This window comes from Gastrolobium bilobum, unplaced genomic scaffold (genome assembly GCF_033153095.1).
Source record: "Gastrolobium bilobum isolate Gb01-03AN ecotype WA unplaced genomic scaffold, APGP_CSIRO_Gbil_v1 utg4431, whole genome shotgun sequence".
Taxonomy (NCBI): domain Eukaryota; kingdom Viridiplantae; phylum Streptophyta; class Magnoliopsida; order Fabales; family Fabaceae; genus Gastrolobium; species Gastrolobium bilobum.
This window is the reverse complement of record NW_026899844.1, coordinates 415,637-487,402: the sequence shown is the minus strand read 5'-3', so window position 1 is coordinate 487,402 and position 71,766 is coordinate 415,637. Positions and strand designations below refer to the sequence as shown.

At 34.1% G+C, this 71,766-nt stretch overlaps 6 protein-coding genes, 1 non-coding gene and 1 pseudogene across 8 annotated transcripts in view; 3 read left to right on the top strand and 5 right to left on the bottom strand.

Moving 5' to 3' along the window:
- The window catches only part of LOC133293917 (uncharacterized), a 1,991-nt gene extending 851 nt beyond the window's left edge, over nt 1-1,140 (bottom strand). Inside the window, exon 1 of the mRNA XM_061492539.1 lies at nt 682-1,140. Coding sequence (XP_061348523.1) covers nt 682-868 — 187 coding nt within the window. The 5' untranslated portion in view covers nt 869-1,140. The remainder of the gene's footprint in view (nt 1-681) is intronic.
- Nucleotides 1,141-6,417: 5,277 nt separating this feature from the next.
- Nucleotides 6,418-9,896, bottom strand: LOC133293881 (phosphoglycerate mutase-like protein AT74). Its single transcript, XM_061492506.1, has 2 exons — nt 9,413-9,896; nt 6,418-7,292 (listed from the first exon to the last, which is right to left on the bottom strand). Exons 1-2 carry the CDS (start codon nt 9,858-9,860, stop codon nt 6,862-6,864), a joined length of 879 nt encoding a protein of 292 aa, XP_061348490.1. The 5' UTR covers nt 9,861-9,896; the 3' UTR covers nt 6,418-6,861.
- A 7,008-nt stretch (nt 9,897-16,904) lies between these two features.
- On the top strand, nt 16,905-35,960 carry LOC133293840 (piezo-type mechanosensitive ion channel homolog). Its single transcript, XM_061492453.1, has 21 exons — nt 16,905-16,953; nt 17,621-17,701; nt 17,892-18,051; nt 18,166-18,323; nt 20,801-20,957; nt 21,073-21,259; nt 21,409-21,524; nt 22,006-22,090; nt 22,929-23,144; nt 23,222-23,396; nt 24,283-24,411; nt 24,758-24,931; nt 25,336-25,560; nt 25,752-27,272; nt 27,833-30,315; nt 30,968-31,363; nt 32,461-32,619; nt 34,129-34,632; nt 34,782-34,923; nt 35,060-35,204; nt 35,335-35,960. The coding sequence occupies exons 1-21, from the start codon at nt 16,905-16,907 to the stop codon at nt 35,468-35,470; spliced, it is 7,398 nt and encodes a 2,465-aa protein (XP_061348437.1). The 3' UTR covers nt 35,471-35,960.
- A 2,176-nt stretch (nt 35,961-38,136) lies between these two features.
- Nucleotides 38,137-38,218, top strand: TRNAS-UGA (transfer RNA serine (anticodon UGA)). Its single transcript has one exon. It is a non-coding gene; the product is annotated as a tRNA-Ser (tRNA).
- Nucleotides 38,219-38,881: 663 nt separating this feature from the next.
- Nucleotides 38,882-39,772, bottom strand: LOC133293896 (uncharacterized). Its single transcript, XM_061492517.1, has one exon. It carries the CDS (start codon nt 39,770-39,772, stop codon nt 38,882-38,884), a length of 891 nt encoding a protein of 296 aa, XP_061348501.1.
- A 4,874-nt stretch (nt 39,773-44,646) lies between these two features.
- On the bottom strand, nt 44,647-49,519 carry LOC133293862 (sugar transporter ERD6-like 5; annotated as a pseudogene).
- A 1,172-nt stretch (nt 49,520-50,691) lies between these two features.
- Nucleotides 50,692-54,659, bottom strand: LOC133293834 (sugar transporter ERD6-like 5). Of its 2 annotated transcripts, XM_061492433.1 has the most exons (17): nt 54,582-54,659; nt 54,437-54,499; nt 54,269-54,358; nt 54,124-54,183; nt 53,744-53,809; nt 53,584-53,649; nt 53,391-53,466; nt 53,240-53,304; nt 52,987-53,079; nt 52,769-52,849; nt 52,603-52,687; nt 52,434-52,477; nt 52,228-52,290; nt 52,036-52,149; nt 51,557-51,616; nt 51,359-51,473; nt 50,692-50,992 (listed from the first exon to the last, which is right to left on the bottom strand). In XM_061492433.1, the coding sequence occupies exons 2-17, from the start codon at nt 54,464-54,466 to the stop codon at nt 50,844-50,846; spliced, it is 1,257 nt and encodes a 418-aa protein (XP_061348417.1). In that variant the 5' UTR covers nt 54,467-54,499; nt 54,582-54,659; the 3' UTR covers nt 50,692-50,843. The 2 variants fall into 2 exon arrangements, with proteins under 2 accessions (XP_061348417.1, XP_061348418.1); XM_061492434.1 differs by lacking the exon at nt 52,228-52,290.
- Nucleotides 54,660-59,975: 5,316 nt separating this feature from the next.
- Nucleotides 59,976-71,101, top strand: LOC133293895 (receptor-like cytosolic serine/threonine-protein kinase RBK2). The gene is made up of 8 exons (XM_061492516.1): nt 59,976-60,048; nt 60,149-60,469; nt 60,912-61,163; nt 61,259-61,416; nt 69,619-69,698; nt 69,803-69,938; nt 70,036-70,185; nt 71,009-71,101. The coding sequence occupies exons 1-8, from the start codon at nt 59,976-59,978 to the stop codon at nt 71,099-71,101; spliced, it is 1,263 nt and encodes a 420-aa protein (XP_061348500.1).
- The last annotated feature ends 665 nt before the right edge of the window (nt 71,102-71,766 follow it).

Below are 71,766 nucleotides of genomic sequence, written 5' to 3'. Positions count from 1 at the left end.
ATGCTGCACAAAGTTAACTTGCCAAATAGCTAAACAAACGAAACTATCAAGGCAGTAAATGCGAAGATTTTAAGTGAAACATTTTCTCAATTTTATATTAAGGATAACTAAAGCTGGAAGCTAATCCCCGTAGGTGTAACCTTCAATCTTCATACTCCCACCGTGTCTAGATACACTCGTTGCAGTTGACCTGATATCAACTAAGCTAAATGCCCCAACTTCCTCCTTCACTTTTAAGATCAAAAGTAGATCCAAGATTGCAAGATCACTAATTATAAATCTAAACCAAATATGTATGAACTGAATAACCACAATGGGAAAACTTTGGCTACATACATTAAAAAAAACAAAGTTCTAATTCTTTATATGCTTCTAGTAAAATAAAATAAAGCTACAACGTGCAGAAGTCAGTTTCTCTGCTGCAAGTTTTTGCAAAGGTGGGAACTTCAGATAGCTACTGGCCCAAGCCGGTAGTGGCTCTGAGCACAGGCAAATGACAAATAAATGTAGTAAATGCTAACTACTTGAGAGAGCTTTTCCATGTGCACATACTTTTTCCATTTTTAAGCACACAAGGGTTACTTTATCATCAGTACATCTAATCAAATTTGTTTCTTTTTACACGTCAAAACCAAGTTTGATATTTTTCAGAGGAACCGAAGAAAAAAAAATGAAACTCACCCAAAGGATCAAGGGGATATTCCGTTGAAGAACAATAACAATCACATGGAGGACATGGAGATTGAGAAGATGCGCTTTCCTTCATCCGCCAAACAAGGAAACAAACAATCATCCAAACCAAAACCCACCTCAAAACACGGTAAGGACAAAGCCTTTGATTTAGTGAATGAACCCTCAACACCCTCATTGTTCAAGTAACTGTTGAGTAGGAACAATCTTACAAAGTTAGGAACATTTGTTGGGTGCTCTGAAATAAAGGTATTGAGAGAGCATCTTTAACACAACTGGAGATTTTTCCAAATAGTAGGGTATGCTTAAAGGATCAAGTCATACAAGCTGAATTTGACTGTAAAACACAACACTCAGCTTCACAGATCACAATTTTTTTTTCAGGCTTTTAATGTGAGTGGAAGGCAATCTCTACTTTGTCTTTCAGGAAAAATAAAAAGATAACCAGATCCCGATAAAGTGTAAAGGTGATGTTTTTATAGGATTTGCAAAATGTGAATTTGTTGCAGAAGAATGGGGGAGAATTTTGCATTACGAAAGTGAGGGTGAGAAAGAAAAAGAGTCCTCGGGCTTTCGGGTAATCAAAGGGTTACTTTAATGATTGAGTTTGTTTAAGAACATAATCTTGACATTTTGAATCGTTGGCTCAGCCAATAAGATATATCTATCCATTCACATAGGATTCGAAATTCAATTACTCTGGGCAGGGCCTGTTATATCGTATGGTCTCATAAGTTGCCGTTTGCTACTCTCAGATTCAATCTCAACTATCAAGTGATTACAATTCAAATTGTGTGTCATCTTAAAACAACGGTATATACCCTGTAATTTAGGAACACTCAACAGAGAGATTCTTTCTTGCCCTATAGATATCTTCCACATGTCAAGGGTGCACGTGCAGGTGTTGCTAAATTTTCAGGGTTAACAAAACGAATATTCTTCTCAATATCAAGGAGATGGCGGAGCCATGATTTAATTTTAATGGGCCAAAAAATGTGATAAATTAAATTATTAAAATATTTATCATAATTATAAAAATTTATTACAAAAAATTTGATATATTTTTGGACTAACTTTTTAATTTTTTTAATAATATAATATATTTATGATATATATTATGGGTTTAATATTTGTCACTTTAAATAATATAATGTATGTCATTTTAAGAAAGAAATAGACACAGGAATAAAAATTATGGTAGAAAAAGTGTGTGATTTTTTTAATTTAAATTTTAAATAAAAAATATTATTTTATGTCTATCTCTCTCTTAGAATGGCATAACTTTATGTCATTTAAAATGAAAAATAATTTTTTCATATATTATTCACTTAAAGATATATTTTGAGATCATGATTTGTAACAATAATTTTCAAAATAATAGGATTGATGCTATTTTAACAAATAATAAATATTTATTTAAAATATAAAATTAAATTAGTAAAGAAAGTGCAAATTATATGTAGATATACATATATGAAATTTTCATGTGAATTTTATGAATATTTTCATGTGATTTTGATGAACATTATTTCATGTGATGTAAATGAAAATTTATTTCATGTGAACTTTGTCAATAAATTTTTTTATCTTTTATATTTCAATTTGGCTTAGGCCTGTAAACTTTAGTTTGCAACTTGGTAGGGCTTACAGGCCATATTAGGTTTTTTTAATTTTTTATAATAGGTCAGGCCAGACACATAAATCAAGCCTTTAATAGGCTAATAGGCAATATAGGCTCTAAATATTTTACATAGACTTAGGCTATCAAAGCCAAAGTCTGGCTCCATTTACACCTCTAGCTGTGACTTGTGAAGAACATCAACGTAGAGGGATAGAGCAAACCTCACAACTAAAAAGAAACATGGAACAATAAACAAAAAATGTCTAAAAAAATCATTTAAATGACATTAGATTCATATAAATCATTTAAACAGTGTTTAAATATTTTAAAAATTTCAAGAATACAAAAAAAATAAAGAAGTTGTTAATGGGAATGTACAAGAAATTTTCATACTCCATATATATACATTTATCTTCATTGATTTTTTTTTTTAACAGTTTCTACTGATTAATCGTTAAAATTTCAATTCTTATTGTGAAATCAAATACAAATAACACCAAGAAACAATTCAATTCAATTACCAATAGCAATTGTAGCTCTACATTAAAATAATTTAAAAAAAAGGTAAACATAAAACAACACTCCATTTTTTAAAAGAAATAAAAACAACAAATACAACCACAAAAAAAAGTTGTAAATAAAAAAAAAGGAATGAATTTTACTCATGTTTGAAACACCTAATAAACAACTATGGTCAGCAAAGACAAAGAATTTATCTTTTACAAGGTTCAAAAATGTAAATCGATTATTTTCCAGCGTACCAATGCATATTCCAAGAACATGTATCCGTTAAATATTGAGAAAGGAATGAAACATCGTATCTTGTCACAGAATGACTGGGTTCTGGGTGGTGAGTGCGAATAAGAAAAAAAAAAGTTAGAAGCAAACCCTAATTGAAAAAAGATTAAAGAAGAAGAAGAAAGCAATATGTTATCACACGCTAAACAACTCCAAATCTTCATCTAATACCACTGTTACAATTTTAGCTAGGGCCCAATAATAATTACTTATATAATTATATATAATAAATAAAATTTGCTGAAATGTAGCTGGGGCCCATGCCCTACCTAAATAAAACATGGCTACGCCACTGGAGCCATTAATTAATTATCAACATCAATAGCACCTTTAACCCAAGTTAAGTGGGGTTGGTGATAGATGAACCCAATGATAAATAAGAGAAGATTAAAAAATAAAATAAAATAAAAAATAAATAAATAAATAAAAATTAGGAAAAGGGGAAATAAGATAAAAGACAAGAAGGAGAGGGGGGATTGAAGAGGAAAATGACTAAAAAGAGACCATCTAGAACATAGGAATAACAATGATTTTAACCTTCCTCCCTGCTTATAGCTTTTCTCTATTCCGTTCTAGGACACACCGTCCGCCAATCTATATCTCACTCCATTAAGTCTTGTTTAACTACCTTTTCCCAGGTAAGTTTCGGCCTACCTCTACCTCTCTTTGTGTCGAGCTCTTGGTAACAAATTTTTGTTCTTACAGGAGCATGGTCGTCTAATTACGTGCCACCTCAGTCTATGTTCCCTCATCTTTTCAGTTACCGGTATTACTTCTATCTTTCATCAAATATCTTCATTTTTTATCTTATCCATCTTCGTATAACCACACACTCACATTAACATCCTCATATTTGCTACTCCCATTTTATGCTTGTGTTGCCTATGTGCTGGCCAACATTTCATATAGCATTGCAGGCCTTACGGCTAATCTATAGAAATTTCCTTTTAGTTTAAGGGGAATTTTTCGCTCACACAAAAACCCAGATGCACTACGTCATTTCATTTATCCTGCTTTGATTCTATGATTTACATCCTCATCAATCTCACCACGTTTTTGCAAAATTGATCCAAGGTCTCTGAAAGCATCTTTCTTAGGTACCTCTTGACCATGCAAGTAGATGCATGGGGTCTTGATTTCTATCTTTTACTAGAGAAAACTCACACTTCATATACTTAGTCTTACTCTGGTTTAACGTGAAACATTTAGACTCCAAAGTGCTTCTCCACAATTCAAGTTTTCTATTAATATCGTCTTTGTTCTCATCAATAAGCACAATATTATATGTAAAAAGGATACACCATGACACTTCCTCTTGAATGTCTTTTGTTAGTTCATCCATCACTAAGACAAAGAGATAAGGACTTAGGACCGAACCTTGGTGTACACCTACTGTAATAGACTAATAACTTGATGTTTCATTATAAGCTTTCACACATGTAGTAGTCCATCATACATATCCTTGATTGCATTTACATACTTTGATGATACTTTTTTCTTCTCAAGAACCCGCCATAAAATTTATGTTGGGACCCTATTGTATGCTTTCTCTAGATCCATGAACACCATATGTAAATCTGTCTTCTTTTTTTTCGATATCTTTCCATCAATTGACGTATCAAGAAAATAGTTTCTGTGATACATCTTCCTGGCATAAATCCAAATTGATTTCCAGAAACCTTGGTCTCTCTCCTCTAATTATGTTCAAAAAATCTTTCCCATAATTTCACAGTATGACTCATAAGCTTAATGTCTCTATAGTTACAATAATTCTGGATATCTCCCTTGTTTTTGTAAATAGGCACAATCACATTCATCCTCCAAGCATTAGGCATCTTATTGTTTAAAGAATTTCATTGAAAAGATTGGTCAACCAATTTATTCTCATCTCCTCCAAGCCGCTCCACACTTCAATAGGTACGCGAGTGCCAAAACTTTATTAATATTTAACCTCTTTAAAGTCTTCTTGACTTAATATGCATTGATTAATAGTGAATTAAAATTCCATATGTCATTAAAGTAGAATGAAGTAATAACTATTCATAATCTTAAAACCGCGTAATATGTACCAATAACACCTATAAGCAATACATAGGAATGATATTCTGAAAAAATCGTTGCCATTAAAAGTTTTCTTGTGAAAATTAACGCGGTGGGAAAACTAATCTTATATTTGGTAGCAAGACCGGGACAACTAATTAATTGGTCTCGACGACTATCATGAATTTAATAATGTCTTGTTTTAAGGAAACGATTTCAATGGTCAGATCAGAACACGCGCATCAAGAAAGCCATTTATGGGACACCGCTCACCATTTTCTTCAACCCCAATTCATGTGAAGAGAAAAGACAATTAAAGTTTGAATTTGGATTCTTTAAGTGAAAAAATGTATTATTTGATCATAATCAAAATTATACACTTTTTTCTCTTTTATCTCATCATCAATAAATAATAATGATTAAATAACATGACTATATAATTATTTTTTCCACACTAATCCATTAATTTTGCTCGTTTAATTTGGAATCTGCGTCGGACTCGAAAACCAAACCGGGCAAATTTGGTTCAAGAGTTAGACCCCATGTGCAATACGTTGGCCGAAGCTATACTATGTTAGTAAAGAACCAGTCAGAAAGACAAGGAAAATATTATTGCCAGAGTAATGTCATGCGGTCTCTAACCTGCGCACAAGCTGGCCCCAAAAAAGATCCAGCTAGTACCAAAAGATCCAATTATCAAAATTCAGCTAGTGACAATGTTATATCACATTTAAAAACCTAATCAATACTAAGGCTATACTATAATTTTTTAAAAAAATATGTAACATTTTTAAAAATCAACTGATACCTAACCACCAACCAAGTGGCTTCGCCACTGTGCGTACCCAATAACTTTTCCAAATAATAAAGATCAATTCTAAAGGAAAATAGAGGTTGGATTTCAAAGAATAAAAACAAAAATCTCGAACTCTCAAGTATTTGATATTTTTGTTTATTAAATGATGCAAGAAATGTTCAACAGTAAATTTGTAACAACTTGACATCATTTTTTCGATAAATCAAATGTATTTTTCAAGGAAGGCGATTTTCATTTCATGATAGTACTAACTTTTCTACAAAGAATTTTTTTGTATTCACAAGAACTTGAATCTAAAATCTTGTTTAAGTGAAATTAAATATGTATTACTTGAACTAACTTCTTTTGTAAACAACTTGATATCATGAACTCATAATTTGATTCACCTCCATGCTCTACAAAGTTTCTTATCTTTATGTAACAAAAAATAAATAAATAAATAGTACCAAAATAATTTTTCACACCAAGCGATACAGAATGAATGCGTCCAATATTCATAAACATTGAGGATCACAGACTAAGTACAAACTCGAACAACGCACTCTTTGCATAAACGATTATGCAGGCTCTTCTAAGTTCTACCATAACGTATAATACAGGATGCATGCATTATGCATTACACAAAGCAACCGTTCCCTACGGAACGTATACATTTGCTTTAAGTCAAACTATAATCAAAGATTATCAATTCATTAGATGCATATGTTGAAACCTCCAATTGGATGTCAATTTTATGATGATGAATGAGTTGATTAGAACCGCTACCTAGCAAGGAACAACCTATTATCACCTTATCCTGTTCCCTCTTAATTTTTCCTACTTTTAGAAAAGATTTTTTTTCTTTAATCCCAAGAAAGAAATGAACAACCTAGTGTCTAGTAAATGTTATTAAATATTAAGAATGCACACTCAAAGGACTTGTTTCATCTTCTTTGTCCACACTGCCATCATCATCAGAGTCAGGAAGATGATCAAAAAAAGTATCAAGATACCAGGAACTTTGATCATTCCATGCACCCTTGCTAGCATGGGCTCGCCATTTCTGATCAGCTATCATATCAGGAGAAAGCCCCCATTCAAGCAATTCTTTGTCTGTGTGATGAACAGCCAAACTGTATTCTCCGCCACTCCCCAATTGCATAACGCGGAACTCAGAGTTTCCAAAATTGTTCAGAAGCTCAAATTGTTCAACTGTCCACTTGAACCACTTCATAAGAAAAACACGAGATGCCAACCCATGTGACACAATTATCAAATTCAAATCATTGGCAGGGTCATGATTAAGCCTGTTCATGTCAATGTCCCTCCAAAGAGATTCAAGGAAACCTGCAAACAAGACGTCTCAAACTTAACACCACATCCCTCTGCTCGACATTAGTTTAAGAGTAATAAATACTACATAGCTATGTAGATAAAAATCTAACAAAATTCAGTCATAATTTGTCATGATTAAAAACTAGTTCTTAGATAAGTTAGAAGTGGTTGACCACTCATTTATTTAAGAGCAGAAAACAACGCTAACTCGTGCTAACCTACGAAGCAAAGACACTGCTCCTTATTGAGGTGTTGGAGTCCGAGACACGCTTCTAACACTGATACAAACTCAGGCAACACTTACCAATGGTTGATTGGTTGGACACACGAAAGACACGGCTTTTAATAAAAAAAAATAGCTTTTTATAAAGATTAAAAGTCAAATTAGCTTTTAAAAATTAGCTTTTCAAAAAGTCAACTTAAAGTATAAAAAATAATAAAAAAGATTAAAAGTTATAGATATAATTCATCTTCTGGTTTTGGATTTCTTTGTAAAGAAACAAATTACTTGTGATATACCCAAGGTGAAGAGGATAAGAACTATAGTCCGAGTCCCACCAAATCTTACATTGAAAAGGGACAAGAAATATCGTAATCCCCAATTCCAATCCCGAACTTCAGATTAATTCTATAGACGGTTCAAAGAGTCGAACAAATGGCAGAATTTGATTTGCCTAAAAGAAATAATTAGAATCAGTTATAAAAATATTACTTATCGTATTAATATTGATAATGATGTCTCTTATTTATTGTGAGGCTCTTTCCCATAAAAAAATGTACATGTTTAACAAAATGTTTTGAGTATCCATGTTAGTGTGACAAAAAAAAATGGAAAAATGTTTAGCCTCCCACCATAATTTATGTTTCTCTCATCATAAAACACATTAGTTTATATAAAAATGACATAATTCTATATCATTTAAAAGGACAAATACTAATAAAAAAAGAAGAAGTTGATTGGTACTTTCTTTAATTTTGGCAACATAACTCTTTTGTTATAAAATATGAGAAAAATATTTATCATTTTAAAAAATATGTTATTTTAAGTGAAACTATATTTTTTGGTATATATTTGGTAATTTATATATATATATATATATATATATATATATATATATATTTTTTTTTTTTTTGTATAACTAATTTTTTTATATTTTCTCTCCTCCATAAAATTAATAAGAAATAGAAAGTGAGTATTGTGGAGGATATAGAAACTAAAAAATTGGCTTTTTGACTATACTAATGCGTTTTTGAAATATTCCACCAGTTTAGTTCTTTGACCAAACGTATTACTGGACTAAAGCAGGAAGACGCGCATCAGATGGCTACGTGTATAGTCGCGCACCTGACACATGCGCGTATTACGTGGCAGACGGACTGAAACGCGCACCTGACACTGACGTGATCAGACTGAACTGACACAATCAGACTGGACAAACTAAAACACGTACCTGGTACTGACGTGTTTAGACGCACACCTAGTTCTGACGTGTTTAGATGTGCACCTGATACTAACGTGTCTAGAGGTATATGTGCATGTCTCACTTTTGTTATCACATGAAACGCGCACTGACACGTGCGCGACTAAACGTGTAGCCATGATATGCGTCTTCCTATATTAGTTCGATAATATGTTTGGTCAAAGAATTAAACCGGTGGAATATTTTGAAAAATGCATTTGTCAAGTCAAAAAGTCTAAAAATTATGAAAACACAATAATTTCATTTAAAATAACATAAACTTGTTTGCTTTTAAAATGACAAATAATTTTTCAATACAATATTATGGATTTGGTTTAGTTTGCATAATCCTATAGATTCAAACTTGTTTGAAAAAAATAAAGATGATATTGATGATGATTATTTTTCTTGATTTAAACTATATATTTTTTTGGTACAATGATTTAAAATACTTTAATCTTCAATGAATCTACATCAAATTAACCACCCCCTCTCTCTCTCTTTTATTTTTTTTATTTAACATTTGGTATCTGATTGCTTCCCTTTAGGTCTCAGATGCATAATTGAGGATGTGATTGGAATAATTGAATTTACACGAAACACAAACAAGAATTTCAATTGTGGAACAAGAAAAGATATGAAAAAATGAAGAGAGGAGAGAAGAGGGCGTACTGGAAACGCGATCGAAAACATCGGCGGCGGACTCACCCTCCGGGAAGCGATAGTAGAACCTACCGAAGCGTTGGCGAGTCTCCTTGATACTGTTCATATGCTCCTGTACCTGAAAATTCCCGAAGTCTTGTTCCCGAATGCGGCACTCTTCCCTCACACCAATCACGCGCTTCTTCGAGAAGGATCGTCCAATCTCCCGGAGTGTGGATCGAGTGCGGTCGTAGGGTGAGACGTAAAAATACACCCGCCAATTGGGACCATCGCCGGCGATGACGTGGCGTATGCGGGCCCCGGCTAGCCGTGCCTGTGTAATGCCTTGCGGCGTTAATTGGATCTTGTGGTCCGGTGTTGTGGTGTATGCGGCAGTATCCAAGTTCCCTTGCGACTCCCCATGACGCACCACTATTATTCTCTTCGGAAGCACTCCTCCTTTCTTATCTCTATGCATTGCATTTACCTATCCATTTTTCTCTCTCTCTTTCTATTTCTCTCTAAGTTCTCATTGTTGATGCACTGACATGTGCATTAAATAATATCTTACTTTTTTTTTTTTTTTTAACATTCTAACCGGTTCATTGTTTCGCAACTAATTCGATTCCGGACAAATCTAGGATTAAGCTTTAAATCCCTTCCAAATAATATCTTACTCAAGCCACATATATTATTACGAAAAAGGATATACTTACCATAAAATTTTTTATCACATTTATAATTAATTTAATCATCATTAATTTCTATCAATGTTATAATTTATTGAAAATTAATAATTAATTGATGTGGAAGGTTATACTTATAACCTTTTTTTTTTACAATCTCTTACAACCATATCTTAATATCATTGGTTTCCGTCAATCAACGGTTATGATTTTCTCAAATTAAATTAATTAATTAATTATTAATTCATAATAAATGATAACCGTTGATTAGCGAAAATCAACGGTGTTAAGATATGGTTGTAAGAGGTTGTAAAAAAAAAGTTGTAAGTATAACCTTCCTTCCTCTTAATTAATACATCCTAATATTTTTAATAAATTATAACCGTTAGATTAACGGAAATCAATAGTGATTAGATTAGTTGTAGAGGTTATAAACTTTTTTAGTAGTAAGTATATTCTTCCCCATATTATTATATTGAAAAACATATTTATCCTTTTTAAAAATGTTTCTTTTAGTTAAAAATAATAACTTTTATTTATTTTATTTTTTAAAAAAATCTCTCACTCTTTCGTTCTATAATTTTTATTATTTCTTTCTTTCACTTATTTAAAATAATATAACTTTATACACAGACATTAATCGCTATTATATTATATTCAAATCTAAAAGATATTATTATATTTTTATCCAACATGCTTCCCTCAATTTATAATTTTTTTTTTGGTAAGCCTCAATTTATAATTTTATATACGACGCACTCATCATACGATTGCGTTTGATTTGTAATTTCATTGTTTTGGGGATCCACCGCGACATTATCTCATTAAGAAGAATACTTCTTCCCAAATACCAACCATAGGTATATAGATTGAAAAATTCTTTACTTGTTCATTTAGAAGTAGTTATCATTGCTTTCTATCTACTGTTTATTAGACGGCGGTGAATAAAACTAATTTCAATGGTGTGGGTTATTGGATCCACGGAGATGTATAGTATGGAGGAGAATGAATAAAATTAATATTAGTTGTTATTGTTGACAATTTTTAAAACAAAATGGAATTTATTTTATTCCCTTTCATTTGATTTTTTCTCTCTCAATTTGAAGGTTTGTTTACTCATTTGATTTGTAATACACTATTTGTTATTGAATAAATTTTATATGGATTCTATTAAATCACTCGGACTATTTTTTATTTAGTGAAATTTCCATGAAATTCATCCTATGATAGAGTGTATTGAAAAAGGTGTGTGGCTACTCTCTTTTTTTCAATTTAAAATTCACACAAAACCTTGAAGTTGAAGATATAATATAATATTCTTTTAAGGTGGTAGAAATAAAATAAGGGATTATTGTTTATCTTTTTAAAAGATATAAAATTATAATATTTTAGTTAAAACTACTGTATTTTATGGTGAGAGAAATAGAAATCATGGTCGGAGAAAGTGTTATTTTTTTAATTTAAATATTTAATAAAAGGTTTAATGCATCTCTAGTCAATGGAGATATATTTTCTCCACTAAACACAAAACGATGTCTTTTTTAAGTAAATAGTTATTTTTGTAATTCTAATTTATTTAGTGTTGTATTATTTGAGCAATTGTCGTTCTATAAAATCATAATGAAAACATAATTTCACTGCTCCATTGAAAATTCTCTCTACCCGTACCGTACTCAGGCTTGGTAGTTTCCACCGAATGAGTCTTTATCATTATAATTTTTTAATCTTCTATTCCGAAACAACATCGTTTTGAGTTCACTGGAGATAACTTTATCTTCAGTTATGGGAAAAATAATAAATCTTTAAATAAAAAATACTAGTTTTAACTAAAATAATCGTCTTTTAAAAGGATAAATATTTATTAATGAAAAAGAGAAATATTTATGGGGAAATTGTTTATCATTTTAAATGACATAAACTTACGTCCTTTTAAGAGAGAGATAGACACATAATTTTATTTTTTTATTTAAAATTTAAATTAAAAAAAACCACTCACTTTCTCTCTCTCATGTTTTCCATTTCATGTGTCTATCTCTCTCCTAAAATGACTATCTTATGTCATTTAAAATGACAAACATCAAACCCAATATTTATTATAATAAGAATTTGAGATTATGGAAAATATTTATTACTTATTTGACATGCAACAAGTAATTTTTTTCCGGGACAATTACAAGTATTATTATTATTTTTTTTTTTTTTATAACAATTACAAGTATTCTTTACGGGAGGTAAGGATGGTAAACGAATCATGGGCCTTTAGCTCGGCTCGTGAAGGCCTGAGCTTACATGTCTAAAATTGATTGTTGGAACCGGGCTTGGACTTGTATAAACGTTCGTTTAATAAAAAGGTCCCAGACTTTAATTCAAAAGCTCTGCCTTAAAGCCTCTTAGGCTAGCCTAATATATTAGTTTTATTTTTATTTTAATTTTTTATATACTTGTAATAGTTATTTCTCTCTCCAATTCATTTCATCCCATTTTATTGGTTAAACAGACTTTTTGAATGATTTTCTTTTACATTATGCTGTTTGGATATGCATTGAATTTATAAATATTCATGGAATTACTAGTGTTGTTGATTGTATATTCTGTTTTGATAAATTTTATTGTCTTGTTTTTTAAAAGGCTAACAGGCTAAACCAGATTTTTATTTTTTGTAAATAAGTCATGCCACATACAGATAATTATATTCATAACAGGTAACAGGCTTGTTAGGCTGATACATTTATACACAGGCTTAGCCTATTAAGACCAAAGCTCGGCTCGACATGTTAATATCCCTAACGGGAGGCAATTTTGTTCAAAACTAGTTTAAGATTAAGACTTTAAATTCCTTCCAAAAATAATATCAGAGACAATCAAACATATGCTCTCAAGTCTCACCCACATTTACTCAATTCTTATACACCAATTAAACTACCATTATTTGAGAGACACGGGGATCGAACCCGTGCCTCTCGTATGCGAAGCCAGCGCTCTACAATATAAGCTACATCCCTCTGGGTAGATGGGCCTTCAAAAGCCACATTTTTGCTTATTTAAAATTTGAAAACACAAAACAAAAAACAATATCTTAAGGGTTCAGTAGATGAATAAATTTTAAATTCTCATAAAATTTATACCGGGAATACTAATTACCCACATTTGATACAAGTATTCTTAAAATTTTCTTGAGAATTAAAATTATGAATAAAAATTCCATGAAATAATACCATCAGGTGGGTGGTATTTTTTGATTCCTACCTGGTGAATTTTTTTTACATAATTTATAAGACATAAAAAACCTTGCTTTAGTATTTTCATTTTCATGGCTAAAATACACTCTCTTGTTAAAGCCCTAGCCGTAATACTCTGCTTCACAAAATCATGGATTCCTCTCTTCCCTTTTATGACATTTTTATTGGGTTCCTCCCTGTTTCATGCTGCTTCACTCTGGTGACCTCAACACCACGATCTTCCTGTTTCGACATTGAATCGACAACCACGATATCTTTTTTATTTGGGTCAAATTCGTTTTAAACTGGTTTGAGAATGATCAAATTCATTTGAAAAATTTGGGTTTGATCTTCAACGTGCGTTTTGACCCTTTTGTGACATATCAGAAATTATTTTCAAAAATTCATCAAAGATTAGTTTTATAAAATCAGCCCATATTAAAATGAATCATTGACAATGAATCAAACATAAAATCAGTAAACTTGAACTAACATTTCTAGAAATATTTTGCCAAACAACTTTTTGGTAACGTTTCTAAAATATTCGTTTTCCTAGCATATATCTTAGGAATCGTGATTCTCAATAACAAAACATATATCTTAGGAATCGTGACTCTCAATAACAAAAAAATTTATCCTTTACCAAACGACTCCTAAGGTTCAAATTTAAAACACTTCTCAATTATGCAATCAATTGAATTTCAAAAATCGTTTGAAATTAATTAATTATTTGTAATTATTATTATATTTCATAAAATTATAACTTTTATAAAATATTAAATTTAAAGAAAGATTCTAAAAAACTTCTATAGTGCATGAACCAAGTTAAAAATAAATTGTAACTAAATGTTATAACTTATATTAACATTAATATTTTTAATATTACACGCATAAAAACGAAACAGAGAACTCCCCGTAGGAATACAGTGCACATAAAAGTGAACTGAAATCTTTTTCTCCACTCTCTTCTCAATTTTTATAAAGAATTAAGTATCGAAATATTTATTCATATAAAAACTTTTTTTTTTTTTGTAGATTCATATAAAAACTTTTATCACAAATGTGATAAGCAAATTCTGCGAAATGATACAATACAACATGAATAATATGCAAATCTAAATTTATGATTTCTTGACACCAACACAAATAATTTTTTGTACGGGATAACACGGTACAATACACAGTACAAATTGGTTAAAATGATAAATAGTTAACAAGCGATACGACACAAATTTTTATATATCATATTTTACAAATACGAACAAAACAAAAATATAAATATGGGTTAATCAAACACGAATTTAAATATGGAACACCACCAGGTTAAGGATTATACTTAAGGCACCGAATATGTTACAGCTTAGAGCAACAAAAACTAAGATAACGTGTTTCGAAAATTATAAACATTGAAACTGAAATTCAATAAAATTTTAAGCTGACCTCTAATTACAAATTTTACGTCTCTACTCAACTTTTTGATTCTGCCCAATATATTCTTAACAAGTAGTGGCGGAGCCAAAAATTTTAATAACGGGGGCAAAAATAAATGATTATAAAATAGCATTAAATGACAACAATCGCTTTGATTTTGATATTACGATTGTAAAAGGTGATAAGAAAACATCAATTAAGTTTTCTATTGTGTTAAAGAATTATTTGTGTTCAGCTGGTACGACTAACATAAGAACCCATGACATGGCCGGAAAAGGAAAAACACAAGAGCCCTATTGAAACAAAGGGGTTTTAGTTTTTCTTTTAATATTAGCAGAATTTTTTTTACACACACAATATTTTGTGGGACTCACACTTTTTAAAGCAAAAATAAAAAAATAAAAAAACCATGACACACAAAACAAATTTCTATAACATTACAGAATCACTTTTCCTATAACATAACTCTTATAAAACCATGTAACAAATCATTAACCCAAAGTAGAGGTGGTAATATGAGTTAAATCCAACGGTTCAATCAGCCAGCTCCCTAAAATGGGATGTGTTATGTTATATATTTCAACCCATCAACTTGTCCCGCTTAGTTGTGGGTCAAAACGGGTTGATGGCGGGTTGGCCCGCCGTTATTTTATTTTATTTTATTATTAAGTAGTATTTTATTTGCCATTAAACTTTTGTGATAAAAATATTTTTTTATTTTAGTACTCTCCTAAATAAATAAAGATTTTTTTTTTATTTACGACAAAAGTTATCCATATATGGAAGAAAAATAAATTCTTAAAAAATATCTAATTAATATTAACTTATATTAAGACTTGAGATTAAAAAAAAAATTAAGGAGAACAAGAATATAAATAAGTACTATTATAAAATTAATAATATATATATATATTATTTTATTTTTATTTTTTAGACGGGTCAATCCGTCAATTCATCTCAAAACAAAATAAGTTGATATTTTCAAATCCACATTAAATAGTGGGTCAACCCGTCTCATCCCATTTTTTAGAGGTCGGAGCAGGTTGGCCGTTTTGTCACCTCTAACTCAAATCACTAAATTTATTTCTACAATTCTACCTCAAACGCTCGTAATAAGAGCACTAAATCGAGTGTTGCAATTGACTTAAGTTTTCTAGAAAAGAAAGCTGCTAATGTTAATGATGGTGCCAGGAAGAGAGTCAAAATGTCAATGTTTTGGGGCAAATACTTTGTTTCATAACCATAGTTTAAGGATGACGTTTTACATCTTATCAAACCCTATAATAAAAATGAAGAGCTTAATACTATTTCTTTTTCTCATGCCGAAAATAAGGGCAACTCCTTAAAAAACAGAGGTTTTAACTTATTTACATATATAACTTTTTCCCCCCCATCAAAATAGAAGAAGACATGTTTAAGGGGCATTAGCCAATCCTAGCCCCACCTATGTTAACAAGGACAAAACAACAAAAACAATTTTAAGGGGCTAATGACGAGTTTTTCCTCCGCCTTTGCTTTTTCATGCATACAAATTGGAAAGACTGCAATGTCTAATGCTAATATATATAATTTGTGGCTAACAAAAGATAATTTATATTGAGATAAATTTCCTTCTCTTAAATTTGCTTGTAATTATTGTAATATTACGTCGTGTCCGTGCCCCATCTTTGCTTATGTTATACTTATGTCTGTAACTGTACTGTAATAAGGCTAAAAAAAAATGGAAATACCAAGATTACCCTTTATTGATTTTGAGTAAAGAAATTCAGTTGCCTCCAATTCAGGAGAGCAAGGAAAACTTGAGCACACGGAGTTTTTGCTCAGCAACGAATCAGCATTCATCAACAAAGCGTAAGCGAAGAACACGGTTCGTCGCGTCTCAGACAAATCTGAGTACCATTCTCTCGAATCTTCATTCCTCATCTCATCCATTCACATTCTATCAACTTGAATCCCACGTCATTCTTCTTCACTCTTTTGTTTCCGTTTTGGTCTGCAACAACAACAACATGATCCTTCGTCGTTTTTCATTTCGATTATCGCCGTTTACGTTTTCATGAGAAGCGAGAGCTTCCATTGCACTCACTTTCATGGTTTCGCACATGGATTGGGTTCTATAGATGGATTTGCGTTGCTCCACTCAATGATGTAGCGTTTTCCACCTCAAATAGCGGTTATACTTATACCATGGCGAGGTTTATCCCTGGATTCGTATTGCCTATGCTCCTTCTAACAGGTTTGCTTCACCATTCCACTTTCTTACAGTTTCATTTTGTTGATCCTGCCATCACTCACTTTTTCTCCATGTTATTATGTAAAATGCATCTAATATTTTAAACCATACGTTTTGGATTTGAATGTTTGAGATGAATTTATGAAGGCTATATTATATTTCTCTCGTACGTGTCGTCTTTTGAACTTGACGAAAGGTACTTTATATTTTATATTGCAATTCTGTAGATTGCGTATTATATAATAGTAGCTGACTTTATATGAATTTGGCCTTCAAACGGTGCTAGTGATAACATTCAAATGATTCATATTGCCTATGTTTCTACAAGTTGTCATGAGCTCATGCCATAGTGTTTTTTAAAACTGGTTAAGTATTATTAGTTTGGTGGTTTGCTTTTTCTGAAAAATCAAAGCAACAGATTAAAATCGTATGCCTATCTATTCATGTTTGTTCTAATGGTTTTGTATACAATAATGTCACTTACACAACCCTTGTAGTTGCAACTGTGTATAATTATACAAAATACAAGCTATTCCATCTTAAGTTTGAGTGGGATCGCTTGAATTCACATGAATCCCCCTTGTACGGTTGTCCAAAGTTGTTTTCTTTTGTTTTGTCTCAACTTTCCCAATCCAAATGGAAGTTGATGCCTTTTATCTGTTTTTCGCAGCATCTATACTTAACTGGAGTTTGATATCTTTGGTTGATTTAATAGCATTCCTTCTCATTCTGTACACTGCTCCTAGAAAAGGTGAGATGCTTGCTATCAAATTATAAACACTTGGTGATACTCACTCTAAATTTACGAGTCTGTTTCTATCATTTCACCACTTGGTAGGTACTGCGTTTTTAGTATTTCAAGTGCAAATATAATTATTATCTTTTCTTCATGTGATGATCATTTTGTGAGTGTTTTTTAATTTTTATTTGGTTGCAAACAGGCCCTCGCTTCCGTCAACAACCTTTGATATCATGGTCTGTCCTTATATTATCCTCTTTGACCCTACTCTCTCATGCTATATTTCATATTGTTTTGGCTATTGAGGGGGATCAGTGGAGTACTACTGATGCTCAGTGGGCTCAGCTAATTGGATTTATAAGGTAATTGAACGTTCTCCATCTTTTGGTTTTACCCTTTTTATATTATAGAAATTTTTTCCTCAGTGTATCACCATGCAGAATACACTACAAATACTGTATGAAACGGTTTTGCAGAGTACAGTCTTGGAGGACTTTACCGATAGAGTACTTTTTGGTCATGCAAGTATTAGCAACCTTTCTTTCTCTAATTGAAATCTATGGAAATCGATTTGGTCAAGATGCATGCAGAAATTTTCATTCAGGGCATCTATGTTCTTCTGTTCTGCTGATAGGTTTGTCATAAAACTTCTCTCTTTTCCCTTAGTCTTGCTTTGATGGCTATGTTTATGGCTTCTCTCCAGTATTCTGCTCTTGATTGTTTAAAGGGAGTTACGATTACTGATATACAGAGAGACATTTTGCATTCTTGATTATTTTTAGTTTCTTTCTTTCTTGTTTTTGTCTTCTTTTTTCTGTTTTCAAGGATGATTTAACCTACCCGTATTTGTACTTGACTTTTTCTCTCTTATAATTTTTTTTTTTTTTAAATAAAGAAAAAAGTTTATTTTTTATTTTTTAAAGGATGAATATTGAAAGGTACTATCTAGTAAAACCCCAAAAAAAAAAGTTTCCTACAACTAATTTGAGATAAAGGTGATGTTAATGTTGAAATAAAGAAAAAAGTTTGTCATAAAACTAGTGTTAGAGATAATCATAATAAAAACCTTTCCTGGCCTCTTAGGATGAGTGGTTCCTTGACATGGTCTCATAATCTCAACAGCCAAGTGGTTTGGGGTTTAATCCTTGCTTTCCCGTCTATTAAAAAATTCTTTTGTTTCAACATCAACATCAACACCTTTATCCCAAATTAATTGGGATCGGTGGTAAATGAACCCAAATAAAAAATACAAAAAGGTTGAAAAAAGAAAAATAAAAGTAAAAATAAAAATAAATAAATAGAATAGTAAATATATATATATATATATACAAGTAAAAAAGAAAGGGAAAAGAAGAAGAGGGGGAAATGAAGGGGAAAATGACTAAAAAGGGACCATCTGGAACATAGGAATAACAACGGGTCTAACCCTCCACCATGCTTATAGCTTTTCTCCATTCCGTTCTAAGGCATACCGTCCGCCAATCTATATCCCACTCCATTAAATCTTGTTTTAATATCTTCCTCCTAGTAAGTTTCGGTCTACCTCTACCTTTTTTTTTGTTGAGCTCTTGGTAACAAACTTCTGTTCTTATGGGAGCATCCAGGGGCCTTCTCATTACGTGCCCAAACCACCTCAATCTATGTTCTCTCATCTTCTCAGCCACCGGTAGTTCTCCTACCTTTCGTCGAATATCTTCATTTCTTATCTTATCCGTCCTCGTATAACCACACATCCACCTTAACATCCTCATCTCTGCTACTCCCATTTTATGCTCACGTTTCCTATGTGCTGGCCAACATTCAGCTCCATATAGCATTGCAGGTCTTACTGTTGTTCTATAGAATTTTCCTTTTAACTTAAGGGGGATTTTGCGGTCACACAAAAACCCAGATGCACTACGCCATTTCATCTACCCTGTTCTGATTCTATGATTTACATCCTCATCAATCTCTCCACCTTTTTGCAAAATGGAGTCCAGTTATTTAAAAGCATCTTTCTTGGGTACCTCTTGACCACTTAGATGCACGGGATCTTGGTCTACATCTCTTACCAGAGAAAACTCACACTTCAGATACTCAGTCTTGCTCCAACTTAATGTGAATCCTTTAGATTCCAACGTGCTTCTCCACAATTCAAGTTTTCTATTAACACCGCCTTTGCTCTCATCGATAAGCACAATATCGTCTGCAAAAATCATACACCATGGCACTTCCTCTTGAATATCTTTTGTTAGTTCTTTCATAACTAAGGCAAAGAGATAAGGACTTAGAGCCGACCCTTGGTGTACACCTACCGTGATAGGGAAATAACTTGATGTTCCGTTACAAGCTTTCACACATGTAGTAGCCCCATTATACATATCCTTGATTTCCTTTACATACTTTGATGGTACCTTTTTCTTCTCCAGAACCCACCATAAAACTTTCCTTGGAACCCTATCGTATGTTTTCTCAAGATCTATGAACACCATATGTAAGTCCTTCTTTTCTCGATATCTTTCCATTAATTGTCGCATCAAGAAAATGACTTCCATGGTACATCTTCCTGGCATAAATCCAAATTGATTTACAGAAACCTTGGTATCTCTCATCAAGCGATGTTCAATAACCCTCTCCCACAACTTCATAGTATGGCTTATTAGCTTAATGCATCTATAGTTAAAACAATTCTGTAAATCTCCCTTGTTTTTGTAAATAGGCACAATCATACTTTTCCTCCATGCATCAGGCATCTTATTTGTCTAAAGAATCTTATTGAAAAGATTGGTCAACCATTTTATTGCCACATCCCCCAGGCCTCTCCACACTTCAATAGGGACACCATCAAGTCCCAAGGCTTTATTAGTCTTCATCCTCTTTAAAGCCTCCTTAACTTCATGTGTTTAATTCTGCGCACAAATCTTCTATTCAAATCATCATAAGCGTCCTCCAAGTCCACCTCACTTATATCGCCATCCCCGTTAAACAACTTGTTGAAGTAGTTCATCCATCTTTCATTTACATCTTTATCTCTCACCAAATAAAACTCTGAACAAATGGAATACTAATAACAAATTGATTTCCTTGTCTCTATGGAATAATTATAAGTGGATGTTGATTTTCGGGTTGCAGGATCTCATCTCAAGGGCTTGTGCTGCTTATTGTTGCCTGCTGTACAACTAATTGCTGGGATTAGTCATGCATCTTGGGTTTCTTTACCTTTTTTCGTCTGTAGCAGTATAGGGCTAGTTGATTGGTCTTGGACAAGCAATTATTTAGGTATTTTTCGGTAAGCTCCCCCTCCCCCCAGCAAAGAAATGGTGATAATACTGTTTTATTGTCGTAATAGGAATTAGAACTGGAATTTAAGTGGTTCACTGATTCTGGTTTTTATGAACTTGAAGGTGGTGGAGGTACCTTCTCTTTTATGCTGGCTTCAATATCATCTTGCTGTACATATATCAACTTCCTATTGAATTCCCAGAGACCTTTAGGTGGATTTTTTGCCACTTTGGGCTGTTCAAACTTTCTACAAAGTCAGAATGGTCAGAAGTTTGTTCTGGTCTTTCACTTCTACTTTTCTATATTATGGTAAGAATATATAATACTTCCATAACGTTGATCTATCGTTGGAAGAAAGGGATGATGAACTCAGTCAAGTAGTTGGCCTATATTTCTGCTATCCGTTTTTAAAATTTCCTTTAGTTTGGGTCATCAATCTTCATTTGTCCCTTTTCCAGCTATCCTGGATTAGAAGTGATCTAGTCGAAATGGAAATTGTCACATCAACAAGAGAAAGTGACTTGACCGAGCAACTTCTTCCCAAAAAGCATTCTCATTTTGTTCACGAATCCAGGTAATTAACTAGAGGCAGCATCCTTATTTGATATTTCTTTATTTTTTTTTTATTTTTTTTTCCTTTTATACGTTTTAAATAATGAAGTTATGAACTTATTGCAAATTTGCAATGATGATTGCTCGGGTTCTAATGCCTCAATATGATTTTTATTTTCCCTTCTTTATACAATAGCTCACTGGAGTTCCTATGTGGAGATGTTGCTGACAATATTATATAGATAAGATGATTTAACTTAAGATTGACACATGGTTAGGATGTAAATGTAATTTTGAAGCAGGGTCTGTAATTTTGTAGATAGTACTTATTTATTGGGTTTTACTTCTCTGTCTCAATCTTTTTTGTTTTGGGTCTCTGAAGTAGAATAATTTCAATATCTGGTAGATGAAATTTTTAAATTACTTCTCTCGATTGTCTAATAAGTTTCTCATGTAGCAATATTTTATTTCTTTAATCTCTTGGTTTGATTATTCTCTGACAGGTCTAGTGTGAGGCATATCAATTTCTTATTGCGAGGAGCTGTTTCTCGGTCATTCACCATTAACTTTTTAACATATGGTTTTCCGGTACACCTGCATATCCGTCTTTGTTTTTTTTCCCATCAGTAAATCATTTAATTGCTTAAATCCTAAGCAAAATTCGTCTCCAATGTTTGGTATGACATATTCAACTATGAGTCACAAGAATTGTTCTCAACAAAAATAGGAACTCATTCGTTTTTTTGGTATGTAAAGAATTGGTAAGTAGGGTGAGAAAATTAAATCAGTATTTTGTAAAGAATCAATTCAACTCAAAAGCTTAAGCTTAAGTTGGTGGGCGAGGCTACATTAATGGTTTCATATTTCTCTAACATATTTATCATTCATTTATATTTTACACTTAGCTGATTTAGAACCATGACCTCATCCCCCATCATTTATTCTCAAAGAAGAAATGGAGCATTAGATCTAAATTGCCAGTGCGTCCAATGCAACCATTTATTTGGCCATATCAGGATATGTCAAGGATGATAGGAAGAGGATGCAAAGTCATAATCACCTTGTCTTTTTTCTGATGTGACTATCACCAGTTAATATTGTCACTTTTGAATTATGAGGTCATGCTGAGAGTTGAAAATTACTTTCAATCATTGAAGATATATATATTGGACATTCTGATATAAACACATGAACATGCAAAACTCTTCATAATATCATAGATCAGATTGAGCCTATTATTTAGTGTTAGATATATATTGGACATTCTGATATAAACACATGAACATGCAAAACTCTTCATAAATCATAGATCAAATTGAGCCTATTATTTAGTGTTCCCTTGTGAACCGCCCTCGTTCATTGCAACCCTTGACACATACAGAATGTTTATAAGTCAATTAATTGGATTAATATGTGCACCTTACAGATTTCCTTGCTGGCTCTATCATTATGGAGTTTCCACTTTGCAAGTCTGTGCTCATTTGGATTGCTTGCTTATGTGGGATACATCTTTTATGCCTTCCCTTCCATGTTTCGGTTACACCAATTGAACGGCGTGCTTCTTGTTTTCATTCTCGTTTGGGCAGCTAGCACATATATCTTCAATGTAGCATTCACTGTCTCCAAAAACAAATTATGGAAGGTACATATGCTAGAGGCTTTGGGAAATCCTACGATTATATTAAAATATTTTTTGTTAACATCTTCTGTTAATTGCAGGAGATGGAGATATGGGAAACTATAGGCTTGTGGCATTACCCTATCCCAGGATACTATTTGCTTGCTCAATTTGGTCTTGGTTTTCTTGTTGCTATGTGTAATCTTGTGACCGGTTCAGTGTTATTGTGCATTACTGATCAAGGACAATTAAAAGCTGATGAATCTGTAGTGGAAGGTGGGAGAACTAGATGGTCTGAGAAGACAATGTTTGCTACTGTGTGGAGTCATAATTTTCCTTTGCTTACCATATACTTCTTGTTATGATGCATATGAATCTCATGGTTAAATTCACTTAATTTCCACGACTTCATGAAACAATTGCTTATGTAGGTGCATAACATTTGGCTGTTTTATTTTGCAAAAATTTAATCATGTCTTACTGACTTTGGATGAATGAAATCCATTAATGAAAAACAGTAAAATTCGATGCCTGCTGTCACTTTCAGAATATTGGTTTCACAAAGGAATCAGCAAGAAATTATGATTTGCACATTTATGGAAAGATTTATTTAGCTTATCCGGTGTATGCTTTATAGCATCTGTGAGTGTGACACAGCTTTTCTTTGAAATATAGCATCTTGTTCAATTTATATCTCACACCTTTGGGGAAAAATATAAGTTTTCACACAGGTTTGCCTTTTCTTTGGTACCTTGTCCATGTGAAGCCATACCAGCATGTGCTGCTAATTTTTGCCTTTTGAAAACATCACTTCTAGGACACAAAACATGTTTATATCTCAGCAGATTGTTTCTCTAATATATATATATATATATATATGGGGAAAGTACTTCTTATGTGACTGCAGAAGGGAAAAAGTGCAGCAACACAGGATACGTGTCCGAATCCTGGTTTTTTTTTTTTTGATAGAATCCGCACGTATATCCTAGTGTTAAAAATTTGCTGCAACTTTTCTCATCAGCAGTCACATGAGAAGCGACGGACCCTATATATATATATATATATATATATATATATATATATATATATATATAAAAAATCTTTTACTGTGCTTGGGACAAAAAGTCTTATTGTCCTTTTGTTTTGTTTGTGGAATCTCTAGATGAAGAAGAGACTACAGTATTAGTTGTGGCAACAATAGCATGGGGACTGCGCAAGTGCTCACATGCTGTTGTACTGATATTGATATTTCTTATTGCGATAAGGCCTGGTCTCATTCATGCGGTTTATAGTAAGTTCAATGGCTAACAGTTCCCTCCTTTGTTATTATATATTTGTTTATTAATATACTGTTAATAAGCAATTGTTCTTATTTGTATTTTCTGAAAGCATAAGACGTCGGTCGACTCTTCACCATTTTTTGTAGGAATTAAGGTTTGATCCTGTTTAAATATCAAGTTTTTAAATCAATTGGAAAACACGAGTTACTATAGTGAGGTGGCAATTTCTTGTTTACTTAATATTGTACATTACTCTGACTGTTGATCAAATTTAAACTTTCTTCGAAATTGTCTTTAGAATTGTTTGAGTGCAGTAGCAGTATTCCTAATTTACTAACGCTGCTTTTCTGCATGCAGTGATTTTCTTTTTAATTTATCTATTAAGCCACGCAATCAATTGTAAATTACGCCAAGCTATTATCCTTTTATGCGAAGCACAGTTTGCACTTCAGTTCATTCTTCAACTTGATCTGATCTCCAAAACTTTGGATCAGAAGGGTTCGTATGTTTTACAAATTCTCTCACAATTAGGTAAATATTTTTTTTTACGTAAGAATAAACTTTTGTTATGCCTATGTACTAACATCGATGAATCCAAATAAAAAGCAAGAAAATACTGAGGGAAAATTAAAAAAAGAAAAGAAAAATGATGACAATAATAATAATGATAAATAAATAAAAACAAAATAAAATAAATAAGAGAGAACAACAAAATAAAGGAAAAAAATAAATGAGAGAAAAAGTAAATTAGACAAGAAAATAAATAAATAGGACTGAAAAGGAAAAGTAAATTATGCCTATGTAGAATGTACCCAAAAAAATTAAAAAAATTGGACATCTATTTGCACTTTTCTGGTGCAAATGTTAACTTTTTGTTGCCTTCAACAAAGTCATTCCATTTAGTTATATTATCATTCTTCATGTGAATGTTGCAGGCCTGCTTAATCATATCTATTCAGTGGATTTCTTCAAAATATCGATTCTTGCTTGCTTCTGTGCAATTCACAATCATGGGCTTCAAACACTCCTTTTATTTTCAGCTATTGTACGGCATACATCTTGCCGTCCAGTTGGGTTCAGCATCTTGAGAGCTTGCTTGAACAAACCTGTTCGTTTATCAGGTTATAGTCCAAGATCTAGTGAGAGCCAAGAAACTCATGGTACAACTCTAGTAAATATTGACTATGGCCAAGGATATCCATATCATTATTATATTTTGCTAAATAAATTTCTTATTGTCTTAAGATTCATACCTATCTTTCTGTTATTTAATTGGTTTAAGCTACATATTTAGCCAAAAGTGTTCCAAATCTGGATGAAAATATTCTAACCAGTCTATTTAATTATTCAGAGAGGAAGACGATATCCTATTTGAACATCATAAGACAGAATTTCCTTTCTGTTTATCGGTCATGTGGAAAATACATTGCCTTTCTGACAGTTCTCCTCAGTGTGTACCTTTGCACACCCAACTATGCTTCATTTGGTTACTTATTCTTTCTCCTACTGTGGATAAGTGGAAGACAACTTGCGGGCAAAACAAGAAAGCATCTTTGGTATCCTATGAAAGTTTATGCTGTAATGGTGTTTGTTTCCATTTACAGCATTGGGGTCTTTTCCAGCTCAGAGATGTGGTTTCCCAGGATCATTGATCTTCAAACGCTATTTGGCTATAACCCAGCAGCTTCAATGTTGCAAAACATTTGGGAATCCTTGGCTGTACTGGTTGTGATGCAGCTATACAGTTATGAAAGGAGGCAGAGCAAAAGTTCTGGATCAAGTGACTATGATGCACCAGAAATAGGACCGTTTGCTTTTACCAGACGTCTTCTGGTTCGACATACTGAGAAAATATTATCTCTTGCTTTGTTTTACGCATCATTATCACCTATAAGTGCATTCGGTTTTCTGTATCTTCTTGGTTTAATTAATTGTTCAAGATTACCAAAGTCTTCTCAGATCCCTGCAAAAGTATTTCTAGTTTATTCAGGACTTCTTATAATGGTTGAATATCTCTTCCAGATGTGGGGAGATCAGGCTGAGATGTTCCCTGGTCAAGAACACTCCCAATTATCCTTATTTATGGGTTTACAGTTGTATAAACCTGGTTTTAAAGGTCTAGAGTCAGGGTTGAGGGGAAAGGTTGTGGTTATTATAGCATGCATACTTCAATACAATGTTTTTCGTTGGTTGGAGAAGATGCATCATGTTAGTGGAAACGGAAGAACATGGAATGAGCTTTGTCCTCTTTTCAATCTAGTAGAAGTTCCAAATGAAACTATTGCCTGCACCCCACAAAGCAAACAATCGGAAAATCCCACTTCACCAACAATTAAAAGAGGTGTAAGAAGTCGTTCATGGCCAACAGTTAATTCTGCATTATCCCAAGAGCCGGATTCAGGACTTGAAAGAGAAAGTGCCAAAAAGTTTCGACATTTTCATTTTTGGGAGAGTTCCAAGGATAGCTTTAAGTGGAATAGAAAACGGATTCTTTTCTTGAGAAAAGAGAGGTTCGAGATGCAGAAGACTGTTTTAAAAGTATCTTTGAAGTTCTGGATAGAGAATATGTTCAATTTGTTTGGTCTTGAAATCAACATGATTGTTTTGCTTCTTGCTAGCTTTGCTGTGTTGAATGCCATCTCATTACTCTATATAGCATCACTTGCTGCTTGTGTTCTTCTACATCGGCTACTTATTAAAAAATTATGGCCTGTTTTTGTTTTTCTATTTGCTTCTATCATCACTGTTGAATACGTGGCTATCTGGATGCACCTTGCTTTTACGAACCAACAGATTGAAGAACAAGTACCATGCCATGATTGTTGGAGAGTATCAGATATATATTTTAGCTACTGCAAAAAGTGTTGGCTAGGTATCTCTCCATTAATGTGTGCGTGTGTGTGTTCAGATAGTTGGTATCAGGTACCTACCTTGTCGGTAATGTCTAACATGTACAACTAACCCAAAGCCTCTTTTGACATAGAGAATGTTTATAACTCAGGACTCGATAATTGTAGCATTTTTTATGTGATAACTTTTTGTGAAGAACTTTGGGATACACCACCACAAAAGCTAGCTCAAAGGGTGGGAGTGTCCAAGACCTTATAAACTCCACATTAGTTGCACATACAACCAATGTGGGACTATATATCTCAATATGCCCCCTCACACGAGAGCCCATTGGGCTTGAAGAGTGGACAATGCAACAGGCCCAGCCTACCTGTGCTAAGAAACGCCACAATAGAAGATGGGGGGCGGCGAAACTTTGATACCATGTAAAGAACCTTGGGATACACCACCCCAAAAGCTAGCTCAAAGGGTGGGAGTGCCCAAGACCGTATAAACTCCACATTAGTTGCACATACAACCAATGTGAGATTATATATCTCAATACTTTTTCCAAATAATTTATGTTAAATGTCGTTGCTGCAGGAATTATTGTTGATGATCCTCGTATGCTTATTAGCTATTATGGGGTTTTCATGTTTTCATGTTTCAAATTCCGTGCTGACCAGTCATCTAGTCTCACTGGATTAGAGCTGTATCAAAAAATACTCTCTCAATGGAAGTCCGCGTCTGTACTAAGTGATCTTTCATTTGAAACAAAGGGATACTGGACATTTCTTGACCACCTGAGGCTTTACGGTTACTGTCACTTGCTAGATTTTGTTCTTTCATTGATTTTGATTACCGGAACTCTTGAATATGACATTCTACATCTTGGCTACCTTGGTTTTGCTCTGATTTTCTTCCGAATGAGGCTAAAAATACTGAAGCAGGGAAATAAAATTTTTAGATTCTTGAGGATGTACAATTTTGTCCTTATTGTCTTTTCTCTTGCATATCAATCTCCTTTTGTTGGTGATTTGTGTGCGATCAAACGCGGTTCAATAGAATGCATCAATGAATTGGTTGGATTTCACAAATATGATTATGGGTTTCGAATTACATCAAGATCAGCATTTGTAGAAATCATCATATTCCTGTTGGTAGCACTACAGTCATACATGTTTTCATTTCCAGAGTTTGATTATGTTTCAAAATATCTCGAGAAAGAGCAGATTGGAGCTATACTGCGGCAGCAGGAGAAGAAAGCTGCTTGGAAGACAGCTCAGTTGCGGCACATACGTAAAGCTGAAGAGCTGAAGCATCTCCGGAGTTTGCAGGTAGAAAAAATGAAATCAGAGATGCTAAACCTTCAAAACCAGCTTCATAATATGAGCACTGATGCAAACTGTAGTAATGCTTCCCTCGAAATTGATGGCCTGCGAGAGAGGGGAAACTCTTCCCTAGATTTTCATGGGGGAAATGACTTCAGGAAGCAAGATCTTGATATAAGAAGTACTGCGTCAATTGGCCCCTTTCATGGGAATCAATCTCATTTGAGTGAAAAATCTGTAACTTCATTGGTACCAGAATGTTGGAACCATCCAATGGATTCTCATCATGGAATTGTTCAGGTAAAGGAAAGAATTAAAAGCAATGATTTTTGGGATTTAGAAAATAGGAATCGTTATAAACTTCCAGTCAGGAAAAATGCTTTAGTTTCAGCTATACATTTCATAGGGAATGGAGTATCTCAAGTGCAGTCTCTTGGAAATATGGCAGTTAACAATCTAATGAACTATCTGAAGATAGAAAATGAAGAACTAGAATCAACTAAAGATTCTTCTGAGGATGAGGAATACTATGAGATTGAGAATCAGAATATGGGTGCAGAACCTCTGGAACCTACATTTTCCACACACTCTGTTTATGAGCATACTGTGCCTGATACTGCTTGCCTCCAAATTGGTATTATTTTCCGTTACATGTGGTCCCGAATGAGGTCGAATAATGATGTGGTTTGCTATTGCTGCTTTATTCTAATATATCTATGGCACTTCAGTTTGCTTTCTGTGGTCTACCTTGCAGCTCTCTACTTATATGCTCTCTGTCAAAATACTGGTCCCAGTTACATATTCTGGGTTATTATGCTAATTTATACGGAGGTGTGCATTTTGCTTCAGTACTTGTATCAAATCATCATTCAACACACTGCGTTTGAATTCCGTGTGAGCTTACTTCAAGAATTAGGATTTCCTGCAAAAAAAACAACATCGTCTTTTGTGACAAGCAACTTACCTTTTTTCCTGATATACATATTCACTCTTTTGCAAACCTCCATAACCGTGAAGGATGGTGGTTGGACAATTACTGCTGATCTCAGCTTTTGTAAGAGAAGAAATCAGAGCTACATAGAGGATGTAAAATGCTCCACCTGCCAAGAGAGATTACAGAGATTATTTTTACCCCTGAAAAATATACTGAAAGTGTTGATCAGAAGCCTCTGTAGATACTGGAAATCATTAACATGGGGTGCAGAAACTCCCCCTTACTTTGTACAGCTTTCTATGGAAGTTAACTCGTGGCCTAAAGAGGGAATTCAGCCAAAGAGAATTGAATCCAGAATAAATAAGTTGCTGAAGATCTTGCATTATCGGAGATGCAAAGAGGAGAACCTTTTTAATTTGCACTCAGCAAGTAGGATTCGTATACAGAGCATTGAAAAAAGTGAAGAGAATGAAAACTTGTGTTTTGTTGTTTTAGAGGTGTTATTTGCCTCCCCTCCAATTGAATTTACTGCTGAAGAACGGTACAGATCATTAACTCCAGCATCAGATGTATCCAATGAGATTCGAAAAGCCCAACATGTTGGTATTTTTAAAGAAATAGGGTTTCCATATCGAATACTTTCCGTCATTGGTGGTGGAAAAAGGGAAATTGATCTGTATGCCTACATCTTTGGAGCTGATTTGGCTGTTTTCTTCTTAGTCGCCATTTTTTATGAATCAATTATGAAAGCTAACAGTGAGTTTCTTGAAGTCTATCAGCTTGAAGATCAGTTCCCAGAAGATTTTGTATTAGTTCTCATGGTAATTTTTTTTATTTCCCAATGTATGATATTGATGCCTTATTTGTGTCACACATATTATAGCTTCAATACTAAGATGCTGGTGGCTGATCATTCTGCTTGAGGAAACTTACCGTTTATGTTAGAATGCACTTATAAATTCATTAGTTCAAAGTTCATTAATTTTCAATTATTTAATGAGAAACTTTATTGCAGAACGTGATCATAGATTCAAAATATAGAATTGGGGAAAATATTTGGTAAATTTAGCCTCAATTATTCAATGACAGAAAACATTCAAAGACATCGAGTGATTAAAAGAGGCACTTAACATGTTCTGGAGTTGTCTAGAGAAAAGGATATATTCCACTCACTCATATATTGGGTTTAGAATCCCCCCACCCCCCCAAAAAAGGCAATAAAACGTACGAGTACAAGCCAGTACAAATTTCTTTTCTTCCAATGGTTTATAGGAATCGCATTGATATATTTTCAGAACTTCATTAGCTGCTTTCTGTGCCAAACTGATTCAATTTGTTTTGTTTAAGTTGACACAAGTTTAATATATTCCACTGCTTGACCGTTAGACCAATGCAAGTCAACATTTTGAATTTGTCATGTTGATAGTAAATTCATATGTCTGGCTTACTCAGCAAAAGAATTTTGTCTTGCAGGTTATCTTTTTCTTGATCGTGCTAGATCGTATTATATACCTCTGTTCATTTGCAACAGGAAAAGTTATTTTCTATTTATTCAACCTTGTTCTTTTCACGTATTCAGTCACAAAATATGCCTGGGACATGGATCCTTTGCACAGATATTCTGGAAGAGTAGCACTTCGTGCCATTTATCTCACAAAAGCAATTTCTCTGGTTTTACAAGCCACACAACTTCATTTTGGGATTCCACACAAAAGTACTTTGTACAGGCAGTTTTTGACCAGTAGTGTTTCACGAATTAATTTTTTGGGTTTTCGACTATATCGCGCTCTACCTTTCCTTTATGAATTAAGATGTGTGCTAGATTGGTCTTGCACGACAACATCTTTGACTATGTACGACTGGCTGAAGGTATGTCCTCGACAGTCTCCATATTGTTTCTTCATGATAATTTTATTTCTGCTGCTAAGGCTGTGATTTTTGCGAATGCTATTGGCACACATATTTATGTAGGATTTCTTGAATCCTTAGTGTAATATTTGGTTATCATTAATTTTCTTGATTGATCATCTGATGAAAATCTGGAAATGTCATTTTGAATCAATAAAGCCAGGAGTCTTGTATCAATTACAATGGTAAATAGTACTGACTACTGATAGTCTGTCGGCAAAATCATTTACTCTATCCATCTCTCATCAGTATATGACATAATGTTTAACTCTCATTAACCTGTAATGAACGTAAAGGTTTTATTTTATAAAAGAAATTAGAAAGAGGACCAAAACATGCCACTGAAAGACTTTATTACTGAGACAAAGATGAGCTATTGGTTAACCAAACAATTGTTTGGGAAGCACCAAAGAAAAAGATAAGAAGTCATTAAATATAAACAGCTACAGATGTACAACATCAAAATCAGAAGATGGATACTGCTAGTTGAGTATCAGAGACTGCAAGGTCTTCTAAATCTGAAGAGTCAGCAATCTCAACAATTTTTACCTTAATAATGCCCATAGGTTCATTAAACGATTGATTTTCATTACTGGTTTTGTGAACACAAAATTAAATTGTTCCTCTCTTCCATGTAAGTATGTATGTCACTGATTTTTATACGACTTGAGCATTTCAGCATCAAAGAAATTTTCTTAGTACGCAAGAATTGTACTATCATGGGTCTTCTGTACTGTCTTTTCTTAGATTTTGTAAATAAACAGTCATAGCGTTGGGCTTTTGAAAGTTAAAGCAATATCTTATAATGGTCGATGTTGATTAATAGTTATCACAAACATTCAGTTGAACTAAAAGGTTGGATATTAATGGCCAATTAGTATTCCAGCAAATGACTCTTTTCATTCAATGACTTAGATTCATAAACTCGTATAAAATATACATGCAGACTTAGTATTTTTAGTTACTTTGCATTTCCTTTGCTAGCAGCCTAGAACTGTAAGGTAGCGTGCATTCCTTTCCCCATTTATCTGATTTTAACAATTTAACTTCCTTTCTAGTTGGAAGATATTCATGCGAGCTTGTTTCTTGTCAAATGCGATGTGGATTTGAATAGAGCCAGCCATCAACATGGACAAAAGCAAACAAAAATGACGAAGTTCTGCAATGGGATATGTTTATTCTTTGTGTTATTGTGTGTCATGTGGGCTCCAATGCTGGTAAGAATAAAAATTTCCAATTATTATTACTTGAATGAAAAAGAACTTAATGTTATTTCTGAATTTTTACCATTTCATTACAATATATAGATTTGGCTAAATAATTACTAAACTAAAATAAACAGAATCAACCTCCAAGGATAGCTCAGTTGTCAACTGAGTGCCCAAGGGTTTACTTTGATCAGGGGTTCAAACCTTGACCAAAGCAAATTCTTGGAACTCTTTGGGGGCCAGAGGGAAACTGCCTCCCTCTCAAAGGAGATTAGTCTCACCCTTCCTCCAGTGACAGTGGTCCAACGCATTCTCTGTACCAATGAGGAGCTAGTTTTAGAGGCCCTACTCCGATGACAAAGTGGCTGAAGGATGTTATGTGGGGATATAAACCCAATCGATAGTAACTATTAAATTTTTCATTGACAAATTAATTTACAACAATTATAAAGAATATCATGCTTTTCTTAGCAGTTAGGAATGTCATGTTTTAATGGATGTGGGACTGATACAACACTATTTGTTTTAAATAAAAAACTCCAATTATGAATCTTATTTTATCTAATTCTGAAACCCTTTTCCACAACTCATGAAATAATAAATAAAATATTATGGCAATGACTTCGTTTGAAATATTAGATGAAGAAAATATCTTTTTTGTGCTAGTAAACCCAAGAAAGATAAGAATATATTTTCAATTTAAAGAAGCAATTTGCTTTAATACTTTTCCAATTTGAAGAGGTAATTTGCTTTTATAACTTACTTTCAAAGAACTGAAATAAATAATTTGTTCTTTCATTGCTTTTGCATAAACATTTTAGGTCCTTTTGGGATGAATAGAAACAGTAAAAATTCAGCAGCACAGCTTCTCTTACCCGAATCACTGTGATGGCCTAAAGTGCCTGCTGAGTACGCTTAGCTCAACTATTAAATATCTCAAGTTGGGTTGTTTGCTCCACTTCTATCATTACTTTTTGATAGGGAGGAGTCATACTTTTCCTAGATTTGATAAACGTATTCAATTCCTATACTAGAACGCCAGCCCAAAATATCCTTCATAAAGTACTAGGCAGAGTTGATACAATGTAGCTAGACTAATATCAGGCCTTGAAAATCTTAACTTTGGAGGAGGGAGAGGGGAAGGAGGGTGGGTATAACAATCATGGGAAGCAATATATGGCCGATATCTTCGCTGCTTCCAGATACAAATGACATTTACGGACTGCTAATGTTTCTTTTCTGGGAGCGATGTTACGCTCAACGCTTCAAACTAGATAATATTGTTTAAAACTCTATTGATTGTCGCTATGCAATTGTACATATTTCAAATACCTTACTTCATCTGCCTTTCTGACATTTTTCTGAAAAAGCTCAAGGCTGTTGAATGCTGCTTACACATTTTTTCAGATAAACTTTAGAGTCTAGATTAAAATAATATTGGAGGCAATTTTTTTTTTTTCAAAATTATTTCATGAACTATCACTGCACCATTTCTCTAAAAGTATATTTTCTGGACAGATGTACAGCAGCGGTAACCCAACAAACATTGCGAACCCGATCAAAGATGCTAGTGCTCGGGTTGATATAAAGACATTAAGTGGAAGGTTGACATTGTTTGAGACTACTTTGTGCGAGAAGATATCTTGGGAAAAGCTTGAAGCGCGCACAACTTTGGATCCTCAGGGCTACCTTAGCGCATATGATGAGAAAGACATTCAATTAATTTGCTGCCAATCAGATGCAAGTACATTGTGGCTTGTTCCACCTGTTGTGCAGGCCAGATTTTTAAAGTCCCTTAGCTGGAACATGGACATTACCTTTTCCTGGGAATTTACCAGAGATAGGCCAAAAGGAAAGGAAGTAGTGAAGTATGAATTAACCATACAGGACCAGGATCTTCCCGAATCTTCAGAAGTGACTAAAGTTTTCAATGGTACTTCCAATAGCTTCACAGTATTCAATATTTACCCTAGATATTTTCGGGTCACAGGCTCTGGGGATGTGCGGTTTCTTGAACAGTCGGTATGTCTGTTTAACTTATAATGTACCTTAAGACGAAAAAAATGTATCTAATATAAAACCAAAAAATTTCACCGAATTTTATTCAGTTGGACTGCTATATTCATTCACTAGCTATGGCTCGGATCATAATGGCCATAAGGTCTTTGCAGGTGGAGCTGGTTAGTGGTGATCTTGTTCTGAACCGCGGGGATCCAGAGTGGTGGTCTTTTTATGATATTGACATCTCAGATGTACATGGATGTGGGAAATTCCCAGGACCGATGGCTATAGTTGTATCAGAAGAAACCCCTCGTAAGCTCAATTGAAACTTTATTGCAGTTACCTATTTCGTTCATAGTCTGTGTACGAGTCGAGGCAGACCATTGTTTCCCCTCATATTTGATTAATACCTTCACTAATACAAAATTATCTACTCTCGCTGCTTTAGAGGGCATTCTCGGTGAAACTCTCAGCAAGTTCAGCATCTGGGGACTGTACATTACCTTTGTACTTGCTGTTGGACGTTTTATCAGATTACAATGTTCTGACTTGCGAATGAGAATTCCTTTTGAGAACCTTCCTTCTTGTGACAGGTGCTCGAGCAATTATATCTATCCTTCTGATGAATGTTCACATATGGGCTTACTTCTGTTTTATTGGGGAATTAAACGAAGTGGGTGCCAATGGTTTCGATAAGTCTAAATAATGTGTTTATTGATGCAGATTGATGGCAATATGTGAAGATATATATGCTGCAAGAGCAACAGGAGAGCTTGAAGTGGAAGAGGCTCTGTATTGGACGCTTGTTAAAATCTACCGATCTCCGCACATGCTGTTAGAGTATACTCAGGCTGAATAAATTCTCGGAAGAGTTGGAAGATATTGAGTCTCCTGCTGCATCGTCTTGCAGAATTATTGATAATTGAGCATGATCTAATTCTTGGTTTCCATTGGAAACGCAAAGCAGGAAGGCCACATGTAAAGGCTGCTCAACTCATGAATCTCGAGTTCTTTTACTGTTTGGAGCCAGTCACACAGAGAATCAAGAGTTCACACGGATTCTATCGGCGATATTTTGGGTGTGGTCCACTGATATTGATTCTGGGAAATTGCATGCTCTGTTCAAGAGTAGGTTGAGGCAGCATACACACTTCAACAGCTGATAAGGAATTAGGATTAATGTAAATTTTTGGGTGATTCCGAAACTACATTCTTACATTTTAGATTATGTTATTTCCTCGGGGAAAAAAAAAACATCAACAGATATCGCAAAAATTTGATTATATACATTCCTTTTTTTCTCTCTCTCTCGCTTTTGCTTATATCCATCAGTAGATGAACCTTAACTTTTGTGTGATATGTGCAAAAATAGATAATATAGAAGAATCAATATAATGTCACTTCATAAATGCATAACGAAGTTTCCTGCTTCTACTCAATTAGTTTTGGACATTGGATGACAAGGAGATGGGGTTTTGATTACTTACCGGCGTTTGGTACAAGAATTTTTTTGTACATTTCCAAAAAAAGGCATTGAGAATCCTATTTATTCATATTTAGTACAAGAGTTTTTTTTTTTAAATTCTCAGAAAAATAATATTGGAAATCTTATTTATGCATATTTGATACCAGAATTGTGACATTTTTTTTGAGAATATGATTTTTTCGGGATTTTTATTTGTGAATATTTTTTAAAGCAAAATTCCATTCAAGAACACCACCTCGAAGTGGTATTCTTTTCTTGGATTCTTGAGAGATGAGAAAATATTTTGGCCTCTACGCCACTAGTGCGGTGATGGCGCTAGTAGCGCTAAGTCTTCAAACAATATTTTCTTCTTGCGCCAATAGCGCAGTGAAGTGCCACTAGCACTGACAGTGCAGTTTTTAAAATTACCATACATTTTCAATAATATTTAACACTCAATCAAACATAGAATTAGAAAATTTGAACCAATATTCTTGATAATATTTTGGCTCCTACCAAATAACTTATTGATCACATTTTCAAGAAATTCATTTTCTCACAATATTCCTGTTAATCGTGATTCCCAGTCATAAAATCTTTTTTTCTATCAAATACCCCTCATGCATTCACACTCGGCTACCCTCCTCCTCCCTTGACCTCCATCTCCTTGGTCACACCTTAGGGTGGGAATCTAGCATCCAAAAAATCAAATTAACTCCACCTAGCTGCTCTTAATGAATACGTATAATGCCCTATTTGACCTTTTAAGTGGTTTGAACTTTAAATTTTTTTATTTCTTTTTGGATTTCTTCCCCGATAATCCCATAGGGTATCTTACAGATTAATCTGAAATTTGGGATGAGTCCAGGATTAAAGTTTAGAATTTCTTCCAAAGATAATATTTAAGAGGATCAAACACATACTTTTATTATCACATGCTTAACTCTCATATACCAAATGAACTACTATTATTTAATTTTTGAACTTCATTAGTTTTAATGTCTTACTGAAAGAATTTTACTGACTTTGAGATTAAAGTAACCTTTCATATTTTTAAGAGCTTGACATCTAGTAGCTGATTTATCCTTTAAAAAGTAAAAAGTAAACAGCTACTCCAAGACGACTAATGCTAGATTCATCCTCCAACGCATACATGGACGTACCAAAAAATAATAATAATAATAATAATAATCTACAATTCAAACAAATATTTATGTTTCTACATTGTTTTATTACATCCGAATTCATATCAAAGGCATATCAACATTTTTTTTTCATAAATTGGACATCTGATTCAATGACTACTTGAATTATATAATCACGAATCTAAAGGGATTATAAAAAACAGTTACTATGGAATGTATAAACTATAAAGTAATTGATAAGAATGGTATGACGGAGCCCAAAATCTTTACAAGCATTTTTTTATTAATGGGTCAAACGACAAATCATTATAAGTGAGTCAACATCACATTTTAACCAAAAACCTTAAAGTTGTAAGTCTACTGATTTTTTTACACTTATATGATCCTCATTTAGTTTATGTCTTGACAATGTGAGATTTCACACCACTTTTCACACTTGAATATTTTTAACATCCTCCTTTCAAGTGTGAGGCCCAACATCATGCTCCCTCTTAAAGGCAACTTTTGTGAAAGTTTCTCCTCTTCAAGCATTAGAGTCACACTAGCCTTCTGTAAAAGCCTTGAAAGTTAAAACATCATCATTTCCAAATACATAGCGCAACTGACATTACTAGCCTTCTGCAAAGGCATTGAAAGTTGAAACATCACAATCTCCAAATATATAGACCAGTTGACATCACTAATAAAAATAATAAAGGGGGAGCCAAATTCTTACTAGGATTCTTACTTGAATATTTTCAACGGTAATTTTATTTCAGTATAAAAAGTAATTTTTTTTTATGTTTTCAAATTTATGCTACTAATTTTTAGGAAGAGAATAAGTAATCAACATTTGATTTGATGTTAATTAATGTTTTCATTGGAGTGGAGAAAAGTAATAATAAATATATTAATAGTATAGTTTGCTCATACATCGTCGATATGTCCGAGTGGTTAAGGAGACAGACTTGAAATCTGTTGGGCTTCGCCCGCGCAGGTTCGAACCCTGCTGTCGACGTTTTTGCGTTCTTTTGCAACCACTGGCAGGACTAGGACTGCGACTAGCCAAGGATCCATCCGTACGTGTGTGTTGATTTTGAACTTGTCTCTTTCAAATTCCTTATCAAATTGACTAAAATCTCAATGATTAATGTTTGAGGAAATGCCAAGATTGGCAAGTGAGTCTTCACATTTAACATGCTTAATTAACTCATCAATTTAACATCGCTATATCAATAAATTAAAGGAGCAAAATTATTTATAAAAACATAACTTGAGCCAGCTTCAATAATAGTCTGTCTTATGTTTAATTTTTCTTTTTTCACTAACATAAAACTTCAAAATTTGGGAAATGCAGTATAATCTCTCAATTTTCCACTTCCTCACCTCTTTTCACACGGGTTTGTTTTTCTTGGCTTGGCATTTTGGTAATGTCGTTTTCCATCCAGCAAGGAAACAACACCGCATGTTTATTATGTACACTACTGCGCAGCATCAAACCTCTCCCTGCTCTCTCTCTGTTCTGCCAAAATTAGCAGTGGAATAATAATTCACTACACTCACATCAGTCAACAGGCCACAATATTCTAATATCAATCATTAATGTTCCTTGTTCCTTGTCCCTTGTCCCTTGTCCCTTCAAAACAAATAAAAATCTGGCCACCACGTGTACCTCTTGATCTCACACAATGCTGATTCCACACATTCGAAGGTGGTGATGATGATGATGGTTTGCATGAACATGATGATGATGATGATGATGATGATGATGTTGGTTCACCATTTCGTGACACCTCTTAATCCCTTCTTTCCCTCCCACTCGGAACCTCCACTCTGCAACCCTCTCTTCTTCTTCTTCTTCTTCCTCCTCATCTGATATTATTTCTTCTTCTTCCTCTTCTTCTAGAATACTTTGATCTGGAATAAGATGCAATGTCAACCGTCCATCATGTCGTGAAGCATGCAGAATCTCCGGTCGCTGTATTCTCACTTCTGTGAGTTCTAACCTCCCGTCTTTCCTCACCGGTCGGAGAAAAAAACTCGGTTTACCGTTCCGGTTCAACGACGAAAGTGGCGGCGGAAACGACCTAACCTTCCTCCAATTTCCTCTTCCTTCAGCTCTCATCATCCTTCTCTGCCAAACCTCATCGTCATTATCATCATTCACCTTTTCATCACCATCACCATTCTTGTCATCGATTTTGTCCATTCGATTATCGCTGATCCTTCTCTCGTCGGAACTCTCAAACCCTAGACTCTCGGTGCAAGACATCAACCCGTCAACTCCGCCGCCGATATCGTCGATGAATTCAATCCTGGACGGTGACGTCGACGACGGCGGCGGCGGAGGAGGAGGAGGAGGGTTGTTGTTGGGCTTCAACGTGGCAGATTCCAGAACATTCGGAGGCCTATGTACATCCCTTGTGGCCGTGACGAGACCCAACCCTGAAATGGGGTAATGAGATTGAAGTTGAAGCTTGTAGTGATCATCATCATCGTCATCACCAATTGTAGTGTCAGTGGTGGTGAAACTCAAGAAGGAGTGAATGTTTTTCTTGAACAAGTTGATCATGGTAGAGAGAGAAAGGGAGAAAAGAATAGGCTAATAATAAAGAGAGAGAGAGAGAGAAATGTATTATTAGTAACTCATCACGTAAGTTTTGGTTTTGTTTTGAAAGAAAGAAAGAAAACATAAGAGAAGAAGAGAAAGGGGAAAGGGTATGTATTACTATTAATATTAAGAAGGTGCCAAAGATAGAAAAAACAGAGAGAGAATGCCAATAGAACAAAACAAAGAGACACGAAGGGTTAGAAAATATGAGCTGGAAACCGTGAAAGAGGAAACGGTGCCGGGTCCCACGTTAGATTGGCTATGACTCCGCACAATTAATTGTTTTTGTTATTTGGATAATTGGATGGCTTAAATTTATAAAAACTTTAACCTCTTATTAGTTATTACTCTTATCTCTATCTCTTTTGCTACTGAGTTGGCTCTTCTCTTTCTCGACCCATGGCCATGTGTACAACACCATTTGTTATAATAGGTAACCGTTAAGTTCAGGATTTTTTCATTGTTTTCAATTATCTACCTTTTTTTTTTGGGGGGGGGGGGGTCAATGATGCATGATATCTAGCTGTTTCACATGTCAGAAATGGCGTTTCAACATAAAAGAAAAATGGAATTTTGAATATTCTCGTGCTCTTTGACCATTCGTAAAAAAATAAATAAACGGATTTCCAAGTTGTCAACATTTTACAAATTTATTGCTGCATTTAAATTATTGATATGCGTTACGCATACCTCATCTTCGAAAACAGTAAGAGCTTGAGTAACTGAGTTGGCACAAGTTTGTTCTTACTCCCAGTGAGTCAACCGGAATGGATAAATAAAGTGTAACTCATAATTGATGAGAATTTAAAAGAGGAAATTATATTTATTTTTTTATTGTATGATGCTAATTACCCCTTATGATTCAGGTGCAGAGGTGTTAATGTGTCGGGCTTTAGTATTAAAAAATTAAGCTTGTATTTAAATATATCAGAGTGATCTAACCTGTAACTTGTTATGAATATAATTATCGACTTGTTGCCTTACTTATTTATAAAAAGTTTGTTTTAATCTTTTAAAAAATAATAAGACAACAAAAATGATGATGGACCACAAAAAAGAAATGACAATTAAGTTAGGTTTAATAAATGAGTGATATAAAAAATATAAAATAAAAATAAAAATTAATATACCAAATCAATCTCATAGACTTTAAGGTCAGACTTTAGAATTTGAACCTTTTTATTAAATGAATTTTTACACAAATTTAAATTTATATCCAACAATCAAAAATAAACTAATCAAGTTAGACCTACACACGCCAATGGCCTTTTAACGCCCTTACTCAAGTTGATAAAGCGACCCGCCGTCCCGTGACAATTATTCAATTAATTCTGGCCCTAAATTATTATTTTTTAGGATTATAACTCTTAGGTGCTGTTTGTTTGGTAGGAGGTAAATATTTAAATGCCTGGGATACTGAGGTTAGCGTTCCTAAATTCTTACATTTGGCAGCACAAAATGAAAATAATCCAGGAGAACTTATTTTCTTGGATTTTCCTCCTCTGTGTAATTTTGTTTCCAAAATTCAACTCCAAAATACCACAGATTTGGCGATAATTTTCGGTGCCCGGGGAAATGCAAAAGTAAGAGCGAATCAGAAGACGAAATTAACCCTCTATGTCTCTGTCTAATATGAGTTAGAATGAGCCTTGCATGTTTCTTTTCCTTTTCCAGCTCATTCTTTTTCCAGTGTTCAATCTTGAATTTAATTCCTTTTCCAGTTCATGTTCGTTTTCCAACTAAAGGAGTTTTACTACTATGAATCAAGAATTTAATATTTTTCTTTTCAACTTTGTATCCAAGTGTTCAATCTTAAAATCTTTTTAACAAGCAGAAAAAAAAAAAGTCAATGAAAATAAACCAAATCTTTGCCATCTACTCGTATTAGTCCTAACGAAATTTGAGTCACAAATTTTTGTTTATCCTTTTGCATTCTGTTGTGTTTCTCAAAGAGAGCGAGCTCGGGGGAAATGAAATATGGGAGAAAGAGAAAAAACGGGAATATCAGACAGAGAATAAGAAAGAGAAAGAGGTGAGGGCAAATGAATGATGAAAGAGCTTAAGGGTACGAATGTAAATTCAATCCACATTCCCAACAATTTTTACACTCAACCAAATATAGCATCAGAAAAATTAATCTAATATTCTCAATAATATTTTAGCCTACCAAACAACTTTTTATAACATTTTCGGGGAAAAAAGTTTTCAATTAGATTTCCGGAAATAATGATTCCAAGATAAAAAGAAATTTCTCCTCTACCAAACGCCCACTTATAACTTTTTACAATTCGTACGTGCTAAACTCATTGCTACTTTAAGTCAATTCTGGTGTCGAAGAAATTATGATTTTAGTTTCTAGAAAATGAGATATGTTATTCTGCCTACTCTTATTTTGCCTATCTTTTTCAATATCGTTAAATTACAATCTTATCCAATGATAAAGATTTACTATATAAAATAAGGCTTTAATGTTTCTAAAGTGAATGTAGATAAGTTATCTATATTTGCTCCCAAAACGATGTCATTTTGGGTTGAAAAATTAAAAAATTATAATGAAAAAGACTATTATAACCCTGAAATAAATTATAATTATAAAAATACCTTGATTTTCGCCTCAAAACGATGTCATTTTGGGCTCAATGTAGATAAGTTATCTACGTTGACTGTAGAAAAAGCGAACCCATAAAATAAACTCATTTTCTCATTTGTCTCTCTCACCGCCTCTCATTCTTTCTTTCTTTCTCCTTTCTCTTTCTTTAGTGGCGCTTCAGCATAAAAAAAGGTGCGAGCTTTTTTTTCAAATCATCCAACCCAGCCATTGTTATGAATATTTACATAAAAAATTGAAAAGGATGTCAAGAAGAAACAAACCCAGATGCTCTATATTATGGAATCAGGTATGTCTGTTGTTGGGCGTAACATAGAGAAAACAGAGATCATTTCTTCACTTCAAGGTGAAAAACAAGATAAGAAGAAGAAGATAAGTTGATTCGATTTTAAATTTCAATCGCAAAATAGAGATGTTACTGTAATCGTGGATTAATTAATTCAAAGGAAGGGATTCTTCCTGGTTTTAATTTTTTTGTATTTTTGTGGTTTCTGATGTGTTCAATTATATCATATTGAAGGAATTTTGACAATTATATTCATCCAGCAGAATTATGATGTCATTAATCATTGATTGAATTTAGATTTAAATATAAATTCAGATTGTAAATTACGTAAATCGATAGATAGAGAGAAAGGGGAGGAGAAAGAAAGATTGTGGGAGGTAGTAAGGAGAAAGAAAGGGGAAAAATGTTTATTTTATTCCGCAAATCTCTACCATTAGATGAGATTGTAATATAACGGTATTACGAGAGGTAGACAAAGGTAGGCAAAATAAGAGTAAGCAGAATAACTTATCCCCTAGAAAATAACATTTTTTTTTTCTAGAAAGGGATAGGTTATTCTGCCTAATCTTATTTTGTCTACCTTTGCCTACCCCTCAACACCTTTAGATTACAATCTCATCTAACGGTGGAGAGTTGCGCAATAAAATAAATCATTTTTCTCTATTTTTTTCCTCACTATCTCCCACACTCTTTTTCTCTCCTCCCCTTTCTCTATATCGATTTGCGTAATTTACAACCTGAATTTATATTTGAATCTAAATCTATGAAATGATTAATGGCATGATAGTTCTACTATATGAGTATAATTTTTAAAATTTCTTGAATCTGATATAATTGAACATGGCAGAAATTACAAAAAAAAAACAAAAATCACGATAATCCTTCCTTTGAATTAATCGATGATTAACATAAGGTTTCTATTTCGCTGTTGAAATTTAAAATCGAATCAAATTATCTCATTCTTCTTATCTTGTCTTTCACCTTGAAGTGGGAAAATGATATCTGTTCTCACTATGTTACGCCCAACATGGCATCTTGGTTTGTTTCTTCTTGACACCCCATTTCAATTTTTTTATGTAAATGCTCATAAAAATGATTGGGTTGGATGAAATAAGAAAAAATCTTACCCTTTTTTTATGCTAAAGCGCCATTGAAGAGAGAGAAATGGGACGAGAGAGAAAGAGTGAGAGACACTAGGAAAGAGAAAAGGATAAAAGAGTTTATTTTATATCATAAATTTCCACCGTTGAAAGAGATTGTAATCTAACGGTGTTGCAAAAGGTAGGCAAAATAAGAATAATCAAAATAACCTATCCCTTCTAGAAAATAGCTTTTCTTTATTTTCCTTCGTGCCAAAAAAAAATATCATTTCGTCAAATAAAGTTAGCAATCAATTATTTCCTTTAAAGAAATGAGTAAATACCATTTTTTGTCCTGAGCAAATTTCATGATGTTCGCTTTAGTCCTAACAAATAAAAAAGCTATTCGTGGTCCCTAAGAAATTCAAAATGGACTCATTTAGTTGAAATCGTGATTCCTCACAAATTCAAAAAAAAAACCCATGTTAATCCCTCAAAAGGACTAAAATAGGTCCATTATGAATTTCTTAGGGACCATGAATAGCCTTTTTATTTGCTAGGGACTAAAACGAACATCGTAAAATTTGATGAGGACCGAAAAAAATATTTACTCTAAAGAAATTATATTCCTACGAAAAAAATACTCTCTGTGCAAAGATACGTGGATCAATTACATTATAGTGTTTTGTTTATCTATTAATTCATAAACGTTGTTTTCTATGATTAACTTATAATAATAGTTATAAAAACTCATAAATGCGTTTATGACTTTTGCTATTTCCTTTATTCAGACTTTAGTATGCGTGTGGCCTTCCAATTTTATTTATTTTTAGCAACGGGATTTAACTATACGAATGGAAATGATATTGAATTGCTCTTGAAGTAGGAACTGATCAAAAGATCAAATCTAGTTGTGCAAGTTCAGTCAAACACAATTCTTTGCGTCATAAACTTTGACAAGCTTGTTTCTTGGTGACCTATCATCAGCCATTTCGAAAATTATTAATGGATTTGTTAAGCATGCAATTCTGCTACAAGAGTCATGCCAAATTCATCTCTTTGTTGAATATGGATTTAGAGATGCTTGAACTTCTTCTAGTGTACGCCCCTTGGTCTCTGGTACTAGTTTTGCTACAAATAAAACGGTGAAGCCACATATGCCAGAGAATATGAAGAAAGTTCCTGTCCAAAATAACACAATGATGAATTATTCTGGTTAGAATAAGCACTCCTTACTTTTCTAGGTATCATTCCTTTTTTAATTTTTGTACTTTCTGATTTTTTTGCTTTCTTTTTTGAGGAAGAGTGAGTGTGAACAAGGGATCAAAAGTAAATGCGAACCTACCTGCTGAACTCCAACTCATAAGGAAGTTAAAAGCATATGACACAATCCAAGAACACAACCAATTAACCAAAGTCACAAGGCTTCCAGCAGAACCCTTCACATTGATGGGAAATATCTGGTGAAAATAATAATAATAAAAATTACTACTCAGGCTGAGGATTTATTAGTTATTATGATTGTTTTGAGTGAACACCAACTTGGCTAGGTCAAGGTTAAGTGTTTGGGATATGTCAAGGTTCAGTATAAGATATGATACCGATGGTATGTAAGTCTTAGTGTCCGGATATAAGCTTAGTGGAATGCCTGACAGCAATGTAGTCGAAGTGTCCTACCTTTTGGTCCTATAGATGTATTTATAGTGTTCCTCATAAGCAGTTATAAAGGAGGGGTTTTAGTTTGTCCTTTAACATGATACGAAAAACTTTCCTACACACACAACATTTTGTGGGGCTCATACTTTTTAAAGCAAAAAAAAAAAAAAAAAACTAAAACACGCAAAACGAATCTCTATAACATTACATAATCACTTTTCCTACAACATAACTCTTATAAAACCCTATAAAGGAAGATTGTGGGCGTGGAGAAGTTTTCCCGGCGGTGGTCATGGCAACTATGGTAATAATGGCCTCAGAGTGGAAAAGGATCATGGGTTTGCCCGGGGCGCTAGCCAGAAGTGTCGTACTGGGGAGGTGGCTTTAGGATCCTAAACGGGCCTAGTCCTTGGGCTTAAGCCCAATGGGCTAACCGGGTATAAACCCGGAACAATGATGGGATTTATATTTCATAAGTTCAGGCATTTATAAGGCCAACCTACCTCAGACATTATAACCCAGGGAATTGCTCCCATGCCCAGCGAGAAAGATCCTGTATATACCTGGTCATTACCAAAATCAAAAACTTAATTAGGTAATTTAGTATGGTTAATGTGCCATTTTGGTCCTTCAATAATTTTTACTACAATCAAATTAGTCAAAAAAAATTTTAATTAAAAAAATTAGGTCCCTAGTCACTTTGCAGTTGGATTACTAGCAAAAGTTTGTAACAATCATTACCAGTACACCAACGAGCGCCAGAATGGGACTGACTTCCTTCCATTTATGTAGGTCCTGCATATGGCAAGCGAAATTATCTATTTATTTAGAAATAACTAATTTGAAAAACAACATAATAGAGCAGATTGTGTAATTCAAAGAACCTGCAAGAAGAATGATAGGGCTGCAAGGAAGCATCCTAAGCATGTTCCTGATGCAGAGACCTGTATAAAAGTAAAACATTTTGGATTTAGAATTCACTGAACAGCATAAGAAAGAAGAAACAAAAACTTAACCTTTTTACCAGTAAAAGTGGTCGTCTTCCAGATTGATCCATCAAAAATACTCCCAAAGTTGTCATTGGGATCTATAAAGACAGAAATGACCAAATAGTGTGAAGAGACTCAAGAATGAAGAGAAGATCCATCGAAAATGGCATTTTTCTCATCTTGCGTAGCATTTAAGAAGACAGAAATTAATAAAATTGTATGAAGAGAATTAAGAACCTGAACAGCAACCATTGCTGTTGTTCCAATACTTCCCGAAAAACCTGTGATGGATAAGAATTTTTGCTTCATAATCGTGTTATAAATCTAATACTCCCATAATCATCTTCTTTACGTACGTGTCATATTATGATAGAAGCATTAAAAAAACCTGCACGTACCAGCAGAGATAAATATCGAACTTGCATAAAAAGCGATGCCATTAACCCCTCCAAACTGTTGTAGTATCATCAAGCCAACTCCTACCTAACAAAGTAACTAAATACCATAAAGAGTCTGCAAAAGGTTAAGAAAGTTTGCATCTTAGAAAGCTCACGGTAAGTGACTTCAAATACTGCAATTGAAATAAGCCAATAATGCTAGCTTCTTTTTGCTGCTGAAGGGCTTCTGTATAATCCTACCAAAAAAAGTACAATGTATAAAATAATATGTCAGTCTCTTTGATTCTTTCCTCCCCCCACCCTTTGTTTTGCTTCCTAGTTAGATAGTAAACCATAAAATTAACACTGTAATGAACAAACACTTAAATATATACTCTAATTTCAGTGGCCTCTTGAGAAACATCAGCATTCTTTCCCCTAAGGCGCTGTAAAGCAGATTCACTCCTTTCCAAGCGACCAACCTTTACCTGCAGAAGCTTGCAACTATCACTTTCTCGTGATGTGTTGGTTTAATGACATGTGTTGAATCCGATTATTTGAGGAAAGTGGTGAAAAATTTGTTTTGCTCGTGTGAATTGTGTCCAACACAAATAGCCCAAACATAAAACCTACAGCAGTCATGAACAACTCACCAGCCACCTAGGAGACTCAGGAATGAAGGGCAGACTCAGAAACTGTACAATACACGGAATAATTCCTGAGACAAAGACATAAAAGATGTGCCTCACATAGAACCTTCTTTTTAATTTCATTTTGTGAAAAGAACACCAGAAAGAAGAACTTTACCTATTACAGCCAAAATCCGCCAATTCAAGTATGCTCCAATAAGCCAAGTTAATGATACCCCACAACAAATCATTAACTGTCAAAATAAGACCAAGCAGGGATTTAAGATAAGCCTATACAGGAAGCATGTGAATATACACGGTACGCACAGACTACTAAGGATAAGGATGTGGATATATAGGTCTTTTATAGAGTGATGAAAGGTATACAATATTCTCCCAAAATATTCCTTATCCTTATGCCAAATACAAAATGAGAGTAAAATAATATTCAGAGAATATAGTGTTGCCTTACCTGATGAGTTGTGGTGAATCCCCCTCGAAGATTCTTGGGTGTGATTTCAGCTATATATATTGGTACCTATTTATGGAAAGGGAACTAGCCATTTGTATTTATTTTAAGTGACTGATATCGTTTGAACAGAAATTATGACAAAATTAAGAGTCATAACAATTACCACATAAGATAGAAGACCTATTCCAAATCCTACCAGCAGTCTTCCAACATAAAGCCACCAAGCAACCTTCAAACAAGCACCAAGCGTTAAATATCAACCACTGAACTTGTGCAAAACCCGTGGGATGAGGACTTTCAACTGATAGAATCCTAACTTTACCCATCTATTATTGAATTGCATTTAGAGAAATTTCGCTCCAAGTCTTTCAACAAGAATTATTAAATTAAAGAATCAATTCAATCTAAAACCTTAAGCTGGTGAGTGATACAACATTAATGGTTTGTTTGAACTCGTGACCACCTGATCATAAGATCTGATACCATGTAATGTAGCCAATTCAACCCAACAACTTAAACTTGTAAATGATATCATAAAACCATGCATGCTCTTTAACAGTTACATTGAACTCTATTCATGGAGGCTTTTTTTTTTTTTTTTTTCCTTCCTTGAAATATAGTTAGGTTAATGAATTATTAGTTAACAGACATATGCAATAGCATGCAAGCAACCTAAAGAAATATGGGAATGAAGTCATAGAAATAGTAAACCTTTGAGACTACTATAGCAAGCCATCCCATGATGCATATAACCTCCGAGAATCCCATGGCCTGCTTAGCAAAATGCAAAATAACCGAAGATTGGAAAAAACTATATAAGACAAGAAACATTCAACTGAAAATGTAGAGCTACACGCTTTGAGAAAAACACAAAATTGGAGAAACTTACAACTCGACGACCTGCGTAATCTGCTATTTTGCCACTTACAATGGCACCAATCATTGCTCCAATTGTCAGTATTGAACCAAAAAGTGAATACTGTTATACATACAACAGATACAGGACTCAAATGAGGCCAATAGATATAAGCTGTGAATGCTTCTCTCATTTCAAGCAGCACAAATAGTTACGAACTCGAGTTCAATACACGACAAAAACAGAGGTTGTGATTCAAAGTTCAAACCTCGGCGACACCAAGATTAAGATCATCCATGATTCCAGATTGAGCAGGGGATGAATATCCAACCTGCAAAAAAATCAGTCAATGACAGTGGTCATTCTGAATTCAGATAAATTTGCAAAAAACCAAAATGCGTAAAAGGGAACTCACGGCAGACCCAAAAACGTAAGAACCAAAGACAGCAACAAGGGAGCTAAGTATAAGAATAGGTGGTAACGAACAAGTTCTGCTTTGACTCTGTCCCTCACAGTCAACGCCATCGTTGCGACCATACCCCTGTGATTCTGTTGAAAGGAGAGGACTTGAAAATTCGCTTGGTTTTGTTTTTTTAGTGTCCATGATTATTACCCACACCGAGACACAGGAGCTGCACAGATTTTTTAAGGTTATGAACAAAGTTAATGCATCTTTGTGTTGCACAAAACGACAGTGCAGTGCTTTGAGATAAGTCTTGACTTGAGATAGAAATGGACAAATGCTGTTGCTTTGAATTATTAGTGTTATTTTGATTCGTTGGAGGTACCACTACCAGTACCAGATTGTTTTTGTTACTCTGGCGAAACTAGATAAGTGGACAATTTTTAATCTGAAACCATTGGCATTCAATAAGTCGATGATGTCTCTTCGTAAACTTGTCTGTTTGTCTTTAATATAATTAATTAAAAATATTTATTTTTAGTCTAATTTAAAATATATTATAATCATGGAGAAGAGTATGTTTACAAAAAAAATTTGCAAATTTTTACAAATTACACTATGTTCTTCCAGGGGAACATAGTGTCACTAGTGTTCTCCCGGGAGAAAATAGTATAGTTTGTAAGAGTTTGTAAACAAAAAAGTTTATAAATATAACGTGTCCTTATAATTAAAATATGTTAAAATTTTAAAATAACATATTCTTATGTGTTTAATTTAAAAATAAATTCATTTTAAATGATATGTGTGGTCCTGTTTGTTTTGCAATAAAATCACAATTGTGCCAAACAAAATTGGGCTATACAGAATCCCAGTGTTTTTTTTTTTTAAATTAATTTTGCAGAGAGTAAGATTATTTAACAAAAATTTAAAAAAATTCATTCGATAAAATTAATTTTAACTGTAAAATTCTTAAAAATTTTAAAAACATATTCTTGTTTATATTTCAAAAATATTTTTACTTTATCATAAAAAATTAATTCTCTTAAATTCACGCTTTCTTTTAAAATTAATTTTACTAAAATCTAAACTAGGCTTACCTATAAGGGTGGCACTGTGAAGGGTAAACAAGAAGCTCGCGGTCGCGGTCATCGTTGTCCTTCCTTTTACCAGAACAGCGTACGCGTAACTTTCTGATATTTCATATTTTTGTGTACGACCTTTTTAAACCACGATATTCTTTATTATTTTTCACAGTTGTAAAAAGTTGACATTATTATTTTCTAAGATATATATATATAATTAATATGCAAATCATATTTTATAGGCGTTAGACTCAATCGGATCTAAAAACAAAATTGAGCATGAATGACTTTTTATTATTAAGTTTTACGATGAGTGAGAAGAAAAAAATATATACATATATAGTAACTACAAGTCTATAACGTAATTGAATTGAATGAGAGAATATTTGTGTCCTTTCGTATAAACACCTAATTCTAAGAATATATGTAAATCATGAGCCTTATTACATGAGACTTGCTGATTGCTATTTCCTTCATTCAGGCTTGCGTATTCGTAGCCTTCCCTTTTTTTGTTTTTTAAATGGACAAGCTTGTTTCACGAAACCTTTATTATTACTCATCAATCTGCCATTTCGAAAATTTCGTACTGGGTTTATTATGCATTGAATTCTACTGCGGTCTTTGTTGAATATGAATTCAAAGAAGCTTGAATTTCTTCTAGTGTACGCCCCTTGGTCTCTGGTACTAGTTTTGCTACGAATAGAACAGTGAAGCCACATATGCTAGAGAATATGATGAAAGTTCCTGCCCCAACATAACATAATAATTAATTTCATTCCATATATAAATATAGAGATCTATTTATCTCCTGTTGTATAGAACAGATACAAAATAATGGGGTCCAATAGTTTTCCAAAAAATAGAAAAAAATAGAAAAAACACGGAACTTCACTACTTTCTGTCTGTTGCATGAGATAAACATATAATTATCTCATGCAACATGAGATAATTATTTTCCATAAATATAAGCACTCTTTACTTTTATAATTTTCTATTTTTTTTTTACTTTCTCAACTTGTTTTTTTTACCATCCATATTTTTTGCTTTATCTTTTAAAGGAATGAATGTGTGGGAATTAGCAGGGATCAAGAATAATAAATGCAAACCTACCTGCTGAACTCCAACTCATGAGGAAGTTAAAAGCATATGAAACAATCCAAGAACACAACCAGTTAATCAAGGTCACAAAGCTTCCAGCAGAGCCCTTCACGTTTATGGGAAATATCTGAAAAATAAAAATATAACCATTAATTCATCATGCTGATGATTTGTTATGTTTGAATTTTTATTTCATGAGCTGAATCATACCTCGGACATTATAACCCAGGGAATTGCTCCCATGCCTATCGAGTAAGATCCTACGTATACCTGGCCATTAATAAAATTAAAAGGACAATTACCATTATATGTCAATCTATAAGTAAATTGGCCTGAATAGACACATGGAATTGAGTTATTATCTTAAAACTTTTAACTTTAGGGGCATCATTCAAATATTAAATCCAATTCTATTTCAAAAAGGCCAATGAAAACTCAAAACATAAGTTCAAGGAAGAACTCGAGAACTACATTAGACATGCTAGTAGCCTAGTAGTATTAATCTTCTCCGAAATTTTACTCTCAATTGTGCAATTAATGCACAAGAGATTATTGGGTAATAGTTTGACATCGCTCTTTCACGGTCATAAACAGAGTAATGGTTGAATACATTAAAGTTAGATACCTAGAGCTTGAATTTAAATTTATGAGATTTTATATATAGGCATAGTTGCATAAGCATTACTTACAAGTACACCAACTAGCGCCAGAATGGGACTGATTCCCTTCAATATATGTAAGTCCTGCATGAAGAATGATAGGGCTGCGAGGAAGCATCCTAAGCATGTTCCCAGTGCAGACACCTGTATAAGAGTCAAAATTTCGGGTTCAGAATTTACAGAACACCACAAAAAGTAGAAACAAAAGCTCAACCCATTTACCAGCAAAAGTGGTCGTCTTCCAGATTTATCCATCAAAAGTACTCCCAAAGTTGTCATTGGGATCTATAAACACAAATGACAGGTTTGTGTGAAGAGACTCAGGAATGAAGGGTGCACTACTGCACTCATCAAAAGTGGCATCCATCTCATCTTATACAGAATTAAGCAGACAGAAATGATGAAACAGTGTAAAGAGAAATAAGAACCTTAACAGCAACCATTGCTATCGTTCCAATACTATCCGAAAACCCTGTCATGGATAAGAAATTTTGCTTTCATGAGAATTTTATCATAAATCTAATATTCTCACATTCATCTTCCCTTACTTATCAAATGAATCAAATGATAGATGCATAAAAAAAGGCCTACACATACCAGCAGAGATAAATATAGAATTTGCATAAAAAACAATGCCATTAATCCCTCCAAACTGTTGCAGTATCATCAAGCCAACTCCGACCTAACCAAGTAAATAAATACCATAAGAGTCTGCAAAAAGTAAAGATAAGATGCTTGAATGGAACTAATTTAGAATGCTCACAGTAAGTGACTTCAAATATTTCAATTGAAATAAGCCAATAATGCTAGCTTCTTTTTGCCGCTGAAGGGTTTCTGTATAATCCTACAAAGAAAAGCACAGTGTAAAAAATGATGTATTAGACTCTTCGGTTTCTTCATTTTTTATTTCACTTCTTTTGCTTCCTGGTTAGATTGTAAGCCAATAGTAACATTCTAATGAACAAAAACTTGATTATATACTCTAATTTCAGTGGCCTCTTGATACATATCAGCATTCTCCCCCCTAAGGCGCTGTAAAGCAGAATCACTCTCTTTCAAACGACCAACCTTAGCCTGCAGAAGATTGCAAGTACCACTCATGATATGTTAGTCCAATGACATGTCTTGACTACAACCATTTGATAAAAGTGATGAAAATTTTCAGTTGCTTGAGTGAGCTATGTCCAACACATACAGTCCAAACAACAAACTTATAGCAGTCATAACAACTCACCAGCCACCTAGGAGAATCAGGGATGAAGGGAAGACTCAGAAGCTGTAAAAGACACGGAATAGTTCCTGAGATAAAGACAAAAAGATTTGAGTTACATGGCACCCTTTGTAATTTTGTTCTGTAAAATGAACACCAGAAAGAAGAATATTACCTATTAGAGCTAAAATCCGCCAATTCGAGAATGCTCCAATAAGATAAGTCAATGACATCCCACAACAAATCATTAACTGTCAAAATAATACCAAATAGGGATTTAAAATAAGCCTACACGTGAAATATGCCAAACATAGGTGATACACACAATAAGAGTGAAATGATATTAAGAGATTAGAGTATTGCTTTACCTGATGAACTGTGGTGAATCCCCCACGAAGATTCTTTGGTGTTATTTCTGCTATATAAACCGGTACCTACTATGCAAAAGGAACTATTTATTTGTATTTTTGGAGCGACTGAACATAGTTTGAACTGCAATTATAACAAATTACACGTCACAACAATTACCACATAAGATAGAAGACCAATCCCACATCCTACCAACAGTCTTCCAACATAAAGCGACCAAGCAACCTTCAAACAAGCACCAAGCGTTATAAAAAAAAAAAAAAACAGCTACTCAACAGAAATTTTTGTTGTAGTCTTGTTAAAAGGATTACTAATTTTCTCTGTCAGGCAAATAAGTTTCATAGTTAACACCATGACATGTACTTCATGTCTTCAATAGTTACAATGAATTCTTTTTTCACTTTCCTTGAAATATATGTAACTACTTTCCTTCTTACTGTAGAAAGGTTACTAATATTACCAGTTATTAGACATATTCAACTAACATGTCAGCAAGATAGAGAAATCTAGGAACGAAGTCGATGTAATTAATGACAAACCTTTGAGAATGTTATGGTAAGCCATCCCAAGATGCAAAATACCTCCGAGAATCCCATGGCCTGCACAACAAAACGCAAAATAACATTAAATGTAAAATCGAATGTAGCCACTTTTTGAGAAATACATAAAATAAGAGAAACTTACAACTCGACGACCTGCGTAATCTGCTATTTTACCACTCCCAATGGCACCAATCATAGCTCCAATCGTCAATATTGAACCGAAAAGTGAAAACTACAAGATTGCAATAAATAATTAAGTACTGAAATATTACAAAAGCAAAGGTTGTGAATTGTGATTCAATGTTCAAACCTCAGCCACACCGAGATTGAGGTCATCCATGATTTTAGATTGAGTAGGGGATGAATATGCCACCTGCAAAATTAATTAGTACTCATGTGACAGTGGTCATTGATGGATTTGACAAAACCAAAATGTGAGAAAAATGGTAACTTACAGCAGACCCAAAAACGAAAGAACCAAAAACAGCAACAAGGGTGCTAAGTATAAGAGTTGCAGGGATAGAAGAGGTTCCACTTTGCCTCTGTCCCTCATGGTCAACGTCATCATTGCCACCATAACCTTGTGATTCAACGTTGCGTGTGGAAAGCAAAGGACTTGAAAATTCGCTCGCTTCACTGCTTTTACTATCCATGATTTCTGTGTTAAATTAAAATAACCAGACACAGCAAAGAGGTTCACAGAGTTTATAAGGTCATGGCACGGAGAGTTAAAGGATCTATAAATAGGGGTTCCTCGTGTTGACCAAAACAACAAGTGGGAAAGTACATGAGATTAGACTTGTCTTCGGATATGGATGTTGTGTTTTGAACAACATCTCAATCCTCGTTGGCCGTAGATATCTTCAATTCTTTTCTTTCTGTTTTTGTTTTTGTTTTTTTTTTTTCGCATGTGACGTTAATATAATAATACCTTGTCGCTGTGCCGGCGGCGTACACGTTTTTTGCGGGTTCAATTTAAAAATTTTGTACGTACGGCCTTTTTTTTTGGGAGGGGTAAAATCTTATATGAATTCAGTACATTATTTTTAAATTTATAATTTAAACTTCTAACGTTAATCTTGTATATTATGTAATTTGAATAGTTGCTAAAGTATATATTTCTTATAAACATTTAATTCTCATGCTCGATTCTCATTAATGGCTTTTGAAGACTTTGTTGTCACAATTCACGCTGCACCTGTGTCGGTCACTTAACCTCAAAGATCGTTTTCATTTTAACACTATTCAACTCTTCATCAAAGTTATTGAAAAATAAAATAAATAAATATATATATATATATATATTAGAGTAAAGACTTTTTTTGATCCCTAACAAAAAAAATACGGTCCCCACTTTAGTCCCTTACAAAAATAAATTAGTCAGTTAGTCCCTAACAAATTCAAGGTAGACCTATTTTAGTCCTTTTGAGGGACTAATATGGGTCTTTTTTGAATTTGTGATGGACCACGATTTCAACTAAATAGGTCCACTTTAAATTTGTTAGGGACTAACTGACTAATTTATTTTTGTAAAAGACTAAAGTGGGGACTGTGTTTTTTTGTTAGGGACTAAAAATGGTATTTAATCTATATATTATATATATATGAGAAAAGTATTTGTCTTTTTAAAGAGAGATTGATACAAAATAAATTTTTTATTTAAAATTTAAATTAAAAAAAAATCAATCACTTTTTCTTCCATGATTTTTATTCTTTGTGTCTATCTCTCTTAAAATGACATAACTTATGTCATTTAAAATGACAAACATCAAATCTTATTTATATATATATATATATATATATATATATATATATATATTCTTCCTGGTGCAAGCAAATTAACTCTACTTGTTGGCCATGAATATTCGTTAGCTATTTAACTCAAGCCACACTCTGTGCTCCCCTTCTATCATTGCTGGTAGGGAGACAAACCACACGTACCCAAGCGTGCACATTATTATTGTCTTTGTGAGAAACTTTTCTTGTGTCTTGCCCTTTTAGTCTCATACGAAGTTGAAGTACCTGTTATCACGTCTTTTGCTAATATTGCCACAAAAGTAGATCGCCTTGGTCTATCATGTCGGTAGTATTTTGCCTCTATAAAACATCCGTTTGACAAGCTTTTGACAAATTAGTTGATTTTGAATTCTTATTAGAAAAAAATAAATCTTCAGCGTCACTCTGTTGATTATATATATGGATTAATTTACACTTATGTTAGAATAAATAATTTTACATTTATTATTAATAGTTAAATTTATTTGTATTTAATTATTTATGTGAACTCTGATCTCTTAAAGTAGATTCAATGGTTAACAACGAAGGTAGAAATATTTATTACTATACGGCTGTAAAACTTTATTTCTTACTTAACGGAGTTTAATTCTTTACACCTCTCAACGAACGATTCGAGAAATAATACACATTATCATAATTTGTATCCAAGAAGAATCAATTCTAAATTGGCAAATGGAATTATAAAATTGTAAAACATAAGTTTTTTGGAATTTGATCAAGAATCCCAATTTTTAGAGTATGAGTAAGGTATCCATAGGAAAATATATAGAAAGTGATTTCTTTTCTAATCATAATTAAATTCACATCGAAAAAAGAAATAGATGTTGTCCATTATGAGTCGGGAGAATCTTTTTCATAATTTCAAGTATCTTCGACTTAACTTAATAAGTTTTTTCTATTCAAATCCAAGAGGAAACAAAAAGATAAAAGAGGTTATCTAATATTATAATATAGAATATATAGGATGGGTAACAAAAGTTAGTATTAGCTCGATCACGATATGAAAGAAACTATGGTACAATATAGAAAAGAAAAGACACCAATCGTAAAAAAATTATCGATTCCACAAAAAATGAGAGATCAGTAAGTAGAAATTTACTGAAATATAATCCTTGTTAGATCGTCAATTTTGTACCAAGGATGTCTTTCGAGTATACCGAATTAGTATAGCTATCCTTCTTCTGACACAGTAACAAAATTTCACAATCTTATTTACGAATCCTTTTATTTATTGTAACCCTAAAAAATTAGAAGAAAAAATACATGTTTTCCGTGGACTTGCCTTGTTATTCTTGCTTTTTTGAATGATATTAAGATGTGATTCCTAAAATTATTTATTTGTTCAGACAATGAAACCTACCTGACTCGGTCGGGTCGACCCAGAATTTGGTGAATCGGTTATCGGACTGGTTCAAGTCAAGTATCATACCTGTTATGCATCGAACTCGATCAAATTCGGCCAAAATCAGTGACCTGTTGACCCGGTCAGGTATGCATTTTTACAAATAAAAAAATCAAAAACCAAAATTATTTCATCTTATCAGAAAAAATGTAGAATGCTTTTTAAAATTTTTTGTAATTTTATTTGTTAGTAGTATACTTTTCTACAATGACCTTGAATTTCAGCTTCCAATACTGAAATAATTTGCGGAACAATAAATTAAGAGAATGTGACATGTCATTTAATGTATATAAATTTGAAAAATATGAGTTACACAACATCTGGCCTTCTTAATGTCATTGAGATGTATGTTTATGAGGATTCTTAGTTGCAATTGACATAGTAATAGCGTATATTTTCATTTATTTGTGGTTTATGAACTTGTAAAAGTGTGATTGAATAATTTTTGAACTTATTAATAAAAATTTTTAACTTATTTTAGATATGGAGAATATAATTTAATTTATATATTCATATTTATATATATCCAGATAAACCGGTCTAATCAATGACTCACATATTCGACCAATGACCCAGTACCTCAACCAAGTCGATGTTTGGATCGAATTTAATAACACTGCTGTAGGGGTATGTGTCGTTATGCCCTTGGCCATTTTGCGATTTGGAGTGCAGACAAAACACTAGTCTTTTTGTGCGTTATGCCCTTGGCCATTTTATAACTTTTATGTATGTGACGTTGTCTTTGTTTTTGTATGTAATATATAAGGGAAAAGGACTTCTCATGTTATATGAGAAGTCTCTTCTCTTATCACTCTCATTTCAATATCTGTGCCAATTATTTTTTTTATTTTTTTCTTTAAGATGAGCCCCACCCCTTTCTCTCTCTGTAGAAAAATTTAAATTTCTCATTCAACATGAGAAATTGCAAGCTCAATATATAATATATATAATCATAATTATAACTAATAAATAATTTCATTTGTCATATGATACTATTTACATATTGCTCACTAAATAAATTGCTAGCAAAATCAAATTTAAATCAACTTCAGATGAAGTTTTTCGATTTTAATTGAGACGAATCAGGCTGTCATTTTACTTTTGTATTAAAAATGAGTAAAAGTGAATTTTTAATAAGATTATAAAAATAAACCGTGAAAGACAGACGAAACAATTTTAAATCATTTGCATACTGATATTTTACTTAAAAGCAAGAGGAATATTAATTATTTATTTCTTATACTTTTCAAATATTTGTAATATTAAATGAAATATCATATTGTTCAAGAACAAGCTTAAATTATTTCATAAAAATAATATTAAAAAATATATTTGACATTTTTTAAATATAATGATATTTTAATGATCTTATCACACAATTTATAACTACTTCAAGCGCCATCATTTGCTTGCTTTTTTAGTTCATTTTACTATTTGATTGATGATGTATTTGGTACACTAAATATTGATTTTAAGAAAAAATAAAGAAATAAGATAGACTAAAATTAAATGCTTATTTATAATTTAGTATTTTATAGATTAAAAATTTTGTTGTGCAATATTAAATAAATATATTTAAAGAAAAAACACAAGTACACAACCATAATAATATTATTCAAATTGGTAAAAAAATAAAATACAAAATATCCTACAATTTAAAAGATGAGGACAATTACATTGCCTACCTATTTTATCATCATTAGATTAAATTTAAATCAATGATCTTAAATATAACAATTTTTTAATTTTATTTCTCTCTCCCTTATTTTTCTCAACCAATTACACCTTTTGTTTCTCACCGTTGATTTAAATATAATCTAGAAAGATAATAAGGACAGAAAAATTAAATAAGTAATTAATACTTTACCAAAAAAAGGTAAGTAATATAATCATCCCTTAAAAAGATATGCCCAAAATATAAATTTTCCCAAAAGGATACTATACTAAGATTAATTTTATTTTATTAAAAAAAAAAAAAAAACTTTTTTCTCTCTCTTGCTAGCTGTTGTTTTTCCTCTCTTTAATTTATGTGTGTCTGAAACGTTGGAGGGTTTTAAGGTTGGGAGCAGAGGTTTTACCACCTGTCCAGAACCAATTGAGCTAAACACTAACTCTTACGAACCCATGTCAGAGAGACACAAAGACACGGAGATAGAAACAGATGAGACTTGGGTGTGAGTGTGATATATATTGTCAGCTTTGAATAACAAGAACTTGATCATAATTAATTTCTGGACTTTTCTGTCACTTTGAATTCGTAACTCCCTTGCTAGCCAGAGTCCAGAGAGTAAGAAGAAGAAGAATGCCTTTATGAGGCATCAACCATCATGCCGCAATCCCGCAACCACTCTATGTGTCTGTTTTTTTTCTCTGCCACATTTCTCACACTTTGTTAGCTTGGCCTTCTATCACCTTTAATGGCGAGAGATTATTGTTTATGATATTCTTTCGTTTAATTAACCTCTTGGTATGTCTTTTTTCTGCCTTACGTGATTCTTTTTTCTTTTCTTTTTTACTTACCCAATTGTAGATGGGTACGCACACAGGGAAAAGATGTTTGCTACTGCTAATATTTGAAATTATGTGTTATGCAGGAACAATAAAATATAATAAAAAAATAAACCCACAAACAAATCAACCAAAGGTTCCAATGGACGATGCTTTTAATGATAAACACCAAAAATCAGGTCTTTTGTTTTCTTACCGTTGTTCTACTGCTCAAGGTTCCTTCCATTACTGCATCCCTCTTGAATAGACCTTTCTTGTGGTTTTTGTCTGTCCCTAGCTATGCTCATAATTTTCAATTTTATTTTGTTCTTCCAGATATGAGACATTTCGATTTGAAGAGAGAGAAAGAAGATGCCTCGTCTCCAAGAATTGACTCTCATCAATCACCTGAATTGGTTACCAGTTGTCCAAGCGTAAGGACACGATTTCACTGGATAAAGTTTTTGAAACAATGGAAAAAAAGATCAATTAAGCACCCAACGTCCTTCCCTTTTATTTGTTTGCCAATCATAACAAAATCTAAAAGCAAAAGCATTAGAGAAAATCCCGTTCTATGTAATGGATACAACTCCAAATCTTCTTTGGTGAATTTCAGCCTCTCTGAACTGAGAAATACAACCAAAAATTTTAGCAATGGTCAGTACTCTAGCCCTGGATTTCAGTGCAATGGTTCTCCAGTATTTTAGTTAATAATTTTCATTTGAAAATATTTGCTATATATCTGTGTGGATGTTCATAGTGAGTATATATTATTGCTTTCTTAAAAATGGGATAAGTTTGACTATGTCAATTGTTGAAAATCGACAATTGCACTATACAAAATCAAAAACAAAAAGAGAAAGGGAGAGAAAATTGACACAATGATTTATCCTAGTTCACCCAATGTAGGTTGTGTCCAACTTGTTTGTATTATATTCATCTTATCGTCACTAGTTACAAGTCACTCGATTTTTAAGGGAATATAAATAGGATTTAGAAAATACTAAGGAAAATACAATGAGAGACCCACAAGAGTTCTCATCTGAATGCGAAGTATGAGCCATACCAACATCGATTTTATTGTTCGTTTTACTTGTAGAAAATTTAATTGGAAGAGGTGGCTTTGCTGAGGTTTACAAGGGTCGGCTTCAAGATGGACAACTAATAGCGGTAAAGCGAATGAATAAAGGGACAACAGCGGAGAGGACATCAAGCTTTCTATCTGAGCTTGGCATTATTGCTCATGTTGACCATCCTAACACTGCCAAGCTTATTGGATGTGGTGTAGAAGGAGAAATGTACCTTGTCTTCCAACTATCTCCACTGGGAAGTTTAGGATCTCTTCTCCATGGTGTGTATACTTACTTGCCTTGCAATATATGTGAAATCTTATTGTTTAATTGTGTTTACTACTAATTACTATTTACTCTTTCATGACATATTCAGGTTCAAATAAAAACAAATTAGATTGGAGTAAAAGGTATAAAATTGCTATCGGGGTAGCTGATGGCCTCCTCTATCTTCATGAGATTTGTCCAAGGCGAATCGTTCATAGAGATATTAAACCAGAGAATATTCTGCTCACAGAGAATTTTGAGCCACAGGTATTTATTAAGTGTCATTAGAGAGAATTACTAATAAAACAAATTGTGCATTATTACCTTGATATATGCATGAAAGTTCGGCTTCTTGAATGTATTTTGTGATTGTGTGCGTACAAAGAAGTTTCGACTTTTGTTTACCTCACCTGGGTTGGTTTCGGGTATATTTATCCTTCAGTTGAAGGTTGGTTGAGCTTTTCTTGAAAGTAGGACATGGGTTACTTCAATACCATAGTACATTTATTTGAACATTGATTCTTTCCAATTTCAGATTCCAACCATTGTGTTGTAACTGATATATACAGACTTATTTATATAGTGATAAATATATAGATACACATTTTAGCATGGCAATGCTTTATCTATCGAGAGGTCCATGGACAATATTTCTCCCGCAGAACAACACCATCGAGATAGAGTTTTTGTGTGATATGTTCAGTGTAACCTGCTGGAGCATATGGCAAGACAGAAACAACCAGGTCTTCAATGGTGCAACTCCTAATCCGGTTAGATCTGTGATACGTATAAGGAAATTTATGGAGAATATTTCCTTTGCAGATGAGATGCACAAGATTGTTAATTTACCATCCACTCTTAGAACCGAGGTAAATATCAGCTGAAAATTTTCCAGAGAGGGTTGTATCGAGATTAACTCGGATGGCTCCAGCTCCCAGGGTGGTTTGAGGACTTCATGGGGAGGTGCCTTAAGGAACTGTCAAGGTAACTGGATTGTGGGATTCAGGAATTACACGGGGTAGGGAAATGCCTTGTTGGCGGATGATGAACCCTTTATAAAGGTGTACACAAGAAAGAAGAAGAGGAATTATCTTGAGGGGCTGGACACTCATGAGACAGAGGCAGAAAATGATCCAGGAAATAGAAATGAGCCCAAATTGAAGGCTGACAACTCAACAAAGGCCCAAGGACAAAATGGAGAGAAGCAACAAACAAATTGAGCATGCAATCAGCATAACAGATTGTGGGTGGAGAAAGCGTGGGGGATGACATGTGGGTAGGTTGTTATAGGAGAGACAAATAAAACAAGAAAAAGGAATATAAGCAGTAGAGGGGTAGAGAAAAGGGTAAGAAGTTTTTTAAGAATTCTGGTGTAATTTGGGAAGAGGGACTGAGAAGTCCTCTTGGAGAGTGAGTCAGGCTATGTTAGCCATATCAGTAGTGTTTCTTTAATTTCTGCAATTTTCTTGTAATGTGTCTTAAGCTGTTGAACCTTTTTCAATATAATTCAGTATTATTCAGCATATTTGTTATCTAATCAATTACTGTGAAATAGTTGGTTTGTTCTTGTTACATCTGCTATGTTTTAATATTTGGAGTCCATCAATTGGTATCAAAGGTCCCGGTCCTTGGAGCAGTGAATGGTATTGACGAGAATGGAGGCCAGAGTAGAAACGATTGAGAGACGAACGACCCAGGTTGAGGGACTGATGCAGGAGATGATGGCAGAAATGCGTCAACTCTGTCAGACGTTCATGGTGTATATGAACAGAGAGAACAGGGGAGGAAACAGTTGGTTGGGAGGAGAAAGAGAAAACAAGGGAGGACGAAATGATAGGACTGGACGAGATGACGATCGGATGAGGAGTTTGGAGGTATCTTTTTTTCCAGAGATGATCTATACGGATGGATATATAAGGCGGAGCGTTATTTCAGGTTCAATCACATTTTACCTGAAGAACAAGTAGAAGCAGCGTCAATTTGTATGGAAGGGAGGGCCCTAAACTGGTTCCAATGGTGGGAGGCACGGAATCCAAACACCGATTGGGAGCAACTTCGTGCGGGCTTGTTACAGAGGTTTCACACCTCTACGTCTGGGAATCCCTATGAAACTCTGATGTGCCTTCGACAGACGGGGACGGTAACAGAATACCGTGAGAATTTTGAGATGTTGGTTGTTCCTTTAAGAGGTGCAGATGATGAAGTGATGAAGGCAGCATTCCTAAACGGACTTAAGGAAGAAATCCGTGCTAAAGTGCGCATACAACCAACTACTGATATGGAAGGGATAATGGCGTTGGCTCAACGGGTAGAAGAAAAGGAGCTGGTCATGGAGAAGAAGACGTGTCCATGGGGCAGAAATGGGCCTAATAATAATGGGCCATGAAATGGATTTCGTTCACGGCCAGCTTTAACAACCCGCAATGGAAGCATATTTGGGGCAAATAATGTGGGACATGGGAATGGGTTACAAATAATGGGCCACATCAGACCCCACAAGGGCCCAATCCGAAAGGGAATAGAGGATGTGGGTCTTTTTCACCCTCAAATGGGACACATGGAACCCTAAGACCTGTGTCGGCTGGGGTGAGTGAGGGGCAAAGGTCAAACACTGGGGGAAACAGCAGCGGCGGTGACAACCAGTCAAGATTCTGACGTCTGAGCGCGGAAAAGATCGCGGAACGCCGGCGACGGAACATTTGTTTTAAATGTGACGCTTCTTTTTCATTCGATCATGTCTGCGCGAATAAACATATGCGTGTGTTGTTGCTCGATAAGGATGACAGAGAAGATGCAGTCACACATGAAGCCATCGCGAAGGCCATGGGTGAGGAGGAACAGACGATGCGGTTGAGCGTTCACAGCATCGTGGGGATGTCCTCGAATCGGTCGTTGATGGTTTGGGGAAAAATTGACAGGAAGAAGGTCATGGTGTTGATCAACTCAGGGGCTTCACATAATTTCATGAACACTCAAGTAGTTGAGGTATTGGGCTTGTTGGTGGAAGACACGAAGGGACAGATGGTGGAAGTGGGCGATGGACACCGAATTCCAAACAAGGGAATGTGTCGTCAGCTTGTTCTTGAGTTTCCAAATATGTCGGTGGTGCAGTATTTCTAACTTTTTCCTTTAACTGGAATTGATGTCGTATTGGGGTTTGATTGGTTGTGGGCTTGGGAGAAATTTGCGCAAACTTTAAGGAAATTAGCCTTAAAATCCCTACGGATAAAAGGATAGTGAAAATTAAGGGAGAACCCGAGTTGACCAGGAGCATGGTATCCTACAAGAAGATGGGAAAGACATGGAAGAAGGCCGATGAGAAGTACTATATCCAGCTGAGCTTGCTGCATATGGAAGTAGTCACACAGAGAAGGAAGACAAGGGTGGTAGCTCAGGTTTTGCAAGAGTACCAAGACCTGTTCCAACCATTGACTGAACTGCCACCTGCCCGTGAGTGTGACCACAAGATCAATCTAGTGGAAGGTGCAACACCTCCCAACATCAGGCCTTATCATTATCCACATTATCACAAGGAGGAGATCGAGAAATTTGTGAACTAGATGCTACTGTCAGGTATGATTCGGCCAAGCACCAGTCCTTTTTCAAGCCCTTTGATTCTGGTCAAGAAGAAAGATGGGAGCTGGAGGTTCTGTGTCGATTATCGGGCACTAAACTGGGTAATTATTACTGATAAGTTTCCTATGCCTGTAATTGATGAGTTATTAAATGAATTGCATGGGGCTGTGATCTTCTCTAAATTAGATTTAAAGTCAGGATATAATCAAATTAGGATGAGAGTGGAGGACATTGCTAAAACGGCATTCCGGACACATGAGGGTCACTACGAATACCTCGTGATGCCATTTGGGCTTAAGAACGCCCCTTCCACGTTTCAGGCATTAATCAATGAGATGTTCAGGCCTTTTTTGAGAAAAATTATTCTTGTGTTCTTTGATGATATTCTTATGTACAACAAAGACAGGACAATACATGTGCAGCACTTGACCCAAGTCCTGGAGGCTCTAAGGCAGAATAAGATGACAGTTAACCTGAAGAAATGTAATTTTGAAGAGGACGAAATGGAGTACTTGGGGCATATAATCAGCAAGGAGGGAGTGAAGGCAGACCCCAACAAAATGGAGGCCATGCGTTCTTGGCCCAAACCAAAGAATGTCAAGGTGGTTAGGGGATTCTTAGGGATCACAGGATATTACAGAAGGTTCATCAAAGAGTATGGGTTAATTGCACGCCCATTGACACAACTCTTAAAAAAGGACAATTTTCATTGGGGCACCGAGGTTGAAGAGGCATTTGAGAGACTAAAGCAGGCCTTAATTAATCTGGCCATTTTAGCGTTGCCTAATTTTGACAAGCCACTGGTGGTGGAAACTGATGCATCCGGATTAGGCATAGGGGCGATGCTGATGCAAGACTCCATCCCTATTGCTTTTCTCAGGCAAGCATTTTCGGACAGCGAAAAACATTTGTCTGTTTATGAGCAGGAATTGAAGGCAATTGTGTGTGTAGTACGGAAATGGAGACATTATCTGTTGGGCAAAAAATTCATCATCCGTTCTGATTAGAGAAGTCTCAAATATCTGATGGGACAGAGAGTTATGCCTAAGAAGCAACAGAAGTTGGTAGCCAAATTGTTAGGTTTTGATTTTGAGATCCAATACAAGTCGGGGAAGGAGAATACAACAGCAAATGCCATTTCTCGTGTTATGGAATTTAAAGAGTTATCTCTAGTCACTAGCCCGAGCCTACAGGCTTTGACAGGGGAGATAGAGGCTGACAAGGATATTCAGAGCATGATTGTAGAGCTTATACAAAATCCCCAATCTCATCCAGGTTATGCTTTGACCAGGGGATGCCTATGGCTTAAGGGTCGTTTGGTGATTCCCCCAAATTCTGCATATATTCCCCAATTGCTGCGTGAATTTCACTCCACTCCTTGGGGAGGTCATTCAGGGGAGTTGCGCACCTTTAAAAGAATTTCTGCATTGTTCTTTTGGAGAGGAATGAGAAGAGAAGTGCCCCATTTTGTGGCAGCCTGCCATGTCTGTCAACAACAAAAGTATAATCAATTGGCTCCAGCGGGTTTGCTTCAACCGCTGCCAATCCCATCAAAGGTTTGGGAGGAGATCTCAATGGATTTTTTGGGAGGCCTACCCAAGTCACATGGCATGGATACTATTCTGGTTGTTGTGGATAGGCTCACAAAATACGTTAATTTTGTGACATTGACACATCCATTTATTGCACAAGAAGTGGCTGTCTTATTTGTGAAGGAAATCATTCGGTTGCATGGTTTTCCTAAAACTATTGTATCCAACCGTGACCGTATTTTTGTTAGCTCTTTCTGGAAAGAATTGTGGCGTTTAGCCGGCACCGCATTAAATATTAGTTCCGCTTACCATCCGCAAACGGGCGGACAAACCGAAGTGGTGAACCGAACTCTAGAGACATATTTGAGATGCTTTGCAAGGCAGCATCCCAAGACTTGGGTTAAGTGGATTCCATGGGCAGAGTTTTGGTTTAACACCTTCAATCGTTCAATTCAGATGACACCTTTCAAAGCTTTATATGGACGTGACCCTCCTCTGATTATTCAGTTTGAGGTAGGCTGCACCAAGCTGGATGCAGTGGATCAGTTGTTGCAGACTAGAGATGCTCTACTGACAGATTTGAAGCATAACCTTTGTCATGCGCAAGCACAGATGAAAGCACAAGCTGATAGGCATCGGAGAGAGGTGGAATTTCAAGTAGGTGATCAAGTTTATTTAAAACTCCAACCTTATAAATTGCGGTCTTTAGCTGGACGTTTAAACCAGAAACTCAGTCCTCGATTTTATGGCCCATTTGAAATTGTGTGGAAGGTTGGTCAAGTGGCATATCAATTAAAACTTCTAGAATATTCAAGAATACATTCAGTTTTCCATGTCTCTCAACTCGAGAAGGTTATCAGCCCTACCACACCAGTATTAAATCTGCCCAGGTTTTTGACTGAAAACTTGGAACTACAAGTTCAGCCTGGTGAGGTGTTGGAAGCCCGTAAGTTGTTGAATGGGCAGTTGGAAGTATTGGTGAAGTGGAGGGACCTCCCTGACTGTGAAAATTCATGGGAAAGTTTTCACAAACTACAAGAGCAATTCCCTCATTTTCACCTTGAGGACAAGGTGAATTTTAAGGAGGGTGGTATTGATGAACCATTTATAAAGGTGTACACAAGAAAGAAGAAGAGGAATTATCTTGAGGGGCTGGACACTCATGAGACAGAGGCAGAAAATGATCCAGGAAAGGGAAATGAGCCCAAATTGAAGGCTGACAGCTTAACAAAGGCCCAAGGACAAAATAGAGAGAAGCAACAAACAAATTGAGCATGCAATCAGCATAACAGATTGTGGGTGGAGAAAGCATGGGGGATGACATGTGGGTAGGTTGTTATAGGAGAGAGAAATAAAACAAGAAAATGGAATATAAGCAGTAGAGGGGTAGATAAAAGGGTAAGAAGTTTTTTAAGAATTCTGGTGTAATTTGGGAAGAGGGACTGAGAAGTCCTCTTGGAGAGTGAGTCAGGCTATGTTAGCCATATTAGTAGTGTTTCTTTAATTTCTGCAATTTTCTTGTAATGTGTCTCAAGTTGTTGAACCTTTTTCAATATAATTCAGTATTATTAGCATATTTGTTATCCAATCAATTACTGTGAAATAGTTGGTTTGTTCTTGTTACATCTGTTGTGTTTTAATATTTGGAGTCTATCAGCGGAACTTAAAGGTATGCTTTTGGGTTCAGAAGTGGCATGGAAAAGAGGTTTTAGAAGAGTCTAGCTTGAGGGGAATTCAACTTTCGTCATATATCTGATCAGTTCAGGGTGCCAAAAGCATCAACCCTTTTTCACCTTAATCTCGAGGATCCAGATGCTATCAGCAAGGACTAGACGGTGCAAATCACACACACCTATAAAGAAGGAAATATGGTTGTAGATTGGCTAGATTCTAGTGCTGTCTTCCAAGCTTGGGACATGGAAATTCTAGTTGATTCTCCTCAGGAAAGTAGGAGTCTGATTTTGAGAGACCTGATGGGGGTTACTACCCCTACATTGGTTTATTTGTAGTTTATGTTATTTTGTTCTTTTCTTTCCTGTTTTTTTCCACACACAAAAAGGAGGATACCCCGACCCTCCTCACCATGTTGTCTCAAATTTGCTCCGTCCTTTATAACCAAGCCGTTTTGAAGAACATTTCTAGCTATATGGACCCTCTCAAGAGAGAGAAACTTCACTCAAGAGCATTTATGCATCTACGAGTGTGCATGTGATTAATTGAGCTTATCCAATACTTCTAAACTTGCATGTAACATTCGTGTTGGTACGTATGTATTAGTCTCATTTCACCTGTGGTCCTCAGCAACCCCTGCTACCTCCCAATTCCCTATCACATGACTTCCAATCAAACATCTAATAAAGGAAGAGATGTGAATGTGAAGCGTTCTTCAATTGTGATTAGAAATTTGTCTGCCATAAGGCATTAGGATCGATCTAGTGGTGAGGGATTTGATAAGTTGTATTCGGTTGTATGTTCAATTCTCACCAATGTATCAAAAAAAAAAAAAAATGTCTGCCACTTGACCCATATTCACTATCATTTGCAATTATGAGTTGGCCATACAAGATACTCAATAAGTCTATTAATGCTATTAATTAGACCAGGTTAATATCAATTACCTTTTTAATGTCTCACATCTTTGTATTGCTATAAAAGTCATAATGATTGTATGGAATAAAAAAATAATTGTTTTCTTCCAATCATTCTCTGATACCAAAATCAGATGAAAAAAATGAATAAACAGAAAATTGAAATTTTATAAAAGAAAAATCTCTATTCTCAATTTATAATATCGAAATAACAAAATTTCAACTTCTTATCATATGGGTCTTAAATACTCTTTTATAGGCCAAAATACAAATCAATAAAACTAAATTTGCCTAAAAGCAAAAAAAAAAAAGGTTTAACAATAGCTGATTATAATCCAATCACCGTTAAAAGTTCTAAAAAGCCCTAATCATTAGAGAAAAGTTTTATAAATAAAAACTTAGAAATCAATCAAACAAAACATATCCCAAATTTTAATCTTGCAGGCCTGCCAACTTTCTTTAACACGTGGGTCATGTTGGATGAGTGATAAATTTGATTGGAACTTGATTTTTTGAATCAACCCATTAAAAAGTTGTTCATGCATAATAAACCGACCATAAGTGCATTACTCTTTCCTTTCTGTTTCCTTTCTTACCAATCACTTCCCTTTGTAATTCTGCCATTCTACAATTACTGTTAACACTACATGTTCTGCAAGTGAAATCATCTGCAGACAACGTGCCTGTGGATTTTAAGGCTGTGCTTCTGTATCCCATAGTAGAGTATCAGTTTCATCTGATTTATTACTCTGATTAATTGGAAATTTCTCCAGATTTGTGATTTTGGGCTTGCAAAGTGGTTGCCAGAACAATGTACTCACCATAATGTATCAAAATCTGAAGGCACATTCGGGTATGCAAATAAATATTAAAAAATAAAAAAATTACTAAAACTATAGTTTGTGAATTGTGAGGCTCTCATGATTTAATATTTACCCATCATTACTTGATTGCCAGGTATTTTGCTCCTGAATATTTGATGCATGGCATAGTAGATGAGAAAACTGATGTCTATTCCTTTGGGGTCCTACTTTTGGAGATTATAAGTGGGCGTCAGGCTTTGGATAATTTGCAGCAAAGTATTGTGTTATGGGTAAATCAGTTTCCTAAATGATAGTATGTTTTGTCATCTTAGTATCGCTGCATAAGAGGCCTTGACTTGACACATTATGATTTCTTATGTGTTGTAGGCAAAGCCTTTGCTTGACGATAATAATATTAAGGACCTTGTTGATCCTTCTCTTGATGAAGATTATGACCCAGAACAGATGGATCGTGTTGTTTTGACTGCATCTCTGTGTGTTGAGCACTCTCCTCTCTTACGCCCCTGCATGAGTCAGGCAAGTATATATGCAACCTACAAAATTGCACTTTCTTCATCTGGTTCCTCCAAATTGAAGTTTCACACAAGTGACACAATTGCATTACCACAATCTTAATGAAAGTACACTATAAGATCTGAACTGTATCTTTAATTTCTCAGTTAATTACTAATGTTTGAATAATATCTAGGATTATAGTGCAAGACTTTTTTCTATTTAAAAATAAATCTTGTTTCTTTTGTTACACTAAAAATTAGTTCAACACAAAAGTTTAAGTTATTAGGTGAATATTTTGATATATATTTGTTAGCATTTTACATTTACTCTCCTCCACAATACTATATATATATATATCACAATAGTTTCATTTTAAATGATACAAAGTTATATCATTTAACATGAAAAACACTCCACCTGTTTGGATGAATTTTTTTTTTCAAAAGCTACTTTTTTAAAGAAAAAAAAAATACTTCTCATTATAAGTTCGTTTAGATGTTTACTTAAAAAAAAAACAGAAATCACAAAAAAGTCAAAAACTTACTTATTTTAGAAGTTAAAAATTATAATTTCTAAAAAAAGTATAAGTCAAAATCAAATAATTTTTTTTTTCAAAAACTAAATATTTTTTAAAATTTTTAAATAACTTTAACTTTTATAAAAAATACTTCTAAAATAAGTAAACCGGCTCTTATTATATTTTATTATTTCTTTGATAGTTGCATAAGCACTTCGTTTCCTTTAAGTTCACCTTTTGTATTTCTGTGAAGGGTGAAAGAAAAGCAAAGAAAGCGTGTTAATTCATTTAAGAGAAGATTGATCACATTTTCTTTATTGGCTGCAGATTGCAATACTGCTAAGAGGTGATGATTTTGTCCAGGAATCTGCAAAAGAATGCCCGAGGCGGTCTCTCCTAGAGGTGCTACAGGATTCTTGAGAGCTAAGGACATCATATTCAAAACCTGTGGTTATGTTACTAGTTGCATGTCCCAAAATAATTTATAAAAACTCTTAATGATAAACTTCGATCTTGCGGTGTCTGCAAGTCTATGGATGAACTCTACAAAACTTATAAAGTGTTTGGAGAATAATGGATCTATGAGGAACCCTTATCCCATGAACTAAATTTAAAGGGGTATAATTATGTAAGTTATTAAAATTTAAATGTTTAAATTAAATCATAGGATTTTAAAATAGAATGTATCTAACAAGATTTAGATGAAAGTTTCAAAAGAATAAGAAGCAATTATAATTGCATATAACTTGAAAATAAGGATGGACTATTTTCGCTCTAGAGGTTTGAAAATTGAAATCCAGTTTGTGAAATGTCAGCAGATACGTTGAAATTTATCGCTATTCGAAATGCTTGCTTTGCTATATTAAAAAAAAATGTTTTTTTTTTTTTTTTGTGATTGGGGATTTGAAACGCAGAAGACTTTGGAAAAGTAAAACCATTTGTAAAGCGATTTACGAGTTAGATTTTCAGTTTTTTTTTTTTTTTTGGTACGTGAGATTTTAAGATACTCTACCTGCCAAATAATTTTTTATCAGGCACAAACAAATACAAGTTGAAACTTGGAAGAGCAAACAAATCAGATCAGA

What these genes read in the sequence shown, in the direction of transcription:
- LOC133293881 (XM_061492506.1), bottom strand. Translation starts at nt 9,860, where the DNA reads ATGCATAGAGATAAGAAAGGAGGAGTGCTTCCGAAGAGAATAATAGTG. An exon ending in TGTTTTCGATCGCGTTTCCA is followed by an intron (nt 7,293 to 9,412) that starts GTACGCCCTCTT and finishes TCTTGTTTGCAG; the next exon opens with GTTTCCTTGAATCTCTTTGG.
- LOC133293840 (XM_061492453.1), top strand. Translation starts at nt 16,905, where the DNA reads ATGGCGAGGTTTATCCCTGGATTCGTATTGCCTATGCTCCTTCTAACA. An exon ending in GCCTATGCTCCTTCTAACAG is followed by an intron (nt 16,954 to 17,620) that starts GTTTGCTTCACC and finishes TGTTTTTCGCAG; the next exon opens with CATCTATACTTAACTGGAGT. An exon ending in AACCTTCCTTCTTGTGACAG is followed by an intron (nt 35,205 to 35,334) that starts GTGCTCGAGCAA and finishes TTATTGATGCAG; the next exon opens with ATTGATGGCAATATGTGAAG.
- LOC133293896 (XM_061492517.1), bottom strand. Translation starts at nt 39,772, where the DNA reads ATGATCAACTTGTTCAAGAAAAACATTCACTCCTTCTTGAGTTTCACC.
- LOC133293834 (XM_061492433.1), bottom strand. Translation starts at nt 54,466, where the DNA reads ATGGATGACCTCAATCTCGGTGTGGCTGAG. An exon ending in TTCTATATTTATCTCTGCTG is followed by an intron (nt 52,478 to 52,602) that starts GTATGTGTAGGC and finishes TATCCATGACAG; the next exon opens with GGTTTTCGGATAGTATTGGA. An exon ending in TAGCAATGGTTGCTGTTAAG is followed by an intron (nt 52,291 to 52,433) that starts GTTCTTATTTCT and finishes TTGTGTTTATAG; the next exon opens with ATCCCAATGACAACTTTGGG.
- LOC133293895 (XM_061492516.1), top strand. Translation starts at nt 59,976, where the DNA reads ATGGACGATGCTTTTAATGATAAACACCAAAAATCAGGTCTTTTGTTT. An exon ending in AACCAAAAATTTTAGCAATG is followed by an intron (nt 60,470 to 60,911) that starts GTCAGTACTCTA and finishes TTTTACTTGTAG; the next exon opens with AAAATTTAATTGGAAGAGGT. An exon ending in CAGAGAATTTTGAGCCACAG is followed by an intron (nt 61,417 to 69,618) that starts GTATTTATTAAG and finishes AAATTTCTCCAG; the next exon opens with ATTTGTGATTTTGGGCTTGC.